This window comes from Rhinolophus sinicus, linkage group LG12 (assembly GCF_036562045.2).
Source record: "Rhinolophus sinicus isolate RSC01 linkage group LG12, ASM3656204v1, whole genome shotgun sequence".
NCBI classification, from domain to species: Eukaryota; Metazoa; Chordata; class Mammalia; order Chiroptera; family Rhinolophidae; genus Rhinolophus; species Rhinolophus sinicus.
The window spans coordinates 37,799,836-37,871,924 of record NC_133761.1 but is presented as its reverse complement, the minus strand read 5'-3'; the positions used below and the strand labels follow the sequence as shown (position 1 = coordinate 37,871,924).

General features: G+C 36.0%; 1 protein-coding gene across 1 annotated transcript; it reads left to right on the top strand.

Annotated features, from left to right (window-relative positions):
- Positions 1-13,023: 13,023 nt before the first annotated feature.
- TMEM67 (transmembrane protein 67) lies at positions 13,024-69,611 on the top strand. Its single transcript, XM_019718814.2, has 28 exons — positions 13,024-13,266; positions 15,598-15,686; positions 18,943-19,036; positions 23,464-23,563; positions 24,929-24,998; positions 25,100-25,174; positions 32,243-32,305; positions 33,795-33,949; positions 34,065-34,173; positions 34,901-34,987; positions 35,301-35,366; positions 37,064-37,220; positions 37,809-37,932; positions 46,259-46,364; positions 48,856-48,912; positions 49,935-50,033; positions 53,180-53,278; positions 53,524-53,610; positions 54,732-54,831; positions 54,926-55,065; positions 56,862-57,002; positions 59,860-59,940; positions 60,452-60,568; positions 63,961-64,077; positions 64,182-64,286; positions 64,836-64,938; positions 67,686-67,828; positions 68,290-69,611. The coding sequence occupies exons 1-28, from the start codon at positions 13,041-13,043 to the stop codon at positions 68,368-68,370; spliced, it is 2,991 nt and encodes a 996-aa protein (XP_019574373.2). The 5' UTR covers positions 13,024-13,040; the 3' UTR covers positions 68,371-69,611.
- Positions 69,612-72,089: the final 2,478 nt, after the last annotated feature.

Below are 72,089 nucleotides of genomic sequence, written 5' to 3'. Positions count from 1 at the left end.
AGTTGCACTCTCTGTGCCTCAATTTCTTCACCTATTGAGTGAAGATGACAATAGCAGCGTTGCTGTGTGGATAACATAATCAAACACACATACACACACACAATATACACACACACATTAAAGGCACATAATAAAGCACCAATAAAGGCATAACATAAAATCTTACTTGTTGCTTGGGTAGCCTGGATGATCTTGCCTGTTTTTCCCTTGCGTTAGTCCTCAGAGGCATATCTGTAAAACCCCTAGGGATTGTGGGAGCACTGTTTGGACACTACTGATTAAATAAAGCTTCCTCAGTTGTGTGTGACAGAAGTCATATCCAAGAGACTAAACAGAATCAACAAATGAATGATGTTGGTAAGTAAGAATTGAACAGAACCTCCAGGATTCCAATTTGGATAACTCCTTGCCTGAGGTAAATGGGAGTCTTGTCTTCATGGTAGAAAGATGGAGGATATTGAAATCCTGAATATTCTTTTGATGCTCTACATTAACAAAGAAGGCATGCAGAAAGGGTTCTATATAAAAATCTTTGTGTTTTACTGATGAGATAAAACTTTGGCCCCCAAATGTCAATGTAGAACCCATTTCTAATGAACAGTCAGGACCTCACATGAAACAGGATGTCTCCTTTTGCTTAAATTTCCTTTCCCAGTGTTCCATCCAGCCCCAGGAACATAAAACAAAAGAGCAAGAGGAAGACCTAAGAATCTACAGAGAAAAATCTAAAAAGAGAATATAAGAAGAAAACAAAAACAAAAAGAGAATCCAGAAGACATTGTGTAAGAAAAGGCAGTCTCATGCAGTACTCCCCTTGGCCACGTAAGAATGGGCCTTGGGTCCGAAATACTTCTTACCAAGAGTTCAAGAGCCCACACAGATGGTGTCTGTCTTGTCACCTTGTGTAGGAATAACTTTCCTTATTTCAGCCTCAATGAGTACTCTTTTGTCTCTGCTTAAAGTGTGTGTATCATATGGCCCTTGGTCAACCCCACTGTTATATGTGTCCTCCAAGGAGAGGACACAGGGTTCTTCCACTGCATCATGAGTGAGGTACAGTTCCTGGGCCAATTACCTTGTGTCAACAGCCAGGAGAGACCCATGGCTATGAGAGACTGACAGCCACTATTGAAGCTGATCTTGTTCTGTCTCTGTGTAAGTAAAGTTTTCCCATTTAGTGCTTGACTGCACTGTTTTGTTGTTGTTGTTGTTTTGGGGTGTTTTTTTTTTGGCAACTCTGATACCAAGCAGAAGTGTTTGGAGTCTTCATCTGAAATTGGTAGCTGGTGCATGGTACTCTGCTTGATACCATGCTGCATGAACACAAAAGAATTCTGTTCCTTAGGAATATGGCCAGACACCTTGTGGTTCAGGTTTAACCCACATTGTTCCTCAGACCCTTCCCATGAATGAAATGAGGGGAGACAGCAATGAGCTCCCCTTAGGAGTTTAGAAGATGGCAATAAACTAGAGAAAGAGGAATTGAAGCAAGTTTGATTTATTCTTTTCCATTGAAACAAATGTGTATTAAATGCTTACAATGTATTATGCACAACTCCAGGTGCCAAGGAGACAATGGTGAACAAAAATGGATATCGTCCTTGCTCTCATGAAGCCTGCTGTCCAGGAGAGGTGAGAAAAACTAATGAAAGAATTATTAAATTAAATATACATTTATAACAAGGATAAGAGCTATAAAAGGAAAATACATGGTACTATGAGAGTATTTCATAGGTGGGTCTGGCCTGGTCACGAAAGGCAGGAGGAGTTCCCTAAAGAAGTGATGGATGAGCTGGAAGGAAAACAGGAGTTTACAAGGTAAAGGGAAATTGCTGGGAAAGGGGAGGAAGTGGATGGTGGCAGGCAGAGAAGTGCGCAGTTTTGGCAGCATTCAGAGACCTGAAAGACCAGTGTGAGCAGAGTGCACAGGACAGCGAGAGGCTGCAGGAAGAAATCAAATCCTGCTGGGGGTAACAGTTCATGTTAATGGCTTTGAACTCTCCACTGGAAAAACCGATGAACTGCTTTAAGCAGAGGGGTGACATATACTTGGATTTCAAAAGATTACTCCAGCTAAGATATGGAGAATGGATTAGAAGGTAGCAAGAGTATGTGTATAAAGATAGGTTAATAGATTATGTTGATTTTTAGTTTAAGGTGACAGGTTGAACATATGTATTTACTTCCACACACCTTCCACAAATCCTAATAAAATAACAGAAAGAAACTTTCAAAATAAGCAAAAACTGATAAGAATAAAAATATTAGTGTGGAAAGCAATAACAATAAAACTTTACAAGCAGGAAGCGATGGATAGGTGATAATGTCTTTCATGAAGGGCTGAATCCTAAATTGACAATGGGAAAGCTAAGAAGCAACTTGATACACACCAAAAAAGTCCTCAAAGTCTTAGGAGACCTCAATATCTCCTTTTGGGGGAGGAGGTGAAAACAGAGTTGATTGAATATCAAATTATGAAGCACTAAAGACACACTTACATCTCTTTCCTTCTAGTGTCAAGAAACCTATCTCTCCGCCATTAGAGCAGAAGATTGAAGGTTTATACTCTGGAGAAATTATGCCTAGAGTACAAAGGATACACATGAGATCAGGGGTTCTATGTACTTAAAAAGGACATTATGTGAATGATGAGACTGAATGTTGAAACTCATACCCTGTTTCCCCACTACACCTGGAAGCCAGGCTTAAATCCTCTAGAGAGAAAATTCTTTCTGGGGAATTTAATCAGTACAACAGAGGGGTGGGAGGAAAGAACGAATACTGACATTGGGGAATGCCCTATGAAACAGCCAAGGCAAATCACCCTACACATTTTAGCCCAGTCAGGAAACCCCATTTATCTTTGTAGAGCATCCGATTAGCTTTGCAGTGTGCTCCACTCTAATACGCATATAGTACATAGGTATAATATGCATATACCTAGATACAATATACATATACATAGATAGCAAAAAGGGTTACTAGATTTATGAGGAAATCCTTTAATACAAAACATGACTTTGAAGAGACAGATTATATAGACAACAGAAAACTTTAAAATACAATGTCCTCAAAGAGAGAAAATATTGCATCTATGAAAGAATACTAGGGATTTTATAAATAAGATATAGTCAGAAAATCAAAAAGGGCTTTTGGAACTTGAATTAATAATGGTGGAAATGAAAAGTTCAAGAGAATGTTTAACAGGAAAAGCTTAGAAATCTTCCAGAAAGTGGAATAAAACAAAATAAAATGCACAGTGCAAAGATAATATAAGAAAGATAAGTCCAGGACATCCAATATCAGAAAAATAGGGTATCTAGAAAGAAAAAATAGGAAAATAGGGGAGGAAATCTTCAAAGGAATAATTAAAGTCCAACAAGTGCTCAGCACTAAAGAAGGCAATGAAACACCCCAAATCACATCTCTGTAAAATTAAGAAAAATAAGGGTGGGGGGACATTCTAAAGATTTCCAGAGAATAAAAAAACAAATCACACCAAAAGATTAAGGATCAAAACGGCAGATTTTTTAACAGCAATGTTAGAAACCAAAAGAAATAGGAGCTGTGCCTTCATAATTGTGAGGGTATTCCATATTCAAGTAAACTATTAAGTAAGTATGAAGGAAGAAGAAATGCATTTTCAGATAGGCAAGGTCTCAAAAATTTACATCATATGCACCCTTTCTCAGGAAATTGCTTAAGTATGTGCACTTCCCAAACAAGTAAATAAACTGAGAAAAGGATAAGCGATCCACTAAACTTGAGATCTCTCTTTAACATCACTCCATTTTCCCCTTCCAGTTTAATAGATTGCATATTCTCTTCATTCTTAGTTTACTCCCTTGAGGAGAAACCACATAACATAGTGGTTAAGAACATAAATGCCTGAGGAAACAAAAATAAAATTAAATAAGTGGGACCATATCAAACTAAAAATCTGCATAGCAAAGGAAGCCATCAACAAATAAAAAGGCAACCCATAGAAAGAGAGAAAATATTTGCAAATCATATATCTGATAAGCAGTTAATGTCCAAAATATGTAAACAACTCATACAACTCAATAGCAAGTAAACAAACAATCTTATTAAAAAATAGGCAGAAAATCTGAATAATTATTTCTCCAAAGAAGACATACAGATGGCCAACAGGTACCTGAAAAGGTGCTCAACATCGCTAATCATTAGGGAAATGCAAAACCACATGAGATATCACCTCCCACCGAATAAGATGGTTATTATCAAAAAAATGAGAAATAACAAGTATTAGTAAGGATATAGAGAAAAAGGAACCTTTGTACACTGTAGGTGGCAATGTAAATTGGTGCAGCCACTATGGAAAACATTACAGAGAATACTCAAAAAATTAAAACTATATGATCCAGCAATTCAACTTCTGAGTATTTATCCAAAGAAAATAAAAATGCCAACTTAAAAAGATATATGCAGGGTGGCTGGTTAGCTCAGTTGTTTAGAGCATGGTGTTAATAACACCAAGTTTGCGGGTTCAATCCCCACATGGGCCACTGTGAGCTGTGCCCTCCTTAAAAAAAAAAAAAAAAAAAAAAAAATTTATATGCAGCCCCATGTGCATTGTGGCATTATTTACAATAGCCAAGATATGGAAACAACAGAAGCATCCAATGATGGATGAATGGATAAAGAAGATGTAATATGTGTGTGTGTGTGTGTGTGTGTGTGTGTGCATATATGCACACACACACACCAGTGGTGCCAAAAAAATGTGTACACATGACTTGAATTCATCTTCTGTTATCGGTGTATATTGAGTATTACAATTTTAATAATTTTTTTCCTTTCTTAAAATGTATATACATTTTTTGGCAACCTCTGTGTGTGTGTGTGTGTGTGTGTGTGTGTGTGTGTAATTTTTCCATAAAAAAAGAATGAAATCTTGCCATTTGCAACAACATGGATAGACCTTGAGGGCATTATAATAAGTGAAATAAGTAAGCCAAAGAAAGACAAAATACTATATGATTTCACTTATACATGGAATCTAAAAAACAAAAACAAAACCAAACCAACCAACAAACAAAAAACCCAAGCTCATAGATAAAGAGAATAGATTGGTAGTTGCCAGAAGTGGGGGTAGGAGGTGAGCAAAATGGTTAAGGGGGTCAAAAGGTACAGAATTCCAGTTATAAAGTAAATAAGTCATGGGGATATAATGTACAGCACGGTGATGGTAGTTAATAATACTGCATTGAATATTTGAAAGTTGCTAAGATAGTAGATCTTAAAAAGTCTCATCACAAGAAAAACAATTTTTTGTAACTATATGTGGTGATGGATGTTAAATTAATTACACTTATAGTGATCATTTCACATTATATACAAATACTGAATCATTACATTGTACACTTAAAACTAATATTAATATAACGTTATGTCCATTGTAACTCAATAAAAAATAATTAAACAAAATTGTTACCTTAAAAAAAAGGACATGGATGCCTGGATCCTAATACTAGTTTTTATCGGCTCTTTCTTTGTCTAAATTCCTCATCTATAAATTGGGGATAACAAGTACCTGCTACAGAGGGCTCTTATGAGAACTAAAAACACTTAGAGGAAAACCTGGCACATACTAAATGTGTTAAATATATTGAAAGGAGATTAATAGTTCTGAGGAAGAATTTAGGAATTAATTCACTTGACAAGTAAAGAAAGAAGACGCCTATTCACATTAAAGAAAGATCAAAAGTGTGGTATGATACATGACTCAATTGTGAATATCACTTAGTCATAATAATGTAAATGTGATTACTACTCTAACTCTAAATTTTAAAATAAACATATGAGAAATATGAAGGGGTTCAGAAAATATGGTAGAAAGCAAATCTTCATCTTCCATAGTGGGCAGTCAATTGATAATGCCTGAAACTGAAAAACAAAGTTTTAAAACAGGTTCATTGCAGTAATTCTTATGCGAGATGATAGCATTTTGGGGTGGTAGTGATGGTAGAGGTTAAGCAAAGTAAATTTAAGGGATATTTGTGCAATAAATCCAAGAGCTATTTAGAAGATAAAAAATCAAAAGGTCTTGTTAATGGACTGAAATGGGAAGATGAAGGAAAGTGTCAAAAGTGACTCCTAGATTTTATAGGCCTATATTACAGGTAGGATGATGTTGCCCTTAACTGAGAGAGTGGACACTGGAAAAGGACAAAGTTGGAGCTGGGAAAGGAATGGAGATCATGAGTTGTTTCTGGACATCTTGAAATAAAAATGCTTAATTCCACCCAAATGGAGTTTTCAAGCAAGCAGTGGAAACACTGGCTCAGGGCTCAGAAAAGATACTTGACCTGGATATATATAAATATGTGAGTCATATGCAAAAAGTGGTCATTGAAGTCACGCACATGGTTGACATCACCTAGGAGGGAAACCAAAGAATGGGAAGAGAAAAAAGTCTAGGACTGAGCCCTCAGGGACTCCACATTTAATAGCCAAGTAAAGGAGGCTGAGCCTACAAAGGGCAGAAAGAAGGAATAACCACAAAATTTATTCTAGGAATAACCTGGAAGAAAGTCAGGAGAGTGTTCCATCATGGAAGCCAAACTGAGTTTGCAATATACTGAATATGATGTTTTTATCTAATAAGCATTAGCACCAAGAGTCTGGAGATTGGGGAAAAGTGCAGGGCTCACAACACAAAGTCCCCCAACCATAAGATCTTGACTTCACTAATTCCCCTTTGTGACCACTGCCTCCACTTCTGCACTTTGAATTTGTTCTTTATGTTCTTTGTAATATTTTAATTCATTAATGGCCTCTTTGGCTCAGTTGCCTTTTCTTTTTTTAAATTAGTGCCTAGAAATGTACACCCAAGGATTGAAGAACAGCAGTAAAGAATCAGTTGTTAAAATGTAGGTTCTGGTATCAAACTCCCAGGATTAGAATCATGATCTGAGTGTGACCTTAGGAAGTTATATATGCTTCCTTTTTTTTTTTTTAAGATTTTTTTGGGGGAAGAGGAACAGGACTTTATTGGGGAACAGTGTGTACTTCTAGGACTTTTTCCAAGTCAAATTGTTGTCCTTTCAGTCTTAGTTGTGGAGGACGCAGCTCAGCTCCAGGTCCAGTTGCCGTTGTTAGTTGCAGGGGACACAGGCCACCATCCCTTGTGGGAGTTGAGGAATCGAACTGGCAACCTTGTGGTTGAGAGCCCACTGGCCCATGTGGGAATCAAACTGGCAGCCTTTGGTGTTAGGAGCACGGAGCTCCAACCGCCTGAGTCACCGGGCCGGCCCCATATATGCTTCCTAAGCTTTGGTTTTCTCATCTGTTAAAGATAACGATAATGGCCCTGGTTTTATCAAATGAGATATTGCAGTGCCTGACACATTGAAAGCCAGCAATCAATATCAATCATTTTAATTATGATCCATGGCCCTAACTTCCACCAACATATTAGATAATTCCTATAACTTTAATTTCTACCTTTCATATTTTTCTTTATTCAATATGAAACCTTTATCAGCCCCAGGTCCTTTAATGTCACAATCCACCCAACCTCACAAATCAGAAAGTGGAAGTGATTCATGTTTTCATTTCTTTGCTTCCTCTGTCCAAGTCAGAACATTCTCACAATTCTTCCTCCTAAACAGCTCGTTCATTCATCCTCTCCTGCCACTCCCTTCTTCCATTACCCTTAGACCCTAGATTTCTGATTTAAGCTCCCAAGTGATCTCTACATCTAGAGGTTTCAATATACCTCTTTTCCAGGATATTTTCTAAAATGCAAATCTGATCATGTTATTCTCTAGGTTAAAGTTTTAACAAGCTTGAAAGCATGGTAGGCAAAGATAGGCATTCAAGAGCCTTCATTTTTATTCCTTCCTACATTTTCAATCTCATCGCCTGCCACTGACCATACACAGCCTACATCTCAGGGATACTGAGAGATATATCATTCTCCAGTGTGCCTGCTCACTCAAGCATCTGGGTCTGTTCCTGCTGATCCCTCTGCTTGTCTTGTCCTACAACATCTCCAACCTCTATGACTTCTTCACCGGTCTCCTTCCTACCCTCCAAGGCAGATTTAATGCCATCTTCTAGTTTCACAGTCTCAATTAGAAAAGTTATCTCAACATATTTTAATGATGTTTCTATGTTTCTCTACTAGATTATGAGGCTCCTGAAGGAAAACACTATGGATAGCTATTGACCCTATGAAGTGTGTACTCAATAACTCAGCTTGGGGATTCGAAAGACAATAGTCTTTGGAACACCCAAGATGATTCCCATTTCTGGTTCCAACCTCTTCATCAAGCACTAGCCCTCCACATCTATTTCTGCCATACCTGTCTGAGTAGGCAACTCATGTTCAACATAACCACATAACACTAATCTCCACAGACTGTTCACCTTAACTTTAGGACTTTACTACACCGTCCTCTATCTGCTCCAACTCCAACATGATCTAGCCTTGCAGGCAAGATCTAGACTTGCTGCCAATTTCCATGTCTAAATGATTTCCCTCCCAATTATCCACTCTGCCTTTTCTAAATATTTCCTACTTTTACCTATGTTCTTTACTCAGGAAACTGATCTTGTTCAATTCCCCAGCCCAGGATTTCTTTATGGCTTCACTCTTCTTCCTCTTTTCTCCTAATCTGAGAAAGAATGCCTCTTCCCCTGAGATGGTCCACCTCATACTGTTTTTTTAAAATTAATTTTTATTAAATTTATTAGGATGACACTGGTTAGTAAAATTATATAGGTTTCAAGTGTACAATTCTATAATACATCATCTATATATTGCATCCTCCTACTCTTATATCCAAGTGGTTGATCCTTCCTAGGAGCTCAAAAGAAAGTCAATTATTTCTTTCTTTATTGTGAGTCTCTTTCCTACTATCCCTTTCCACTTATAGACATATCTTCCTTAACCTAAATATATATATACACACACATATATATATACATATATATATATATATATATATATATATATATATATATATATATATATCACGGTCTGACAATTAAGTTCACAAACTTGTTGCAACAATGTTGCTAACCTTTTTTGATATCAGAGGGATTATTCTTTATGAATTTGTACCAACTGGACACTTAACCAAGTTTACTATTTAGAAGTGTTGAAAAGGCTGCGTGAAAAAGTTAGAGGACCTGAACTTTTCACCAACAATTCATGGCTCTTGCATCACAACAATGCACCAGTTCACATGGCACTATCTGTGAGGGAGTTTTTAGACAGTAAGCAAATAACTGTCGTGGAACACTTTCCCTACTCTCCTGATCTGGCCCCCAATGACTTCTTTCCTTACCCAAAGATAAAGGAAATATTGAAAGGAAGACATTTTGATGACATTCAGAAAATCAAGGGTAATACAATGACAGCTCTGATGGCCATTCCAGAAAAAGAGGTCCAAAATTGCTTCGAAAGGTGGACTAGGCGCTGGCATCAGTATATAGCTTCCAAAGGGGGGTACATCGAAGGTAACCATAGTGATATTCATCAATGAGGTATGTAGCTCTTTTTCTAGGATGAGTTCGCGAACTTAATTGTCTGACTGCATATATTATGTACATATACATATTGTGGGAAAGATGTTAGGAAAGTTTGCCTTCATTGGCTGATGTGAGCTTTTGTCTGTTAGCTTTTTGTTCCTTTGTTCCCCCATATGCGAGACTGCATGTGAGGTACTGGTTAGCTGACTAGCTTTTTGTTCTTTTGTTCCCTCACATGAGAGTCTGCATGTGGCATGTTCGTTAACTTAGGGTTAAGAGAATTTCTCCCATGTCTCATTCCTAGCAGGAGAGATATAGGATGATGTTGCTTTCTGTCTGTTTTGCCTGCATCAGCAGATGAGATAAACAAGTAATTTGTTATATCAGAATGATATGACAAGCACATTGCCAGGCTTTGGAAGGCCTTGGGCCGATGGTCCCAGACGAGAACAGTAAGTATTATTGTTTGTCCAAATGAACTGGACCTTCAGCGAGATGACCAATATTTTTATTACAGTAACTGCCAAACCCTCCTGGAACTGGTCATTCCCTGAGGGGGAGACAGGAACAAGGAGCTTCGCTCTAGGGTAAATCTGAAAAAATATATAAGACAGACCTCAGTTGGCAGTGTAATTTCGTCTTTTGTCATTGGTTATTCTTCATCATTCTAACATTTTGGAACCTTGTATACAACATGCAGCTTACAATATGAGGAGACGCCCTGACTTCCAGGCACGGAAGTGGTGAGGTCTGGCTAGTTCCCAGCCTCTCCAAAGTTGTTCCTCATGGTTAGCCTTCTTGAAAACTTGTTAGCATTTTGGAATCTTGTATGCAGCTTGCAGCTTGCAACATCAGGAGATGCCTGTTTTCCAGCCACGGACCTGGCAAGGTTTTGATTCCTGACCTTTCCACTGTTGTTTCCCCACAGTTTGGTGAGCTTTTGGCATCTACTGTAATAGTTGCTATCCTATAAATTTTTTCCCCTGTTTTTGGATACTCCTTATGGATGGTATTTGTGTATTTATCCAAGTGATTTTTGATCGATAGTAAACATATGTTGGGATCTCTTAAACTTGTATGTATGTATACTCCTTTGACATGACATTGTTATCAATGTATATAGTTTAGTCTTAACCACCTTTGCTTTCTGTCATTAACACATTGTTTTAATTGCCTTTGCCTTTTGCTATTGCATATTGCTAAATAAATTGATTAGAAATTGCTCAATAAATTAATTACTCCCTCTCTAGTGTGTCCTCCCCTTTCTTTTCCCACTCGTCATTACACATGTACATATACATATACTTTTTTTTTTCTTTTTTTAGCTCAGTCCCTTCTTTTACATTCTTTTTAATGTAAAGTTCTTCAAAATAGTCTACAAGAGTATCTGGTGCTTGCTCTTTCTCACTACTGCTGTATGGCTTACTTCTACCCCTACCACTGTAGTAAAATTGTGCCCTAAAAGGTAACTAATGATTGCCAAACCCAAAGACTTTTTCTCCATCCTCAGTCTCCTTGACCTTTTTGTAGTATTTATACTGTTAGAAGACATAGCATTGTGATTAAGCAGGCCCAAGAGTTAAACTGCCATAATTCAAAGATTTTGTCTGTAAAATGCAATTTCTGCATTTAGGTAAGTTAAAAAAAAATCTTTGTGCCTCCATTTAATCATCTATAAAAGAAGATGATAATAATATTACAGGTTTCATAAGGTTGTTGAGCAGATTAATTTGATAATGTAGGTAAGGTATGGTGCAGTGCCTATCTCATTCTAGGTGCTCAATAAACATTTGTTATCCTCTTTGATCCCATTATCTCACTTTTGGGGCTACACCTTTTCCTAAGCTGACATTAAACCATGTTCTCCTAGTCTCATCCACTTCTATGTGCAACTTTTTCACATTTTTGCTGGGTGATACTGGGTATATATGTAAGCGTAATAAAAGGGGATACTTGCACTGCCTGTTTATAGGGTTGTTAAGAGATTGAGATGATGCATGCAAGAAACTTAGCACAATACAAGAGGGAAAAGCTAAGAGAACTGCAGAAATTACTTTGACATCATTGAATGAACTCCAGTGGGCACCTACCTCCAGGCTTCTCCTGTTTATTTATGTTTAAGCCACTATGAACTGGCTGAAACTACCTTATCTTCTATTAGCTGTAGCAAATTTCTGCTGTCCTTGTAGGCTGCTTAAACGGCGAACCTATAGTATTTACAGTTACCTCAAATTTAACTGTGTCTATTTTGAATCCTTCTGCTACAAATAAGCTATTTAGCTCTTTGGGGGCAATTTTGTTAGGTGTAGTGCCCAAAGGTCTCAGACAATCATACTTCCACTGTCTGTGGTATATAATGGTAGTATCATCTTGTTAAGTAAAGACAATAGGTATGTCCTACATGTAGAATATACCAAAATTAGTCTGTATCTATTCCACAAAGAAACCACATAATAGATTGAAAAGATGACAGGTTTTGGAGTGAATCTGATGGAGATAAATTTTAGTTTCACCACTTCTTAAAATGTAGCTTTTCTGATCCTCAGTTTCCGTTCTATATGCATTGAAAATATTATGTGTTATTTTCCTTAATAGTGACATCATTTTTCCTACAAAATTTATTTTTTGAGAAAACCGAAAGTCGTTTCAAGTTGCTACTGATTAATAAGGTGGCTTACAAATATTCCAGTTGATTTTATTTGGGGGGAGGGTAGCACAAAAATATAGCAATCAAAAAATATATATACAATAACAGAAGTGAGATTTAAATATTAAGAAATAAAATTTTCTTTTATGACCTATAAGCTGGCTGTGAAGATAATTCTACCGTGTTTTGGGGCTAACAACTGCCAAGGTTGACTGCTTTGAAAGACAACATTCCTGTGTGTATAAATTTGATTTTTAAAAAATTCGGTTTTTTCTTTACTCACAAGTAGGTTAAAGGTGATCTCATTTTATGTACACGATTTTCTATGCTCAAAACAAGGAAAGCAGAAACACAAAAACACAAAGAAAGGTCTGGCAAGAAATATATTTTTTTAGTTCTTTAGGCAGTCTTCCAGCACTGCGTATCAGTGTTTTGCCTACTTTTCTAACAAATGTTTTTGACAAATACAATGTTGGAATGTCTCCTTTAACACGAAAATGACCCCGTCTTGATAAATTCTGATGTAAATGTCATTTAACAGTTTAATGAAACAATGACTACTCTTAATTTATATCATACAATCTGGTATTTTCTTTCCTGTGGTATTTTATTTCCCGACCACCTAACTGATTTCACTTCCTTGCTAATGGATCGCCGCATCCCAGAGTTTGAAACAAATGTTTTAAATAGCGGGTTGCGCTTTCCAGACTCCAGGGTTAGCTTGGTCCTCTTTCTCACCAGCCAGCTTCCCGCGGCTTTGGAAACACAGCCCTCAAACAGCGCAGGAAGGCACTTCCGGAACCCCTGACCCGAATTGTCCAATCGGCTCTGCGGAGTAGCTGCAGAGGCTGATGGGGCGCCGGGAGAGTGCGCGGCCGCCGGCGTCTGCACTATGGTGACGGGTGGCGGTGGTGCCAGGGAGGCAATGGCGTCTTGGTCCACCTTTTCGGTCGCGGTTGTGACTGTATTTTTCCTGTTGATCCTCCCTTGTTTCTCACGGGCCCAGACTCTCTCCTTCCCTTTCCGGCAGCCGGAGACGTGCGGCCACAACCAGTATTTCGATATTTCTGCCCTCTCCTGTGTCCGCTGTGGAGCCAACCAAAGGCAGGACGCCCGAGGTGAGATGGTTTGGGATGGGCCTTGGCCAAAGTAAAGCTTCCGCATTGGTGCTGCGCCCAGTCCCCGGCGTCGCTGAAACACCTTGTCCTCTGTGGAAAGAATATTTCAGGAAAGTTAACCTCCAACGCTTGAGAGGATTTCCTCAGAAGATTGAAGCTTGCACATGAATGTTGGGGAATCCCGCATCAGCTACCCCATGAGCGTTTGCCAATAATTAATTCTCTGAGCCAGACCCCTACCCCTCAGCGGAGGGGTCTTTAGGGAGCACCTAGAAAGACGCCTGTCCAAGGCAGGAAAAAATAGAGAAGTGATCTGAGATGCAGAGGAGCAAGTGACAGAACAAGTTGGGGAGGGAATGCAAATGAGCACTGTGTAAGCTTTGATAGCCCTTTATCTTGCTTTTTAAATCCCAGAAACGTAAAACTGGAAGGGACCTTAACCTTGAGCAGGTTCGGTTTTCACATTTTACAGATAAGGAAATTGAATTCCAGGTGAAGTTGTAATACTCTCTTTGTCACCTAAATTGGGAACTGAAAGAACTTGGGTCTCTGCCCTCAGTCTCGGCCTATGTATTTACACTATACGGGTGTGTCCATAATATTACAGATTGCCTTAGGATTTATCCCTTTTATTATTTAATATTACTGATTACCCTTAAAGTCTCAGCTTAATTTTTTTTTTTTTTCTTGAAACATCGAACATTTGGTCCTACCGTGTTTCCCCAAAAATAAGACCTAGTCAGACAATCAACTCTAGTGAGTCTTTTGGAGCAAAAATTAATATAAGACCGGCATTATATATTATACTATACTATATTATATAAGACCCGGTCTTAGTTTACTATATGTAAAAATTTTACTTAAATTAATTTTTGCTCCAAAAGACGCCTTAGAGCTGATTGTCCGGCTAGGTCTTATTTTTGGGGAAACAGGGTAGTTTTCCTCACTGAAACAGCTTGGAAGACTTTTCCCATATTCTAATGTCTAAGCTCTTTTCAATCTCAATTTGGTCACCCATGGTATTAACTTTCTGCCATCTTCAAATTTGACATATCCTTATTATGTTATCATATAGGACAGGTCAGGCTCCTCAGGAGAGGAAATATGAATGAGAAAGAATTTCACAGGCTCTGAAGTGTATGTTGTTAGTTTCATAATTATGAACCCAGATATCATATCATTCTGCTACATAGATTTCTGTGGGTGCTTTTTCCATTTCATGCTTCTTTAGAGAATACTGTCCTACCTATCCAGCAAATTGAATAGTGATTATCTTAAAATGTTTATTATCTGTGCAAACAGAGGAATATGGTGATTTATTTGAATCAGTGTAATTTTCCTAATAAGATTTTGTTTTGACAAAGTAAATTTAAATTCATTGAATATATATGTGTGGTTGGGTGAAGTAGAAATGTAAAATTTCCCATAAGAGTTAATCAATAGTTTGATTATTAGTTTCATAGTTACATAATTTAGTACTTTAGTTATGCTTGCACTTAAAATGGTAGCAAACACAATTCTTACTGTGTGCCACACACATTGTAAGACCTTTACATATAAAACTAATTTAATATACTAGTCCTATGAGGTAGGTCCACCCCCCCACACCCCTGTCTTATCAGAGTGGAAGCCAGAGCACAGAAAAGTTCAGTAACTTGCTCAAGGTCACACAGCTAAGTAGCAGAATCAAAATATCAAGATTAGAACACAAGGAGTATGTTTCCAAGTTTGAACCCAGGCAGTACTGGGTTCTGAGTACTGGGTTAAGAGTCTTGCTCTTAGCTACTATATTGCTTTTCCAGATCTTAAGAATTATTAAGTTTCCCTGCCTTGGAGTGTAGCGGGCCAGCCACCACGAGTCGAACGGTTCCTGACAAGGGGAGTGGGAATGAAAGAAGGCACTCACACTTTGATTATGGCGATCGCGGACCCCAGTGTTCCTGGAGACCCTGAGTTTATTCTGTCCCCAGAATTTATACCTTCTGTGGACGTGCAGTTTAACAAGTACAAAAATGCATTACCTAGTTAACAGTGAATCTTTAACTTTAACACAGGAGACACAAAATTTACTGAAACTCCCAAATGTAATTATCTTATCAATAGCCCTGATAGGCATCAGCCTTCTGTTCTGGGAACTGTCCACTCCCACCACATTCCTGAGCAGCATGCAAGCACTCTCCAGATGCAGGCAGAGACAATTGCTTCAAGGGGAGGAAATAGGTTAAGTATAAACTGAGCCATTAAGGCTTTAAAGTTAACTGCAACCATGGCTCCCCACATTGGAGTTTTATTTTTATTTTCTAAGGTCAAAATTGGCTGTTTTCTTTTTAGGAACTTCATGTGTGTGTATACCAGGATTTCAGATGATTGCCAATAATGGAGGACCTAATATTATCTGTAAGAAGTGCCCGGAAAACATGGTATGGAGTATTTATCTTTAAATAATTTTACTGTAAAAAGTAGTAAATAAAATGTCTTTTTTAAAACTATTTAATGCTGTACTATAATATTTTGCCACAAACTTCAAAATTATTAAGCTGACTTTGTTTTTACTAGAATAATTTTTGGGAGATCAGTGAAATTTTATGCAAACTTGGAAAAAAAAGGAATGTATTGCTTTACATTTTAAAATCTGAAATCCAAGAAACCACAAAAAAATCCTGTAACTGAAAGTAACTCAGTTATGAAGAAAAATAATAAATGATACATTATAGCGCAATTTGGGATGTGTGTATCTTTTGACTGGTACACATTTGAGTTCAGTGTCTTAGACCTATGTGTCAACAGTTTTATATAATTATTGATATTCATAATGATAAACAAGGATGCCTTGCTGTTTTGTTAGTCATTTCATTTTATCATAATTTTTGGAAAATTAGTAAATTATTACTATATATGAAGATTCTTAATTAATAGAAATACATTTCAATCATTTTGGATAATTAGGAGTCTCTGTTTGCCAGTTCTCTTAGAGTAATGTTTGTTCTCATTACTATATTAAAAAAAATTGACTCTGGGAATTTAATATAAAATTACCAGTTGTCCTACTTTCTGGCTATTACTTATAGGTTTGATGATCATTTTGATGCTTATTTTATATTTTTGGAAATATTAACCCTAGCTGAATTATCTGTGATAGCCGCTAATATGAAATGGTGCCAAAGCAGATTTTTTTATCAGTGACATTACTAAGATAACATGATTTTTAAATAGTCCTATATAAATGTACAAGTATAGGAGTATTTTTGATACATCCAGTTTTTCAACCGAAATTTAAAATAATTTGTGGCATTGTTTGTTATTGCCATTGTTCTCTATTAATTTTGGTTACATCCATGTTTGTAATATAATTACTGTATTTTCGTCCCAGATTTTTCCTAAATCATGTAATATAATAAGTCCAATGATGTCATATTTCATCAAAAACCTTTACTATTACAATTAATGGTTAGAAGGAAGTATTCTCTTAACTTAATTTTAACATCTTTGTTTGCATATCATTTATATGCCATAATATTCATCCATTTTGAATTATAACTTAATTTTAAAAAGCTATGTATTTGAATTTTTAAAAATTAGAATAATTATTTTAGAACAGGTAAGACTAAACTATTAATTGGCTATGTGTTTATTAAATCCTGTTGAATTTTGTGTTTAATCTTTGTAAATGGCAAAACTGAATGACATTATTAATTATGAAAGTAAGGACTCATTTGAACTGAAAATCATGAAGAAGAAAGAATTAATTGCCCCAAGTTAATAGTAGTCATACTATTATGACTACTACTAATTATACATTGTTATATTGCATATCTTAATTTTCGAATATAAGCACAAATTGACTATCCACTAAATTTTTATATAGCTCATATGTATATTACTTATTTGAGTATCTGCTGCAAATTACACTATTCTGGCTTTTTTGGACTTAACACGATCAATTAAGAAGGAGGAAAAAAATATATATACATATATATATATATATACAGAAGGTGCCCAAAAAATGTATACACATTTTAAGAAAGGAAAAAACTATATTAATATATACCAATAACAAAAGATGAATACAAGTCCCATTTGACTTCTGCAATTACAAGAGGTGCTCAAAGTAGTTACCATCAGCATCCAGACACTTCTGATTATGGCAAACTACTGCTTGAACAATGTTGACCAAAGTGTTAATGTCTCTTAAAAAGTGTATAGAGGCAACCCCTGTATAACACGGCACTTCAATAACACGGTTCAAGAATTGGGGAAAACCCTCATACAACACGGCATCCTAGAACATGGTTTCACTCTAACACGATTTGAGAATTAGAGATATTCCTGAACAAGACAGAGTGTAATAAGAGCTATTAAGAACAAAAAATATCTCATTCGAAATTAGGGAAATCCCCGAACAACACAGAACGTAATAAAAGCTTAGTAGTGATGATGAAGAAAACATTATTTAATACATATTAATATGTTATACTTTTGGTGAAAATTGCTTTAGTAAAGATATTTCTCTTAATTATAAAAATATAATAGTATGTTTTTTTTAGTTTTTGGAACCTAACCCCCTTTTTTATATTCTTTGTTTCGTATAACATGGATTCGCGTAACACGACATTTTTTAGGAACCTAACAATCGTGTTATATTGGAGTTAGCTGTACATTTTTTTGGCACCCCTGGTGTATACTTGTATATATGAGGTGTGATCAAACAATACAGTGAATGTTTAAATAAAAAAAAAAATTATTAGAGTAAAAGACACATTGCCATTAATCCCCCTCAAAATACTCCCCCTCGTTTCGAACACACTTATCTGGTTCTTGCCACTTTCTGAAGCAGTTCTAGAAGTCTTCTTTTACGAGTGTCTTTAGTTGCTCTGTCATGGCTGCCTCAATATCCTGAATTATTTTGACTTTGGGGCAGAGCCAGAAGTCGCACGGTGCCAGATCCGTTAAATAAGGTATAATGAGGATACACCGTTTTGTTTTTATTTGACAGAAATTACCGTACCAGAAGTGATGTGTGACATGGAGCGTTGTCATGATGGAGGGTGGTTTATAGCACACTTTAAAACACATCTTCTCTCAACCATAGCTCATACCCGACTGACTGCACTGAACAAGTTGAAACTTGTCACACACTGTTACTAAGGTTTGACGCGCTGCTTCCTGTATTAAAGATCCCTGCCTTTCCGTTGGATGGCACTTGGCAGCAGCATTTACTGTATTTTGTGATCACAATGGAAAGTGTCACACATCACTTCTGGCTTGGCAATTTCTGTCAAATAAATACATGGTGTGTCCTCATCCATCTTATTCACTGGATCTGGCACCATTCATCTTCTGGCTCTTTACCAAAGTCAAAATGGTTCAAGACATCAGGGCAGCCACAACAGCTCAACTAAAGGCACTCATGAAGGAGGACTTCCAGAACTGCTTCAGAAAGTGGCAAGAACAATGGGATGAGTGTGATTGAAGCAAGGGAAGTATTTTGAGGGGCATTAATGGCAATGTGTCTTTTACTGTAATAAGTTTTCTTTATTTAAACTTTCACTGTAATTGTTGGTCATACCAGGTATGCATGTGTATATATACATATACATACACATATATACATATATGTCACTATATATATATAGATATATATACATGTATATATACTTTTTTTTTTTTTTAACTTAGAAAGGTGTTACCAAAGATGGCTGGAATTGCATTTCTTGCCCTGGTGGTTTAACTGAAGAAGGAAAATGCCACTGTCCCACTGGCCATATTTTAGGTAAGAAATAGATTTCTTATGAAATAGTAACAAATCTTCATTTGTGTTTGTTTTTGATGAGGGTGTTAATTGAAATAGCATGGTGATTTTTTTGCAGTATTTTTTAATTCAAAATTTAATGATGTTTGAGACTATAGCAGGCATTGAGAAGAGGGTAAAAAGCCCTACCTGATTAAAAAATTTTGTTTCTTCTTAATAATGTAGGATTAGATGAATAGTTCCTTAATATAACGTGATAAAATATATGTGTTTCAACTTAAAAGCCAACATGATGCTTAACAGGGAAAAATTATAAGCATTCCTTTTAATGTCAGGACCCAGATAAAGATGTAAATAATGCACTTAGGTAAATGAAAGAAATAGGTAATAGAATAATTAAAAAGGAGAAAGTAAAAATCATTAATTTCCAATGATTTTATTGTATGTTTAGAAAACCCAAAGGAATCAGTAAAAATTATAAAGGGTAAAGGTTTCTAGATACAAAGTTAATATCCTAAAATTAGTAGCCTTCTATCGAAACAATAATGCTTTAGAAACTGTTAAGGAAAATCTCATCTACAGTAGCAACAAAAAAAGAAAAAAACACCGAGGTGAAAAAAAAAACAAAACACCGAGGTAAACTTTTGAAAAAATGTACAAGATAAGTTAATTGAAGAAATGTTAGCATGCTACTGAGGGACACATAGGGAGGGTTTAATAAATGAAATACATATTTCATTCTTGAATACAAAGATTAAATATTATAAAGATGTCAGCTCTCTTAATAGCAGTTTATTCATTTAAAGGAACCCTAATACTAGTAGGATTTTGTTTTTTTTTAGGGACTGCACAAACTAAATTCTAAAGTTTATCTAGTAAATTATGTGAAAAGCCAAGAAAACTATGAAAAAGGAAAGAGAAAACAACTCCATCAGATATTATGCACAATTTTTAGGTACTGTAATAACATGTATGACTGACATTGGTAATACAGACTGGTGGGTGGATCTTAAAGTAGAGAATCAAAATAGATCCAGTGCATATGGGAATGTAATATGGGATAAAAGTGGCATTTTATATCAGTGGAGAAAAGACTGATTAATAACCGGTATTTGGGAAAACACTAATTTGGGTTTCTACCCTTATTCCTTAAAAATAAATTTCAGGTCAGTCAAATACTTAAATATTAAATATGAATCTATAAAAGTTCATTAAAAAATAGGAAAAATTTTACAGTCTTGATGTGGAATAGAGTTAAGACAAAATTATACACAAAGGAGTAGATGCTAGAAGTGTTCAACGGATAATAGACCTAGTTGAGTGAAGGAATATGGTATGAGAAAAAGGGAAAAATCAAAACTATCTCTGGGATTTCTAAGTGGGGGTGAATGAGATGATGGCCTATCGGTTCAAATGCTGTGGAGTGGTCAATGTGACTGAGTTACTGCAATTACTTTTGACAGTCAGAAATCACTGAGGCTAAATTTGCAGTTTTAGTGAGTTGCTGAGAATGAAGGCTAGATTCCAGGGGATCTAAACAGTGGCCTCGAATACCTAGTGACCTCTTAAGCCTGGGTGATAGCTGTGAAAACAGTATTTCACTATTTTAGAGGCTACTGTTGCATACTTAAAATTCTCCATAATGTGAGCTCCTTAGAGCCAACTTGAACTTTTGCTGCTAATTTCTTCATGGATTTGCAAGAGGGGTTGTGGAAGAGTGGGAGAATGGACAGAAAGAGGGGTACGTCTTACTTCTTGCATATCTTCTCCCAGTTCTTCCCATTTCTGATATAAGAAAAAAATGCCCAGGCAATCAGATAAATAATTTAAAAAAAATTATTAAAACAGTAAATACATACCATTAAAAATACTAAGTAATTCATGAAGCTATAAAATGAGAGTGAACATTGATACCCCTCACCTATTTCATTTCCCAGAACTTACCTTAAGGTAATTAATTATTTCTTTCAAAGTTTTTAAATATATATATGCAAATATTTTGGAGTGTTTACATGCAGTGCATTTTGGAGATAATTCCATAAGAGCACATATAGATTCTACCATTTAAGAATACATATATCTGTATTTTTCAACTTCCACGTAAAATTTTACGTTATAAAATGAAAGTAATGCATGCATAGGGTTAGAAATTTAAATAGTATAGAAAAATACAAAATAAAAACTAAGGGGGGGTGGGTGGCCAGATAGTCATTTGTTTAGAGTGCGGTGCTCCTAACAACAAGGTTGCCGGGTCCATCCACACATGGGCCACTGTGAGCTGCACCCTCCACAACTAAATTGAAACAACTACTTGACTTGGAGCTGATGGGTCCTGGAAAAACACACTTAAATAAATAAAAGTTTAAAAACAAAAAAAAACACAACTAAGGGTTCTTTCCATCCTACCCTTACTCCCAGTCCTCAAATGTAACCAACTATTAAGTTTCTTTTATATTCTTCCGGGAATGCTTTATGTATTTGTATGTCTGTAAATCCTTGAAAATATTCATAGAAGTGTCATTATACTTAATTCATTTATTCATAAATATTTGTTGATAAAAAGCTAAAATGAATTTTAAAACTTCATTCAACCAAAGAGCATTTAAGCTAAAAGGCAATAATAGCTAGCCCCAGTTCAGATCCAGCAGACTGTCATCATGTAAGAACATGGATCCCATGAAACCAGATTTTCCTATTTTTTTAAAAGATGCCAGAAATACAAAATTTTATATGAAACCTCCCAATTTTAAATCTTTCTAATTGAAAAGGAAGTTTATTGAGCACCACATGCTAGGTGCTGAGATAAAATAATGAATCAAACTTACATTCTAGTAGCAAGAGAAAGAGAGTAAACAAATGAATAGGTATATGCCAGGTGGTAATAAGCACTATGAGGACAAATAAGGCAGGGCAAGGGAGAGAGCACAGGTGTTATTTTACATGCATGATCATGGAAGGCCCGTCTGTAAATGTGACATCTGAGCAAAGACTTGAAGGAAGTGAGGGACAAAGCCATGAATGAGTTCCATGGGGAACTCATTCAGAGGAAATGAGGGAATAGCAAGTGCAAAGGTCCTAAGATCGGAACATACTTGGCATGTTCAAGGATCAGCAATACACTAATGTACCTGACCAAGGAGGAAAGCGGAAGCAAATGGGTCTGGAAAGTTGGGATAATGGTGTGCAGATCATGTAAGGCCTTATAGGCTACAATAGTGACCTTGGAAATTAACCTGTGTGAGATGGAAGACTTTCAGAAGAATGAAATGATCACATTTAGTTTTTAAAAGACTCATTCTAGAATAGAACCAGGGTTCCAGGCAGGAACCTGTCACACATGTCCAGGTGATAGATGATAGCAGTGGGCCAGGGGAATAGTTGTGGAAGTAGAGAATAATTCAGCTTCTGGATATATTTTTTGAAGAGAGAGCTGACAGGATTTGTAGATTTATTTTCTAATTTTAATTTTATTTTTTTAATGTGAAACATGAAAAGAAGAGACTCTCTAAGTACTAGGGCCTGAGTACATGGTCAAATGGAGTTCCTGAGACAGGATAGGATAACTGTAGGAGGAACAAGTTGTTCAACTTTACTTCTGTTAAAATTGTTTTTACTACCTTGTGAAAGCATAAAATATTATGGGTAACATTATGATTGGGACTAATGGTCTTTAACTATTTTTCCCAATGCTGATTCTCTATTACTCCCTCCACCCCAAAGTAATTGTTATCGTTTTGTTATGTGTGTGTCCTTCTAGAATCTTTTTTTCTTTCTGTTTTTAAAATACAGATAGATGCTTAGCCTTGGAAAATATAAGTGGTATTTTTATATAAATATTTCATACCAAAAATACTGTTTTATAGCGTACTTTTTTCACTTAACAGTAAGATCTGTTAGATCTACCTCATTCTTTTTAATCCACCCCATAGTATTTCATAGCATGGATGCACCACCATTTTGCTATTTTAAATATTTAGGTTGCTCTGACAAATAATGCTTTGATGAATAATATCCTTATACACATGTACAAGTGTACATGTACAAGTGTTTCTGTAGGTTAGGTATCTAAAAATGAAATTGTAGTGTTCTAGGGTATGCGAATTTAAAATTTTAATAGGTACTACCGAAAGGCCTCTAAGTTGCAAAACTTATAAATAGTCTATGAAAATGCTTGTTTCCCCATACCCAGTGAAACAGGGAAACACAGGTAAGAGGTAATAACATTTTTGGAAAAAAATATTATTGTTATGATGCTTTGGAAAATTAGTTTCTCTTTTTTTTTTTATGTGAATTAGGAAGATTTTCCTTTTCTTTTTTATGGAGGTGCTTAACATGCCTTTTATTTAAATAAGGTGTTTTGAGAACTGTTAGAATAATTACAAGTGGGTTTTACTAAATACATATGTTGACTATGAGTTACATCTTAATTTTGTTTCTAAATTGTTTAGTGGAACGAGATGTTAATGGAACGGTGTTGTCTCAAGCAATTTGTAAGCTCTGTGATGAAAATGAAAACTCTTTTACAGTAGCTAATGCTTTAGGAAACAGGTAAGCAGTGTGTTGGGTGCTGACTTCATTAATATCATATTTATGTAGAATCTGTACTTTTATAAAGCAGTTTCCATTTGCTCCTCACAAGGAAGGACAGAAGTAGACATTAACAGCTAAAGAACTGGTGCCCAGAGACAGACTAGCGTTCAAATGTTGTTTCAGTGTCTTACCAGTTGTTAACTTTGGATAACTCAATAAGTTAGTCTCCTTGTCTTTAGAATGGGGGTATACTATCTACTTCATAGGCTATTACAGCTTAGAAGTAAATATGTTAAATTTTTAGCATAGTACATAACAGTGACTTCTATTTACAGCGCACTTACTATATACCAGGTACTATGCTTTATATATATTACATAATAAAATATATTAATAAATATAGTGATAAACATAATAATTCAGTTATCCTGATTTATAGCCCTATTCTCTGTCACTTCCTATTCTACCTTTATGCATGCATATGTGTATGCCACGCACACACCCCTTCCTCTCTATAACTCAAACACATTATTCCTATTCCAACTTCTTTAGTTGTAGAGACTACATGATGACTTCCCTCAAAGCACAGTTTTCTTTTCAATTTTCACATTTAAGGTAGAAAATACTTGAGCAGGTTCTCCTGGGGATACTTAGTGTTGGGTCATCTTTTCTCCCAGGCTGACCTGGGTTGTAACACCCAAATAAGGACTACTGGGCTGATCTCCAAGCCTTCCCCTCCATTACCTCCCTAAGCCCAGTTTGAGTTCTGTGCCATGCCCCGGCCTCTCCTCCTACCGGTCTAACCCATCAGTGTCCCTAACTAGTCCAGTGCTCTCCTTCCCTCTATGTCATTCATTAGTGAAAAATATAAAGTATTTCCCTAAAATAAACTAAGACGATAAATAGACTTTAAAAGTGTTGGTTGTAGGTTTGATAAGAAGTAGATATGTTTTTCATTTCAGCATATGTTAACCTCTTTGCTTTGTTGCAGATAAAATAAGGACAGTATATTTACTATAACTACTTATAAAAATGGATTGGGTTTCATTTATGTGAGTTTGTTGGGCTCTTTTGTTAATTGAGTGACTTAACCATCTTTGCTATTCATTGTTTTTTCTGTACATTCCATGTGGGAAGGTATTCAAAAGAATACTCTCCTATTATCTGTTAATTTTATTTATTTATACCTTGCCTTGTAATACTAGGAGTAGTATAAAATATTCAGATCAGTGTTAATATTTTTAACTTGTTTTCTTTATTACAAGTAATTGCTAAACTGAATGAATCTATTTTAAACTAGTGTTTAGGAAAACAAGTTCCTGATTAAATTAGATTTAGTATAATTTATTAACATTTAAAAAATTATTTTCATTATATTGACAGGTGTATCCGTTGTGAGCCAACATTCATTAATACCAGCAGGTCCTGTGCGTGTTCAGAACCTAACATTTTAGTAAGGCTAATCAAATTGATAAAGAATATATTTATAAATTAAATTGTTTATACTGTTCCATAACCTGTTTTATTTATTTGTTTGTTTGTTTATTTATTAAGACAGGGGGATTGTGTTTCAGCAGCACAGGGGATTTTCCTCCACGTGTGATTTCAACTGCACGTTATGGAGAACTTGTGAGTATGTTTAAAATTTTTGTTTCATTGTTAAGGATCTTTCTGCATTTCTTTGGTACTAATGAATCTGGGACTAAAATGAGAAACATTTATGTATAAATCACTTTAAAACAGAAATTATCAGTCTTAGAAAGATTAGATTAACAACTCAGCATTATACTTTATAAGTTCAGTTACTGTTTTCTCCACCTTAGCTCAGAATGCTTAAGCTGGAAAGGTCCTTTATAGATCCTATCAATAATGCAGTCTAATATAGTTAAGAGGACCAGAGAATCTAGATTTCAACCCTGGGTTTACCAGTCATTAGTTTTGTATCTTTGGACTTAGTTAACATTTCTAAACTTCAGTTTTATTGTCTGTAAATTGGGCAAAATAATAATACCTGCCTCACAGTGCCTGTACGTGGTAGTCACTGGAGAAATGAGGATTATTCATTTCCAGCCAGGTTCCTTATTTGTAGATGAGAGTATAGTGTCATAGAGTTAGACCCTTTGCAACAGCTGCTGGTGATGACAACATCTGGGATGTAAAATGAGAAATAAGTGGATGAATTAGAACTGAAGAGGTCACAAATCCAAGAGAATAGGAGTTAGATGACTGACTAGGAGGCAGTTGATAAGCATTGAGGATACTCAGTATTCCAGCAGAGCTTGAGGTGGACAGGCTAGGATCTGATTGCTAAAAATGTGGAAGTTATTAGGAGGGCTGTGAGGATAGCCATGATGAGGGTGGAATTTGGGGTCTTGATGAACAAAGCAGAAATTCCTCTCCAGTGTAGTCTTGTGGGTAGCAGGCAAATACCAAGTATTTGCAAAACAACAGAATAAATGCTAAAATAAGGGTATACATAGGGAGCTTGCGATCATAAAAATTGGTTCATTTGTATGTAACAAGATGCATATCTTCTGAGGCGTTCTTCTTTATTCTTGGATTATAGTGAACTTCTGTATACCATTATCAAATTTGTAGGCCTTTAATTTTCATTGTTTCCTTTTCAAAATAAGTGATAAATTGATTATAGACCTTATAATATATAAGATGATCCTCTAATCTGTAGGGTGATCCATCTAATCTTCCTTCATAATTAGGACATGCTTGGAAAGAAACCACAAAAAACAAAAAACAAAACAAAACCAAAAACAATGCTATTCTCTGCATTGCATCACATCAGGGGACCCATGATATCCATGATGTCTACCTGTCCCACCACTGGTGATATTTACCTTCATCGCCTGCCATAAAGTCACCATGTCTGCTATAAAGTTACCATTTTCCCTTTGCAATTGGTTAGTATTTTTGAGGAGAATTTCCAAGATTATGCTTCCTCTTATTCACTAGCTGTAATTTAGTAGCTTTAGTTTCCACTGATGACACTTGCCTTTATCAACCAGATGGTTGCCAAATCTTTTCATAATTGCTTCCACATTTATTAAAACATTCCATTGTAAGAACATTTTCCCTCGTTCCCATTTATACATTTATTTGTTTATTAATGACAGTATAGATTCCTGGGTTCCTGTTTTGTTCAGTTGGTTTTAATCCAATACATGTATTTGTTTTGATGTTCAAATTGACCTAGATTTGGCCAGTAGAAGCCCCTTAAGTTTGGTTCCTTTGTCTTTTTTGACATGTCCCCATCATTCTTTGATGATTTCTTTACTTTCTGGCACAGCAAGATTTCCAGGCACATCTTGTGCTTTTTCTGCCTCAGCCCTGGAATCAGCCATTTCTCTAAGGCACTCTTAATGATAATATTTAGAAACCAAGATTACCATGCTTAGTATGACTTTTAGCAGACATATCTAGAAAATATATACACACATACTTATATACATGCACACATCTGTAACTGTTTCTGTTTATCTTATCTATATATTAAAATAAATGAGGTCATACTGATACTTTCAATTCCAAAGTGGTACCTCAGAGTTCTTTTTAGCCTTTCCTTTTGACTGTAGTGAGACTTTTGACAGTATCTTCTCTAGTCATGAGAAATCTGGGTCTTATCCTTAATTTACTCATTTGGTCAATGTAACAAAGCTGTCTTCTACACCACCTCCCCATCCTCCCTCCTCCCAACATCACTATGAGTAGATCTGTTGCAGACTTCTCTTTAGGAAGGGAAGGTAGGCAGGGAAAGGCTATTCCAATCTTAAAATTAATCTGATTCAGTTAATGTGTTTCATTTAAACATACCAGTCTTGAACACTGATGCTTTTCTAAGGACAAGTTTGGAATCCCTAACTCTAAGTCATTTTGTAACTGGTGTTTGTCGCGTCCACGCGACGAGGGTTGTGGGGAGCGAGGAGGGCAGCGCGGTGCAGGGTTAAGAAAAGATAGTAGCCAGGAATAGAGTTAATCGGGCCAAGGGACCTGCAGCCTCAAGGACTGGACTAGGTGCCTAATCCGGGCCTACGCATTATCTTTTATTAGTTAAGTGAGGAAGTAAAGGAGATAAAGCTTTTCAATCTCAAGATCTGTGAATCCTCTACATCATAATAGGAAACTGATTCAAGCCAATCACCCTTGCCTGCAGGCAGCAGAACCGTAAGTCTCAGGATGTATGTACTTTCCCAAGGGACAAAACCTAGATGCATATGAATAGATGGAGAGCACATCACTGAATCTCTTCCCTTGCAGGTTTTAGGAAGGAATGTAGCCACAGAGGCAGAGGCTCTCCTTAGCCAGGGGAAGGTTGGGGGGCTGTGCCCACCTCTATGAACCCTGTGGGTTCTCCTATTGGTCCCCACTCGACTGCTCCTGGCTTGAGTTGTCCCCCCCATGGGGAATCTTACTCGTCATTGGCTGACCAGCCATCTTTCTGGGGCCAAACAGGGAGACATAAGGTGCAAGCACAAAGGTGAAGCAATGTCCCTGAAAGAATCTGTCTCACAGACTCCTTTCTTTAGGGGCAAGTACAAGGAGACAGATGGGTAGGCTGCTGCGTGGCAACAGTGTTCAGATGGTTCTGTATAGCCAATGGATGAAACATGTCAAGAAAATGTAGTCAAGATGGGGTGACTATCTTGACCCAGTCCTCAGCTTGGGAGGTGTAAAAATTCAGTTTTATTAGTGTGCTTGTAGGTCAGTCAGGTTCTAAGGGAGTAATAACTTCGAAGTAATTAAACTCACAAAGTATTAGACTGATGAACCAAAATGAATGTTTACTAGTTTATGTTGGGACGGTAATTGCCAGCTACACTCAAATACTTCCACTGACTTGTTAACATATACTCCTCCTAACTGGAAAGTGTACTTAGAACATTACAGGTCAGATGCTTCCTTGGGTAATACAGAATTGAAATATAATTAGTTTTATATAATTTTATAAGCAAGGCATCCAGTCCCCCTCTAAGAATATTCCTGCCAGTCAGTAAAGAATTTCCATATATGTGGGTCAGTGTCTTCCCATTCTCTTTCCCCAAACATAGTAATAGTGATGTTGTTGCAGAAAAGCGGCGAGGATCGAGAGACTCAAGTGGCACACAGAAATCAGGGAGAACACAGCTTTATTACGCCGGCGGGCTCAGCGGGATTGTTCCCAAAGACTGAGTACTTACTGGGGTCGGGCCCTTTGTTTTATAGGGTTAGGCCTCCGGGTTTGGGGAGATTCGCGCCATTGCTATTGCAGCACTAGGGATTGGTTAAATCTGGCCGGGGTGCCGGGGAGGTCCATCCCTAACAGCTGTGATTGCTCGATACTGTTTTGACGGGAAAGCCTCTAACTGCTGCGTTTGCAGGAAAACTGCTCCGATAAGATATCGGAGGAGGTCCGTCCCTAAGAGCTGTGATCGCTCAACACTGTTTTGACGGGAAAGCTCCTAGCAGCTGTGCCCGCAGGAAAAAACCGTCCCGACAATGTCGTATCTTGGTTTTCTGTTTTTCCCAACTTTCAGTCTGAAAATTTTCAAAATAGCAGAAAAGTTGAAAAAAAGAAAAGACGACTATACATTTATCTTTTATCTAGGTTAACCAATTATTAATGTCTTGTCACATTTGCTTTATTTCTCTTTGTGTATGTAAATGCATGCACACACGCACACACATACATTTTTCTGAGCCACTTAAAAATAAGTTGTAGACATATAACATTTCATTCCTAAATAATTCATTATGTAGCTTCTAAGTAAAAGGGCATTTTTCTGGCATCACACCTAAGAAATTTAAAATTAATATAGAATTACCTTATATACTGTTCATATCCAAATTCTCCCACTTGTTTCAATAATGTCCTCTCTCCCCTCACCCCACTTTTGGGGGGGCGGGTCCAGTATACAGTCAAGGATCTCATATTACCATTAGTCTTTTTAGTCTTCCTTAACTTATAATAGAGACCCTTGCTCTGTTTTACTTTTGTGTTTTTTGTGCTTACTTTTTTTTGCTTTAATGATATTGACTCTTGCATGGTCAAGGCAGCTTTCTTATAGAATGTCCCACATCTGAATTTTTCTCATTGTCTTCTTCTGATTAGATTCAGTGAAATATCTTTAAGCAAGAATATAATATAGGGGCCGGCCAGTGGCTCAGGCGGTTGGAGGGCCGTGCTCCTAACACTGAAGGCCACGGGTTCAATTCCCACATGCGCCAGTGAGCTGCGCCCTCTACAGCTAAGATTGTGGACAGCAGCTCTCCCTGGAGCTGGGTTGCTGTGAGCAGCCGGAGGTTGGCATGAGCTGCTGCGGGCTGCTGTGTGCCCCTGTGAGCCGCCGGCAGCCATCATGAGCGGCCAGCAGCCGGAGAGAGCTGCCATGAGCTGCTGTGAGCGGCCAACCCACTACTGGCAAAGTTCATAATACCAGCATGGGCTAGAGAACTGTGTCCTACATACCTAGACTGAGAAACAACGGCTTGAACTGGAGTGGGGGCGGGGGGAGGCGGAAGAAAGGGGGGTAACAAAGAATATATATAAATGTTGTGTATAGCCCATTGCATCAAAACAAGGAGCACATAATGTCAGGTAGTCCAATTATTGGTGATGCTAAGTATGATTGCCTGGTTATGGTGGTGTCTGTCACTTCTCTCCATTGTAAAGGTACTGTGGTTAATAAGTTAGCCTGAGATTTTACTTTGAGTCTATGTAAATGTCCATTTTAGCAACCATTGATGAACTTTGCCTGAATCAATTATTAAATTTATTATTTCAAAATGATTTCACAGTTCTCTTCATATTTGTTAGTTAGCAATTTTCTATGAAGATCACTTTCCTTTCTCTCTGTGCTTTGTTTTTTAGATCTACTGTGAATTCATGGAATCTTTATTAAGTGTGTTATAATTGTTACCATTACTCTTCTTTTCAAAGCTCAAATTGTTCCAAATTTGTACTTCCCATTGAGGTAGTTCCTGTGTTATTTTGACACATCTCCATCGGTCTTTAGGCACTACCTTGGTTTTTCTATACCGTGTTACAGGCTCAACCAATATAATCGTAATTTTAAAGTCACATCATGCTCTAGTTTATACACTGAAATTGTACCTCCATTGAATATCTAGGTTTTCTGTTTTTAATAATATTGCTGTCAACCATTTTATGCACACAGATATGTTTTTCCTTTCAGTGAAATTATTGCCTTAGGATAAACTTCCTAAGTGTTTCTAAATTCTTGGGTTAAAGTGTATGGATATACACTGTTTTATAAAAGGATCATGCAACTTTAATACTATCACTGGCATTGTCTATGGCGTTGTTTTACAAGCATTTGCCAATACTGTTGTCATTACTCCATTTGTACTAGTTTTTTGGTGTATTGTTCAGTCTTCCATGCATATGTTTTTTTCTTACCAAAATGAGAATTTTTGCTTATTTGAAGAAATGAAAGTAGTGATTTATAATTTTATTTTAGATTTCTTTGATAACTGTGGTGCCAGGTTCCATATAACATGGTTTTATTTCCCCTGTCCATGTCCAGGGAATTCACTCTGGATGGTGCGTTATCTTTTAGTAAAATGTACAAATAAGCTTTAAAGCAGTTCTTAGCCAGAGGCTTATATCTGCAGCTTTCAGAACACCTGTATTCTGATTCATTTGGTTTGGAATGAAGCCGGGTATTTTCTGTATTTAGGAAATTCCACAGGTTATTCTGTTCTCCATCATTGTTTGAGAATCACCATTTTTGGAGATTTTAAATGGTAGTCATTCAGTATATTCCCAATCTCCTGTGACTTAGAAATTATTCGCAAATATTTCTTTTTATTTTATTTTATTTTATTGGGGGGAACAGGACTTTATTGGGGAACAGTGTGTACTTCCAGGCTTTTTTCCCAAGTCAAGTTGTTGCCCTTTCAATCTTAGTTGTGGAGGGTGCTGTTCAGCTTCAAGTTGTTGTCCTTTCAGTCTTAGTTGTGGAGGGCGCAGCTCAGCTCCAGGTTCAGTTGCTGTTTTCTAGTTGCAGGGGGCACTGCCCACCATCCCTTGCGGGAGTCGAACTGGCAACCTTGTGGTTGAGAGCCCACGCTCCAACCAACTGAGCCATCCGGGAGGCAGTTCAGCTCAAGGTGCCGTGTTCAATCTTAGTTTCAGGGGGCGGAGCCCACCATCCCCTGCGGGATTCCAGGAATTGAACTGGCAACCTTGTGGTTGAGAGCCCACTGGCCCATGTGGGAATGGAACCGGCAGCCTTCGGAGTTAGGAGCATGGAGCTCTAACTGCCTGAGCTACTGGGCCGGCCCACAAATATTTCTTTTTTATCACTTTCAAATTTAATACAGTATAGTAATCCTAAATCAGCAAATGTTAATCATTCAATACTAAGTCAGGATCTAGTTTTTCTTTAATTTTTGACTTTTTTGAGGTAGTAAAATGGCCATAATAGTTTTTTTGGATTATAGACACATATTGTTTCCCTATATCTTTTGCCTAAGTGACATGATTTTATAACCCTATTTGTAATAACTGACATTGGCTTGAATTAATTCTTATATTCCCATTAGAATCTATTTGTATAATAACATTGAGAAAGTAATGTTAGTCTTTTCACATTCAACAATATGTGTATGAATATCTTTTTAACAGTGTAGGATTAAGGAATCTTCATTTGGACCTAAAACTGAAATTCATCTTTTTGTTTTCAGGGCATGTCTTTCATTTCAGAATGGTTTACAAAATATTTGCAATCAGCAGCAGCTGCTTGTTGGGTAAGGTTGAATTTTCAAAAAAATAATATATCATTTTGAAGAATTATACCATTTTCCCCCATATTATCTTATTATAATAAAAATTTTCTCTCTCTAGCTCACTCAAGTAGATACATCTCTTTGGTCATGCTCTATGAGAAGAGTAAACCCTTTCTAGTGGATTGAAAGAGAATATATAAAATGTTATTCATTTCACATTTCATTGTATACAAATTGAATTTAAATTGGAATTTAGTGTTGGGGAAACTGATTCATACCATCATTTAGTAAATGTTTATTGCTTATCTACTGTGTGCCAGTAAATGTTTATTGCTTATCTACTGTTCTCAAATCATGTTATGCATTTCAGAAAAAGACAGGAAAAAAATCAGTTGTGGAATTATAGTCTAAGTAAATGCCAGGTGATGCTAAGTGCTGTGAAGACAAATGAGGATAAAGAACATAGAGAATGGAAGTGGGTGCTATTTTATATAGGGTGGTCAGGACAGGCACCTCTGAACGGGTGACATTTGAGTAGAGACCTGAAGGAAATGAGAATGCACCATGTAAAGGTAAGAATGTTCTAAGCAGAGACCACAGCAAGTACAGAGGTCCCAAAGCAAGAGTTATCTGGCTTGTTCTTACTTTAGAACCAGGAAAGAGGCTAGAGTGGCTGGAATAGAGTGAACAGGTAAAGTGGAGAGATGAGTTCAGGGATGAGGGGAGTGGCTGCGGCTAGGACATGGATTTTACTCTAAGGGGAGATAGAAGGATTTTGTGCAAATGAAGACATAATCAAACTTCAGGTTTTGAAAGGATCACTCTCCCATGGAGAGGAGATTTTGTTGGGGCGAGGACAGAAGCAGACAGACAGAAGTGTATTTAGAGTAATCTGAGTAAGGGATAAGGGACCCAAGGATGAGGGTGGTACTACAAAAATGAGATACACTTTTGGATATACTTCTGGATATATTTTTGAAGACTGAGCCAACATGATTTACTGATGAGTTTGATATGGAAAGAGAGAAAGAGGATCACTCCAGTGTTTTGACTTCAATAACTATAAAAATGAAGGTGCCTTTTTCTGATAGGGGAAACTGAGAAAGAAGTTTTTGGAGCAACCTCAACAAATTATCTCATTTTGTTCGTAAAACAAATGACTTAAATAAAATAAAATGGATTGGATTTATATGTGTAAGATCTAATATACAAACAAATTATTCTTTCAAATATAATTATTCTACTTAATAGTTTTTAGTTCTTCTTTCAGTTACTTATCTTTATTGTTCAGCCTAAAATTTACAATTAAAATGTACACATTATTCTGCCACATGGAAAGTTCTTTTGTACTTAAGCTAGAGGAAAGGTATCAAAAAGTAAAAACATACACAAAAGAAGAATTTGTAAAATAGGTAAAATTAAAACCAAGCATAGTTTTTATATCAACTTTTTATGTTTGCTTAGGGTATTAATGTCCATGTTACATTTCTTTGCCATTGTTCTCTTGTAGGTGTATGCCAATCTAACATCTTGCCAAGCTCTCGGAAATATGTGTGTGATGAACATGAATTCTTATGACTCTGCTACTTTTGATGCATGTCGGCTGTTTCAGTTTGTCTTTGAAAATACTGCTGGACTGCGCACTGTTCATTCTGTTTCATTTTGGTAAGGATACTGATTGATGAACTAGCATTTTAACCAAATTCAGTGCAGTTACTCTAACAGATATTAATAATAAATATTGCTTCCCCATTGTTAAAACAATTGTAATTGTTTATAGGAGGCAGAATCTTCCATGGCTGTTCTATGGAGATCAACTAGGATTAGCACCACAAGTACTCAGTGCTACACCTCTTCCTACAAATTTCAGTTTTAAAGGGCAAACACAGGTACAAGTTACTATATTATTAAAGGATAACTACATTTTCACTTATGATTTGAAAAGGTATTAAGAATGTTACTAGTTATAATTCTTGTTTCTTTAGATTGTTTTTAAAAATTTAATTACTAAACTAAATCTAAACATTAGCTGCTTATAGGATCTAACCAGTATAGAGTTTAGCTGTCTTACTTGAATACATATATGGATGTGTCGGATTATGTGTGTGATTATGGATTATGACAGCAAGTTATACTTATTGGGTAGGGAAGGGTAGTTTTGCATCCCTAGATGCAGAACAATCTCTGTCCTTCTATATCTCTACATATTTAAGAAGTGCTTCCAGACACTGATTGGAGCTCTATGCATTTTCCACAGCACTTTACAGGTCCAAATTCTCACCTCCAACTCTGACCTTGTGGAATAAAGTAATAGATTATTCCCTTTCATAACCCCAAACTCCCGATTTAACTAGTTTGAAAGGTGATTATCTGTCACTAGCACTGTCCCTCAATTCTGAAATAATAGTTTACATGCAAAAAAAAATGGTCCATTTATTTTAGGTGTGCTCAGTCATAGAGATACTTAGATTAATTTTACTTCAAAGTAAAGATAGTTGAATTTGATATATGATCTCTGGAAAAAGAGAGGATCAGTCATCAATGAAAATTTCTTTATAGATATATTATGTTCCTTTTAGAGTATGTGACATTTTATTCTTATTTTTCTGTAATCAGAATACAAAAATGAAGTTTGTTGCTGCTTCCTATGATGTAAGAGGAAATTTTATCAAGTGGCAAACTGTAGAAGGTGGTGTTTTACAGGTGAGCATGATTCAAGCTAAAGAATTACTAATGTGCCTTACTTTTGCCTGAGGAAAAGACTGGATTATTGCTTGAATGGAGGATCAGTTGTATGCTACAGGTGACTTTTTTCTTGTGCTTTAAATTGGAATTTCTTAAAAGCAGTTTAAGTTATGACTTTATAAAAAAGATACTCCCTTGACTTTTCATACCTTTAATACGTGAAATGAGTATTATATAAAGCATATATCCACGTTGGGGCTTGAGAACTTTGGATCATAAGCAAAGAAAACATTTGTGAGAGATATTTATCGGTGGTTTTCTTTTGCTGTAGCTTTGTCCAGACACAGAGACAAGACTAAATGCTGCTTATTCTTTTGGAACAACCTATCAACAAAATGTAAGTTTGAACTGTATTAGACAGTTTGTATTTTAACTTCATTTTCACATCAGCATAATTGGAATAACCTTTGAATTTTTGAAGTTGGAAATGTTTTTAATAGTAATGAATAATTTCACTGATTGATATAATTTTTTATTTGGGTACAGAAAATCTTAATTAGCATGAACAGAGTTCCTTGTCCTCTGTAAAATCTTATACATATAATGTTAGATTTTCATAATCAATTGTTCATTCACTTTTAGGCATATAGGTCTTAAAAATATTGTCTACTTTTGAGTATTTTGAAATAAAATAAAAATATTACTTTATTTTTAGTGACTAATAAAAATGTTACTCCCTCCTCCCTCTACCCCCCCAATAACAAATAAAAATGCTTCCTTTTTTCTCTCTCCATACTTTTCCTTCCTCCTTCCCTCCCTGACCTTTCTTCCTTTGGTAACCCATTTTGAAATTACAGTATTGTACAAAGGAATATTATGAGCCATTAAACATTTGAAAGACATTCACTAGTCTACAAAAATACTTTTTGATTAAATGCATGTACACACACCAGAACAAAACTATGATTCTGTCTTTGTTAAAACCACAATGAAAAAGACCATCATGGAAAACACAGGAAGAAAATAAACATTTTTAACAGTGGTTATGTCTGGATGGTGAAATTACAGATGATTTTTTTTTTCTTTTTCATATTTCGCAAATTTTGTATCATGAATATAATTTTTTTATTATTATTAGAAGTGACTTACATATTATTTCCAAAAAAAAAAAAGAGAGAGAGAGAAAGAAATATTGTGTGCCTATCATGGTCAGAAGATGCAACACTTGTTAAATGAGTGCTGCTCTGTACTTAGCATTTTATCATTGTTATCTGATCCATGAAGTGATCTATGCGAGATACATATTATCTGCCCTTCACAGATTAGGAAATAGTGCTCAGTGAGATTAGGTAATTTACTCAGGTTTTGCATCAAGTAAATTGTGTAGCCAATGTTCTGTTTGGTTTGAAAACCATGGTTTTTCCATTCAACTTGGCTGCCTCTCAGTCCAGTAGAGAAAACAGCTATATAGACAAAGAATTGCAAAGAATGTGGTAAGTGTTGTTCTACAGGTATGTACAAGGTACCACATTGGAACAAAGGAGGGGTCATCAGCAGTTTCTGGGGAAGAAACTGGGACTTCACAGTAAGAGTGATACTTGGGATTGTAGAATGAATATGAGTTTGCCAGGAGAACACAGTGGGGACGGGAACAATAGTTTCAATGTCTGAGAGACAGAATAGCATAGCATACTTAGAAACTGAAAGTAGATGAGTATGAATGGACCATAGACTAGTAGGGAGCAGTGGGAGATAAGCCTAAATCATAGACAGCATTGTACATCAGGAGAAAGAATTAGGACCTCATCCCATAGGACAGGAGTTTTTGAACTTTTTCACTGCTGTCCCCTTAATGTTGAGAATGAAGGCATGCCTCCTTCAGCTGGGTTGTAGGAAAAGATCCAGGCAGTTCTTTATTGTTAGTTTTTTTTTCTAAAAACATTATATTTATAGTATTAATGTTTTGGTTGGCACACAGTAATGCATATAAACAAGGTAGTTTAAAGATGTTTTACAAAATTAAAAATAAAACTCTTAAAGCTAATAAATATGCTTTCTAATTTTCAATTAGGATGCTTTTATTTTATTTTCCAGTGTGAGATTCCTATCTCTAAGATCTTAACCGACTTTCCCACTCCTGTATTTTATGATGTATACCTTGAATATACAGATGAAAATCAACACCAATATATTTGGGCTGTTCCTGTATTAAACCTAAACCTTCAACACAATAAAATATTTGTGAACAAAGGTAAGCTATCCATACATACCACTCTTTTTCTGAGCCGAACCCAATAAATAAGTTACCCAACCTGATAATTTAGTAAACTACAGATTATTAAAAAAGTCATAGATTTTTTCTCATTGTATAGCATGTTAAAAGGTAAAACAATGTGATTGCTGGTATGTTTCGAAATTTTTACAAAATGCGTCAGGCTTATTGTTAAGAAATTACATTATTGCTAAAAGTGTATCCTGAGAAATATTGATACAACTGCAAATTGGGGCTTCTTGAAGTTGTCCTCAAGCTGCTTTTTGGACAAATTATTTTCTTTTGTTTCCCATATTGTAAAATCCTGCTTATTCAGGTAATTGGCATGGAAAAATTTTCCAAACTGATGAAAAGTCCAAACAATCAGAAAACATTCAGGCAAGGTGGGGAAGACTATTAGCAGGAATTTCTTATAGCAATAGCTTTTTTTTTTTTTTTTGCACCCATGTTATCTAAAACAAGATGTACTGATTTTGTGTTTTAAATTTATTCAGTAAACTCTCCTTGAGCCATCTTGAAGGTATTTTTTTAATGCCATGTTTTTTTTTCTTATTTTTATAATAAAAGACAGTAACTCTGGCAAGTGGCTTCTGACTCGGCGCATTTTCTTAGTGGATGCACTAAGTGGACGAGAAAATGACTTAGGAAGTCAGCCGAGATTAGTTCGAATTGCTACACAAATATCACTGAGGTAAACAAATGTCTAATGTACTGATTTTAGGCTTGGAGTATATGGCAAAATGTCATAAAGAAAGTGTTTACCAATAGTTATCAAACGAAAATAATGACAACTGAATTGAAACAAAACAAGGTTATTTTAGATATCTGTGTAATTGGTTTATTCCAATAGAGGTGAGAAGCCAGGAGGAGAATTACAACAGAGGAGCTTGAGGAGTTTTGTCAAAATTCACATTCTAGGCCCCACTCTAGACTTCTGCATTAGAATGGGTTGAGAGGTGGAGGGAAGGTGGGCTGAAATGGGTATGTTAGAAAGAGCCTGCCAGATGATTGCAGTAGGCAGGCCTCCTCTGTCTTCATCTCCTTTAACAGCTAGTGTTTTAGGTTGGCCCTGATTAACTATCAACACCTCCCTCTTCCTAGTATACTTTTACCGATGACCCTACTTAGGATAGTGCCATGCAGCTTTCTCTTTTCCAGTGTGAGATTCCTATCTCTAAGACCTTAAGGAACTTTCCCATTCCAGTATTTTGTGATGTGTACCTTGAATACGCTGACAAAAATCAACACTGTCATCCTACATTAGTCTGGCATTTCAATATACATTATTTTATTTTTTCACTCTTACTTCATTTTGAATTTCATAACAGTGTTATGAGGTAGGTAGTACAGAAGCTTTGTCATGTATTTTGCTGAAATCCAAACATACTATGTTTTTAGCATTCCCTCAATCTGCTAATGTAGTATACATAGTAAAAACAAAATCAAACCTAGTCAGGCGTGACTTCATCTTTGTGAAACCATGCTGGCCCCTGCTACTCGACACTTTCCTTTTTGAGTTTACAAACCACATATTACTAATACATTGAATTAAGCAAAATGTACCCAACTATGTTCCATAAATAGTACCAGAGCTAAAATATTATTTTGTTAAGAATTAATCTTTCTCTTTTGAAAATCAGAATTTATATGCATTTCTGTAGGCTCCATATAGCACTTCTCTTTTGAGTATTCCTCAAAGATGGTTCACAGTACTTCAGTGATTTCATTTGTAAACTTCACAAGACCTAGATTGAGAAGAGTTTCTGATTTGTCTCAGAGAGATTAACATTAAATTTTTTTTGAAGACTTGGTTTTTTTTATTAGTTTCAGGTGCACAAGACAAAGTAATACTTAGATGTTTATCATTTATATCCTTCACACTGTGTGAATCCCCCTCCCCCCATCCACTACCCCTCTGACATCGCACAGAGCCATTACATTTCCATTGTCTCTATTCCTAATGCTGTACTCCGCTTCTTGTAAATAAAAAATTATACTTGGCATTCATTATTGTTCAGCTTCAGCTTCAGATGTACAGTGCAGTGATCAGGCATCTACATCATCCCTGAGGTGGTCTCCCAAATGGGACAAGTGTCCATCGGATACCCTACAAAATCTTTACAACATTATTGATTACATTCCCCAAATTAATTTTCAAAACCCTGTGGCCATCTTGTGGTTACTGACTGTTTCCTAATCCCCTCACCTTCCCCCTTATCCCCACCCCCCCCATCTAGCAACCCTCAGTTTTTCCTCTGTGTCTCCAAAACTGTTTCTGATTAGTTCATTCACTTATTCTTTTCTTTAGATTCCACATATAAGTGAGATCATATGGTATGTGTCTTTCTTGTCTGACTTATTTCACTTAACATAATGTTCTCTAGGTCCACCCATGTTGTTGCAAATGGTAAGATTTCTTTCTTCTTTATGGCTGTGTAATACTCCATTGTATAAATGTACCACAGCTTCTTAATCCAGGCATCTACCGATGGGCATTTCAGTTGTTTCCATGTCTTGGCTATTGTGTATAATGCTGCAATAAACATAGGAGTGCATAAAGATTTTTGAATTAGAGTTTTGGATTTCTCTGGATAGATACCTAGGAGTGGAATTGCTGGATCATAAGGTAGTTCCATTTTCAGATTTTTGAGATACCTGCATACTGTTTTCCACAGTGGCTGCACCAATCTGCAATCCCACCAACAGTGCACAAGCGTTCCCTTTTCTCCACATCCATGCCAGCACTTGTTGTTTGTTGATTTATTGATGATAGCCATTTTGACTGGGGTGAGGTGGTATCTCATTGTGGTTTTTATTTGCATTTCTCTGATGGTTAGTGAGGTTGAGCATTTCTTCATATGTCTGTTTGCCATCTGTATGTCCTTTTTAGAAAAATGTCTCTTCATGTCCTCTGCCCATTTTTTAATTGGGTTGTTTGTTTTTTTGGAGTTGAGTTGAGTGAGTTTTTTATAAATTTGTGATATTAACCCCTTATCAGATATATCATTGGCAAATATCTTTTCCCATTCAGTAGGATCCCTTTTTGTTTTATTGATGGTTTCCTTTGCTGTGAAAAAACTTTTTAATTTGATGTAATCCCACATGTTTATTTTTTCTCTTACTTTTCTCGCACAAGAGGATAGATCAGTAAAAATCTTACTCCGGGTAATGTCTGTGAAGTTTCTTCCTATATTTTCTTCTAGGAAATTTATGGTTTCAGATCTTACATTTAAGTCTTTAAGCCATTTTGAATTTATTTTTGTATATGGTGTAAGGAGGTGGTCCAGCTTCATTTTTTTGCATGTGTCTGTCCAGGTTTCCCAGCACCATTTATTGAATAGACTGTCTTTACCCCAACGTACATTCTTGCTTCCATTGTTGTAGATTAAATGGCCATATAGGCATGGATTTATTTCTGGACTCTCTATTCTGTTCCATTGATCTATGTGTCTGTTTTTATGCCAGTACCATGCTGTTTTGATTACTGTAGCCTTGTAGTATAATTTGATGTCAGGTATCATTATGCCTCCCACTTTGTTCTTATTTCTCAAGATTGCTGAGGATATCCGGGGTCTTTTATGGTCCCATATAAATTTTAGGATTATATGTTCTAGTTCTGTGAAAAACGTCGTTGGTAGTTAGGAATTGTGTTGAATATGTATATTGCCTTAGGCAGTATGGACATTTTAACTATATTAATTCTTCCTATCCATGAACATGGTATGTGTTTCCATCTATTTGTATCTTCTTTCATTTCTTTCTTCAGTGTCTTATAATTTTCTGAGTACAGATCTTTTACTTCTTTGTTTAAATTTATTCCCAGCTATTTTATAGTCTTTGTAACAATTGTAAATGGGATTGTTTTTTTAATTTCTCCTCCTGATGTTTTATTATTGGTATATACAAATGCAATTGATTTCTGAATATTAATTTTGTATCCTGCTACTTTACTAAATTCATCTATCAGCTCTAATAGTTTCTTGGTGGAGTCTTTAGGGTTCTCTATATATAGTATCATATCACCTGCATATAATGACAATTTTACTTCCTCCTTACCGATTTGGATGCCTTTTATTTCTTTTTCTTGTCTGATTGCTGTGGCTAGAACTTCCAGCACTATGTTGAATAGAAGTGGAGAAAGTGGGCAACCTTGCCTTGTTCCTGATCTTAAGGGGAATGGTTTTAGCTTTTCCCCATTGAGTATGATGTTAGCTGTGGGTTTATCATATATGGCCTTTATTATGTTGAGATATGATCCCTCTATTCCCACTTTCTTAAGGGTTTTTATCATGAATGGCTGCTGGATTTTATCAAATGCTTTTTCTGCGTCTATTGATATGATCAGGTGATTTTTATTTTTCATTTTGTTAATGTGGTGTATCACATTAATTGATTTATGGATGTTGAACCACCCTTGCATACCAGGGATGAATCCCACTTGATCATGGTGTATGATCTTTTTAATGTATTGCTGAATTCTGGTCGCTAATATTTTGTTGAGGATTTTTGCATCTATGTTCATTAGAGATATTGGCCTGTAGTTTTCTTTCTTTGTGGTGTCTTTGTCTGATTTTGGGATCAGAGTGATAGTGGCTTCGTAAAAAGTGTTTGGCAGTCTTACCTCCTGGATTTTTTGGAAGAGCTTGAGGAGAACAGGTGATAATTCTTTTTTGAACGTTTTGTAAAATTCACCTGTAAAGCCATCTGGTCCAGGGCTTTTGTTTGTTGGGGGCTTGTTGATTACTGATTCAATTTCCCTGGTGGTAATCAGTCTATTCAGGTTTTCTGTTTCTTCTTGAGTTAGCCTTGGAAGGTTGTACGCCTCTAGAAAATTGTCCATTTCTTCCAGATTGTCACATTTGTTGGCATATAGTTGCTCATAGTAGTTTCTTAAAATTTTTTGTATTTCTGCAGTGTCTGTTGTCACTTCTCCTCTTTTATTTCTGATTTTATTAATTTTGGTCCTCTCTTTTTTTTAATGAGTCTGGCTAAAGGTTTGTCGATTTTGCTTATCTTTTCTAAGAATCAACTCTTGAATTCATTGATCTTTCGTATTGTTTTTCTGGTTTCTATTTCATTTATTTCCACTCTGATCTTTATTGTATCCTTCCTTGCACTCCCTTTGGGCTTATTTTGCTGTTCTTTGTCCAGATTCCTTAAGTGTGAAGATAAACTGGTGATTAGTGATGTTTCTTGTTTCTTTACGTAGGCCTGCAATGCTATGAATTTGCCTCTGAGGACGGCTTTCACGGCATCCCATAGATTTTGGGTCGACATTTTTGTTTGTCTCGAGATATCTTTGGATTTCTTCCTTGATCTCCTGGTTGACCCATTCATTATTTAATAACATGTTATTCAGCCTCCATGAATTGGTGTGTCTTCCAGTTATTTTCCTGTAGTTCATTTCTAATTTCATAGCACTGTGGTCAGAGAAGACAATTGGTATGATTTCAATTTTCTTAAATTTATCAAGACTTTTTTTGTGGCCTAACATATGGTCTATTTTGGAAAATGTTCCATGTGCGCTTGAGAAGAACGTGTATCCTGCAGCATTGGGGTGAAATGCTCTGAAAATATCGATTAAATCTAACTTGTCCAATGTGTCACTTAAGACCGCTCTTTCCATATTTATTTTCCATCTAGAGGTCTTGACCCTTGTTGTCAGAGGTGTGTTGAAGTCCCCTACTGTGATAGTGTTACTGTTGATCTCTGTCTTTATGTCTGTCAATGTCTGTTCTATATATTTAGGTGCTCCTATGTTGGGTGCATAGATGTTGGGTGTATGTCCTCTTGTCGGGTCAATCCCTTTATTATTATATAGTGCCCATCTTTGTCTTTTAATATGTTCTTCATTTTAAAGTCTATTTTGTCAAATATAAGTTTTGCAACTCCAGCTTTTTTCTCATTTCCATTTGCATGAAATATCTTACTCCAACCCTTCACTTTAAGCCTGTGTGTGTCTTTTGATCTGAGGTGAGTCTCTTGTATACAGCATATACAAGGGTCTTGCTTTCTTATCCACTCAGCCACCCTATGTCTCTTGATCGGAGCATTTAATCCGTTTACATTTAAAGTGATTATTGATAGGTACATAGTTATTGCCATTTTTAAATTTGTAGTTAGATTGTTTTCATCTTTCTTCTATTTACAGAAGTCCTTTTAGTATTTCTTGCAATGCTGGCTTGGTGGTAATAAATTCCTTTAGCTTATTCTTTTCTGGGAAGCTCTTTATCTCTCCATCAACTTTAAATGATAGCCTTGCTGGATAAAGCAATCTAGGTTGTAGGCCTTTGTTTTCCATCACTTTGAGTATCTCCTGCCACTAACCTCCTGGCCTTCAATGTTTTTGTAGAAAAGTCATTTGATAGTCTTATGGGAGTTCCCTTGTATGTAACCCTCTGTCTTTCTCTTGATGTTTTTAGGATTCTCTCTTTATCTTTAACCTTTGCCATTTTAACTATAATGTGTCTTGGTGTGGACCTGTTTAGATTTATCCTGGATGGAACTCTGCACTTCCTGGGCTTGTATGTTGGTTTCCTTCGTCAGGTTAGGGAAGTTTTCGGACATTATTATTTCAAATATGTTCTCAGTCCCTTGCTTCCTCTCTTCACCTTCTGGTATTCCTATGATGTGCATGTTGTTGCGCTTGATGTTATCCCAGAGATCTCTTAAACCATCTTCATTGTTTTTTATTCTTTTTTCTTTCTGTTTTTCTGTTTGGGTCATCTCTGCTAACTTGTCTTCTAAGTTGCTGATTCGATCCTCTGCTTCATCTAACCTGCAGTTAATTCCTTCAAGTGAGTTCTTTATTTCGGTAATTGTGTTCTTTAGTTCTAACTGGTTGTTTGTTATGATTTCGACATCCTTCTTTATGTCCTCTCTAAGTTCCTTAAACATTCTTACCATCAGTGTTCTGAACTCTGTCTCTGATAGGTTGGTTACCTCTGTTTCATTTGGTTCCATTTCTAGAAGTTTCTTCTGTTCTTTTTTTGGGACATGTTTCTTTGTTTCCCCATTCTGGCTGACTCTCTGTGTTTGCTTCGCTGTATTAGGTTGATCCCCTAGAGTTCTTAGTTCTTGCTGGGTTATCTTACGTAGTATGTGTCCTTTATATTTGACTGGCACTACTGCGTTGTTCTCTGCATGTGGTCCAAAGGTGACTCTTGTGTTGTGTATATTGTCCTGTTAAAGAAGATCTTTAATTGTTTTTCGTTTGTAAGTAGTTGGGGTTAACTCCTAGGCTGCCTAGTTGTGAGACTTGGCTCTGCCCACCGCAGGGTGTTCTGCAGCGTGAGGGTTGACCACTTAAATGTGGTTTGGCCTCTATGGGCTCTTGTGCCTGTAGAGAATTCCCTCTGGGTGTGTCACTTGTAGGTCAAACCCAGTGGTACTCTGGTTTGGTCTGGAGTTGGTCTCTGGGTATGTTGAATCTTGTACCTCTTAAGCTGGGCCCTGGTAGGGCAATTCCAGAACAAAGCAAATCACCAAGCACAACAACAATAACAACAACAACAAAGAAAAAATCAGATACATTCACATGTAAAAACGACCGACAACCCCCACTCAACGCAGGCAAGATATCAAAAATATAAAGACAAAACAAAACAAAACCAAAAACAGCGCCAGGCTTGGTTAAGCCTACCAAGTAATCTTCAAGTTGTCCTCTGCTGTACCAAAGAGTCCTTTGTGCATTGTGCAGGCAGAGCCGGTCACCTGGTACCCAGAGTGATGTTGGGACTACATATTTAGATGCATTGAGCTGAGGGGTCTGGATGGTAGTTTCTACAAAGTTAGTGCAGTTTCTGCCCTTGCTTGCACATATGCATACTGAGAGTAGCACCACCAGCCCTGTGACAAGTTCTCCTGAGTATTAGGGCACTTCTTCCGTGTGTGTGTGTGTGTGTGTGTGTGTGTGTGTGTGTGTGTGGAGGGCGGGAGATTTCTGAGCTGCTGAAAGCCCAGAGCTGCGTCTGCTGTTTACTGCTGATCCCTGGGAGTGCCTCCGCAGTTGTAATTGCCCTGCCCTAGGCAGGCCAGAAAGGGTGGGGATTGAGGTTGGAGGAGTCTCTTCTCTCCTAGCCCGGCAAAAATCACACTCTTCCCAGCCTCTTGCCTGGGTCAGAGCTTCATGCCAGTCTTCCCAGAGCCTGAGCACTAAGGCTCCCCTGTAATCTGGCACTACTCCTCAGTTCAGGGGCCAGTTCAAGTCTCTGAAAGGGCGGAAGGGCCCAGGTATGGAGTTCGTGTCCTTTGTCTGGCCTAGGGCCCAACTGGAGGTCTCAGCTGAGGTTATTGCCTCAAATGCTGGATATGCTGCCCCCTCGGCAGGAGAGATCAGCTGTGGGACGCAGGGAAAGAGCCCACTTCTTGGCTTTTGTGTTCTCTGTTCCGTCCTGGGATCCCCTGCGTCTCTGCAGCTGCGGATGCCGGCTGAATTTTCACAGCCACAGATGCAGGCATGTTTCCACAGCTGCAGATTCCAGCCGCGTTTCCACAGTCGCAGATGCGGGTCGCGTCTCCACATTTGATGGTGCGGGCCGCGTCCCCAGAGCCACAGGTGTGGACCGCGTTTCCACAGCCACAGATGCGAGCGCGTCCCCACAGCTGCAGATGTGGGCCGCGTCTCCACTCCGCTCCCTTCCCTCTTCCACTGCTTGCCCAATTTGCCTACCTTCAAATAATCCTTGCACGACTCTCTTAGCTGTTCTGTGTGATGAACAGAGAGTCCTTTGATGGGTTATAGGTGTCCCGTTTGTGATAAGATCTGGAGGAGAACTCAAAAAGTGTGCCCCGCTGCCTCCATTCCTATGACGTCACTCTAATGTTAAAATTTTGACCATGTATGATAGCTGTGTTTTTGCCATTAGTTTATGTTTAACCTTTTCTAGTCCTTATTAAGTGGTTGGTTTGAGATTACCAAGACTGTCCATGTTAAATTAAAAAGAAACGATAAGTTAAATGTCATGTTTAAGGGCTTAGATGTACTTATAACAAGAAGTGTATTTTCTTTTAAACAGCATCCACCTTGTACCCAACACAAAAAATGGAAACATCTACCCTCCCTTAATTACCATTGCCTATAGTGACATTGATATCAAAGATCCCGACAGCCAGTCTGTGAAGGTGAGTTCCTTACTAATCAGTGTCTATATACGTGATAATAAGGGATGCAGTTTACATTGTGGTCAAAAGACAATTAGTCCTTATTCAAGTTTTACATAATGGTAAGAAGTGAGTTCTTATGGATCCTGAGTATCAAAAAAGCAAGCAATAAATATTTCAATAGATAACATCACCAATAGTTTGGCATCCCTGTTTGGAATCTTGGGGTACGCTGAGGTGTAGTGTCTGCCCCTGTTCTCTTTGGTCACCTTGCTTCTGTTAGAATTTTGTCACCTTGCCTTATTAAACCAGGAACTCAAACTTTGCAGTGGGCATGTGTGTTCTCTTCTCACTAGTCTTACACTTGAAGACATACTTTACCAAACAGAAAGAGATTAAAATGATCAACTTTATAATTGATAGTGCTAAAATGAAGAGACAATGCAGTTTGGACTTGAAGCCAAGTAGGTTTCTTACTAATTCCCCAACTCAATTAAACTTAACCACAGAACTATAGGCCTCCCATGCCTGGCAGGGCCTGTATATGGCAGAGAGACTGTATACACCACTAAGACAAGCTACACCAAAGAGAATGAGCCTGGGAAAGGCTGAACCATACATGCTCCTCTCAACCTCACCCAGTAAATAAAGCATGCCTGCTTTGAAGAGGGGTAAATGAGAGCGGTCAAATGAGAGAGATCAAAACCAGATGTAATCCTTCTATACTATTTCCTCAGAGAAATGGTTATTCCTTTCCCTCTCTGGAAACATGAGAAATGAAGGGATAAGTGTTTCTTACCTCTGAGACTCACTAATAACTTTTAATTTCCACTATTTTACTTTTCTGAATTTTGATGTTCTAGTTCCTTCAGCCAGTGCTTTTGGCCTCCCTTTTGTAACTTGTATAAGTACAAGTTATGCTTGTACTTATATTCAGGTGCTATTGGATTTAGGCTTCCATTAAGCAAAATGTAGGCACATAACGTAACTTTTCTCTGAAAGATTTACATCTTCATTTGTATTACCTAATTTAGTGTAAAATTAGTTTCCATTGCCTGAGCTTGTGCACACTAATAAGAAGGAAATCCAGAAGCACACTTAGTAACAAAAGACTGCCTGGTTTAAAATTTCCTGGAGTGCTCATTTTGGGGTAACCAAGAGTATATTTATTGTAATATAAAACATTCCTGGACCTTTCTGTTAAATAGTTTTCTTGTCTAAAATATTACAAAGTCTTGACAAATTGAAAAATAAGAGAAGGAAAGCATTGAGAGAATCATGAAACTATAGTGACATAGTGACAAAGTCCACCTCAAATTCATTCTAATTGTAGAGTGTACAGTTCTTTCATAATCCTAGAGTAGTTGGAAGAATTTTACATTAGTTATAAGCATTCAACCACATCTCGGCTCTCTCACCAACAGCAAATATCCTTCCCCATATTTTGTGAGCAGATCAAAACCATCCAATATGAATTCCCTCAGATTTCCTTTTTAATACTTCAGAATTTCTGTTTCATTATCCCCCTGTCTTTTATTTCTATTTCTAAGAAGAAAAAATAGGGGCCCTTCCTCCTTTCTTAAGCTAATCTTCTACATGTACTTGTTTATAGTACTTTCTCCAGTATCCTCTTTCACCCCTAACCCCGTAGTCAGACAGCTTCTCTGTTGGTCCCTTTGCTTTGCTCATAACACACTTCAGGTTGCCCCATCTGAAAAACAAACTGAAACAACCAAACAATAAAAAGTTGCCTCAATTCTGCCAGCTTTTCACCTTGTTATCATATGCGTTTCTTTGATTTCCCAGCCATTTACTTTTTTATGATTTGCAGTCTGGCTCTTGCCGTTTTACTGCTTTGAAAAACTCTTTCATGAAAATTGGCAATGAATTCCACCTATACTGGCTTTATTTCTTTAACTTGATATTTATACAACATTTGGCACTGTTGACGTCTTTGACCACTCTTGACCTTCTTCTTCTTAAAACACACTATTCTCGGACCATGGTAAGACTTAGGTATATTGCCTCTCCTACCTCTCATTACTGGTAGGTAGTTTGTCTTACCCTTTACTGGTTCTTCTTTCTCTTACAGTCTCTTACTATAGTGGCATCCCTAAGATTCTTTTTCAGCCCTTTGATTAATCTTCCTTCTTGGGATGTGATTGTTTAGCCAGTTGCTAAATTCTTAGTACGTCAGATCAGTCACATTCCTCAGTTACAGAAACCTATCAGAAAATGAAATATGATTAGTTTGGCTTGACTGCTGTTAATGAACCTAACTCAGCTCCTAATGAACCCATCTTTCTTTAATGTATGTTCGAAAGGGATATTCAAGAAGCATGAATAATTCCAAAAAGCAAAGCCATTTATGTATAAGTCAACTCTAATAATATTGATCGTTCAAAAATATGGCATTTGTGGTACAATCCAGCTACAAATATGTTTTTTATAGAAAAAGTAATTTGTGTTATGTAATTTTGGTATGGCTAATTTGCTTCTTTTTAAACACTAGATTTCTTTCTCAGTCACATATGAAATGAATCAAGGAGATGCGCATGTGCAGACAGATGTGAGTTTATTTTAACCTGTTGAAATATTTACAGCATATTTTTAATTTAAAAAATTTTTTAGATGTACAGGAAAGTTGTCAAAATAGATTTGCCATATATCCTTCACCCAGCCTCCCTTAATGTTAACATCTTAACCATAGTATAATGATCATTATAAGGAAATTAATATTGATGTAGTCTTGTTAACTAAATAGTCTTTGAATATCACAAGTTTTTTCACTATTTTTCTGTTTTAGGACGTAGTCCAGGGTCGCATATTGCTTTCTGCTGACATGTCTCCTTCTATCTGTGACATTTCCTCAGTCATTCTTTGTCATTCATGACTGACCCTAACACTTTTGCAGAGTCAGTTATTGTGGCCTTCATTGGGCTTATCTGATATTTTCCCATCATTAAATGTAGTTTTAGGACAGCACAGAAATGATGTTATGCCCTTCTCAGCAAATCATATCAACAGATACTTGATGTCAGTATGTCTTATTAATGATGTTAACTTTGATCATGTAGCTAAGATGGTGTCTGCAGAGTTCTCCACTGTATTTTACCATTTATAATTAATAAATATCTTATGAGGAGATACTTGGAGATTGTGCAAATATCCTACTTCTCGTTATTCTTTTGCCCTCTAATTTTAGTCTCCATTGACAATTCTTGCCTGTAAAAAGTATTAATGTGATATTTGTGGAATGGTGATTTTTCTATTTCCATCATTTCTTCTATATTTGTCAATTGCAATTCTATGGAGAGGAGCTGTCCCTTTGCACACATTTATTTATTCAGTTTATTTAAATCAACATGGACTCATGTATATTTATTTATTCTAGTTATTATAAGCCATTTCTATCTATTTTCTTTATAAAATTGTCCCAGATTTGGCCGTTAGGAGTTCCTTCAGTCTGGTTCCTATGTCCTTTGAGCATACCCTCCACCACCATTTTTTGAGGACTTATTTTCTATTTACAGTATTTTTGAATATTGAGGAAAATTACATCAATTCCTAAATTTTCTTTTTATCCTTTAGATTGCTTTGGGTGTGTTGGGTGGGCTGGCTGTTTTATCGTCTCTTTTGAAGACGGCAGGGTGGAAGAGGCGCATTGGAAGTCCCATGATTGATTTACAGGTATGCTCTCAGGAGTTTTTAAGTATATTTTTATCTTTGACTACTTTATGTTCTTCTAATAAGACACAGCCACAGGATGAGTAAAAAGTTTGCCTTGAGTTTCTCTGGGGTATATAACTAGGAGAAGTACATGCACACCTCAATTTCCTCCCACATTGCTGTATGCCAGTCTACACTCCCACCGGCAGTGCTATTCTTGTTTCCTCATATCCTTGCCAACATGTGATATTTTTCTAGCCTTTCACTTTTTAGCCAATCTGGTGGCATAAGTAGTATGTCATTGTTGATTTAACTTTCATTTTTCTGATTACTCTTCATATGCTTTACTAATCATTTGGGTTTTCCTGTCCGTGAATTGTCTGTTTATATCTCTTGCCCATTTTTCTATTAGATTTCCAGTTTTTCTTGTCTATTTAAAGGTTATTTTCTGTTTTCTAAATATGAATTCCCTTTTGGTTTTTGATGTTGAAGTTTCTTCTCCAAGTGTGACCCGTATGTTCTTTGATCTATGTATTCCTTTGTTTAGCAGAAACTCTTTTGATATTGTATTGTCACATCTAGTTTTTCATGTTATGTTATATGCTTTTAGGATCTTGCTTAAGAAAACTTTTCCTATCTCAAGATAAAAACGAATTTTTCCCATGTTTCATTTTGTTATTAACTTTATAGTTTTATTTCTCATTTAATCTTTTTTTATATTTGTTTTTATTTTCATCTATCATTTATTGACTATTTACAATGTGCCAGGCAGTTTTTCTAATCTTTACATGTATAAATCATGTAATCCTCACAATAGTTCTATGAAGTTAGTTAGGTGTTATTATCATTCCCATTTTACACATGATGAAATTGTGGCAGAAGTTAAATAAATTTTGTGCTCTTTTAATTTTTACAGCAATTCAGTAATAGATGGTACGATGTGTGATCAAACAATACAGTGAATGTTTAAATTAAAAAAAAAATTATTACAGTAAAAGACACATTGCCATTAGTCCCCCTCAAAATAATCCCCCTCACTTCGAACACTCTTATCCCATCATTCTTGCCACTTTCTGAAGTGTTCTAGAAGTCCTTTTTCATGAGTGTTTTTAGTTGCATTGTTGTGTCTTGCCTTTATATCTTGAATCTATTCAAAACGTTTCCGTTTCAGTCATTTTGACTTTGGGGAAGAGCCAGAAGTTGCACAGTACCAGATCTCGTGAATAAGGTGGATGAGGACACACTGTAATGTTTTTGTTGTTGTTGTTGTTTGGGGTTTGTGTGTGTGTGTGTGTTTAATTGGGGAATATTGGGGAGCAGTGTGTTTCTCCAGGACCCATCAGCTCCAAGTCGTTCTCCTTCAATCTAGTTGTGGAGGGCACAGGTCAGCTCCAAGTCTAGTCACCATTTTCAATCTTTAGTTGCAGGGGGCACAGCCCACCATCCCATGTGGGAAGGGAATTGAACTGGCAACCTTGTTGTTGAGAGTTCACGCTCTAACCATCTGAGCCATCCAGCTGCCCCTCCGGAAGCTCAGTAGCAGCTCGTTGTCTTCAATCTAGTTGTGGAGGGCACAGCTCACTGGCCCATGTGGGAATCGAACCATCAACCCTGTTGTTCAGAGCTCACGCTCTAACCAACTGAGTCATCCGGCCGACCCACACCGTAATGTTTTTATTTGACAGAAATTGCTGTACCAGAAGTGATGTGTGACACAGAGCCTTTCCATTGTGATCACAAAATGTGGTGAATGCTGTTGCTGAGTGCCATCCAACAGAAAGGCAGGGATCCTCAATACGAGAAGCAGTGTTTCGAACCTTAGTATCAATGTGACAAGTTTCAACTTGTTCAGCGCAGTCAGTTGGGTGTAAGCTACTATTGAGAGAAAGCGTGTTTTAAAGTGTGACGCAAATCATCCTCCATCATGACAACACTCCATGTTACACATTGCTTCTGGTATGGCAATTCTGTCAAAAACATTACAGTGTGTCCTCATCCACCTTATTCACCAGATCTGGCACCGTGCAACTTCTGGCTCTTCCCCAAAATCAAAATGACCGTGAAAGGTAAACATTTTGAATAGATTCAGGACATCGAGGCAGCCACAACAGCGCAACTAAAGACACTCATGAAAGAGGACTTCCAGAACTGCTTTACAAAGTGGCAAGAATGATGGGATAGGTGTGTTTGAAGCAAGGGGGAATATATTGAGGGGGATTAATGGCAATCTGTCTTTTACTGTAATATATTTTTTTCATCTGAACATTTACCGTATTGTTTGATCACACCTTGTATTTTCATTTAGCTGATTAAGAACATGACAAAGGTAACATAGTAACTTGTTTGTGCTGGGATATCTTCCTGACTGCAAAGGTAATGTGCTGACGAATCAGAGAAGGGGTTGATTTGCTGTTTGTATAGTTAAGAAAGGTTTCCCAGAGATGTGAACTTTAAGCGGGGTTATCTGTGCATTCTCACTAAGAGCATATTGTCTGAGTGCCAGATACTCTACCAGGTGCTAGGGGATGTGATAGTGAGCAAAGACAGACATGGTCTCTGCCCTCAGAGCTCACAAGTGTGCCAAACAGAAGAAGGGAAGAATATTTGATGAAACAATGCCCATTTCATTCCACAAAATATTTGAGATGAGAGTGAGGAGTGGTTAATCATCGAAAGTGGTTAATCACTGAAAGTGAGGGGTAGTTAATCAAGTGGTTGGAACTGGCAGATGAAGCTAAAAAAGTTAATTTTGGTCTATGTTGTGAAGGACCTTATGGGTCAGGAATTTATATTTTAGTGAGTCACTGTACATTTTTAGGAAGGAGAGTGACACAATGCAATTTACATTTTAGAAAGCTAACTCTGGTGATAGTATGGAGGATAGACTGGGGAGAAGAGTTCCAACCTAAGAAAATTAGGAAGCAGTTCTAATATTCTTAGATGGTGAAAGATGAGAAGGGTTGAATAAGATAGAGGCTATTGTGAATGAACCAAAAGGTAAGGACCAAAAGAATCCAGGAGGTGGCCACAGTTGGTCTTTCTAACTGATCCATGGATACATGAAACAAGGCTTCAAGCTTGAGAAACTGGTAGATAATATGTTATTTAAACTAATAGTATAAATATACTGAGACTATCACAGCTGTAATTCTCTTTTTAAATTACAGACAGTTACGAAATTCTTGGTATACTATGCTGGCGATCTGGCCAATGTTTTCTTTATCACCACTGTGGGAACAGGTCTTTATTGGCTTATTTTCTTCAAAGTAAGTGAGTTTCTGATTTTAACCTGAATGCCAATACCTGAATAACAGGTAAGCACTCTTTCTAAAGGAACTGTTTTTATTTGGGGTATTTCTGATTGAAGCAAATTTTAAATTCACCATTCCCTGATTGTGCTATGTTTACTGAGAAAATTACCACCTTCCTCTTTTATGCTTCCTTTGGGTTATAAATTGTGCTCAGTAAAAATCTTGTATGGTCATATTTAACCATGTAATTTTTGTCATAGGCACAGAAGTCTGTCTCTGTGTTGCTACCAATGCCAGCTCAGGAAAATCGTTTTGTTACTTATGTGGCATGTGCTTTTTCTCTGAAGGTAAGTTTCAAAGGACAGGTTAACGTATTTAAAGGCCTGCTAATAAACTTGTCTTTAAAGTGCTTTCAAAATCTTTGGTGTAAAATTTAGTTTGATTTTGAAATAAAGCATGAATTATTCTATTTTACATAGGAAGTCTATTTTTATTTATAATAGCTCATTCTGAAAATCTGGCTTAAGTAATTTTTCCTAAGAAGCTGTGAATATGTTTGAATTAATATGAGTTATAACTAATTTGATAAAATGATATTTCTTATTTAAAGTCTGATAATGCATTTACAACAGGACAAAATATCTTCAGTCATGAATTCTGTTTCCGTTAATTGAGAGTAGAAGGTACTACCCTGGATAAACTGCTGAAATCTTAGAATTTATTTTTTCTGTTTCCATATTCCTTTCCTCCTCTTCCCATAGCAATCCCTCTCCCTACGTCATTGTTCTTTCAATGTTTGTGAAGCTGTTTAAATGCCTTTGTGGTGGTAGATCTCAGTCAATTGTATTTTGATTATTAACTGCTTTTACCACTGATCTGTGAGTTTCTGGAAGAGAGGAATCATCCCACACTTAGATTTTTATCCTTTATTTGATTAATAATGAATCTACTAGGAAGACTGCCTCAGTTTAAACGTATTACTTCTGTAAATGAAAAAGATGTGTTTCAATAACACATTTTTAAATCAGAAATCTCAATACCAGAAATAGGAAAAAAAGATTGTGAAAGCATTTTAAAACTTCAATTACAACAAACAAATTTCATTTGAAAAATATCTTTACTTATAAAGAAGACAGATGATCTAGAAAACAAAGTGTATTTTGGAAACCTTGGGAAAGAGTTATGTAAGGCCTCTATACGAGGTAGAGGTAGTATGTCTCCTTTTTTTGTATCCCTATCACAAAGATGGAAGAAGGGAAGGTGCAATAATATGTGTATAAAAATTCTCTAAATTTGGTGATTCCATGTTATTTGATAAGCTTTTAATGATTCCCTAATGGTATTATAACTTTATCACTTTTGAAAATTATATTTTTTATGATTGCAGTATATTTGCTTAAAGAATTAGTATTGCTTTCATAAGTAAGCTTAATGCAGATGTTTTAGGTGTTTTGTTTGTCATTCTCAGGCTCTGCAATTTTTGCATAAGCTCATATCCCAGATTACCATAGATATATTTTTTATCGATTGGGAGCGACCTAAAGGAAAGGTTCTTAAAGCTGTTGAAGGTAACTGAAATAACCATTTGTACCAAAATTCTTTTGCTACCCTTGCAGAATAATGAAGATGAAACCCTTTAACTCATTTTATCTCCTTGACTAGGTGAGGGTGGTGTACGGAGTGCTATAGTTCCTGTAAGCATATGGAGAACATATTTTGTAGCAAATGAATGGAATGAAATTCAGACTGTGAGAAAAATTAATCCACTCTTTCAAGTACTTACTGTCCTCTTCCTTTTGGAGGTATAAGCTATTTGACGTAATTGTATGCAATTTATGGGAACTTCATAAATGTTAATTTAATTCCAGCTAAATTTTCATGTCAGCAAAAGAGTTAAAATATTGTTCAAGGCATTAAAAAGGAGTGGCTTTTGTCAAATCATGGTAAAATATACATAGCATGAAATTTACCATATTAACCATTTTTAAGTATATGGTTCAGTAGTGTTAAGTACATTCATATTGTCATACAAACCATCTCTAGAACTCTTTTCATCTTGCAAAACTGAAACTCTACCCATTAAACAATTCCCCTTCATCCCCTCTCCCCGGCCCCTGGCAACCACCACTCTTATTTTTCTTTCTCATTGAATTCGACTATACTAGGTAAGGGCTTTTAAACTAGTGGTTTGTACCAGATTCCCCTGGGAAGCTTTTGCAAAATACCTATGCCTCTCCTCACCCCTAGAGATTATGTTTGATTCAATAGCTCTGAGGTGACCCCCAGGTAATCTGCATTTTTGAAAAGCCTCCTCCCTCCATGATTATTATTCTCATTCCTGTATTAGAACCACTATTATAAAGTTGAAATTTTCCACAGATTATCATGGAACACCTATAAACAGTGTTCTATGTAAAGAGCTGGGGCTACAGCTGAACAAGACACAATGAATGCGTAAATGCCCTTTATAGTTATCATAGGTCTGGTTGAAATTTTAAAGGAAGTAATTCAATACTGAATATGGGATTGAAATATGGAAACTGTTTATATGGGTTACTGGTTTTCTCAGGAATTGTTAACTCATGTCCATATGTCTGCTTTTCTTCCTTTTTCCTTCTTTCTCTCCTTTTTCCTTTCCTTTTTTAAAGCTAGGAGAGTATGTGTTTCCGTAAGACATGAATGATATCTCAAATTTTCATTTATAGTAGAGTTTTTTTTAAAGCTTTGAAAGGCATTATATGAAAAAGAAGTTTTATAGTCAAGTACATTTGGAAAACACTGGATTCAGTCGTCATAGATTCCTTTACCATAAAAAGTATTCTGCATAGTGCCTGGCATATGTTAAAAACTCATGAAATGCTGGGTTGTTTTTTTTTTTTTTTTTTAAGATTTTATTGGGGAAGGGGAACAGGACTTTATTGGGGAACAGTGTGTACTTCCAGGCCTTTTTTCCAAGTTAAGATGTCCTTCCAATCTTAGTTGTGGAGGGTGCCGGTCAGCTTCAAGTTGTTGTCTTTTCAGTCTTAGTTGTGGAGGGCGCCGGCAACCTTGTGGTTGAGAAGACGTGCTCCAACCAACTGAGCCATCTGGGAGCTCAGCGGCAGCTCAGCTCAAGGTGCCATGTTCAATCTTAGTTGCAGGGGGCGCTGCCCACCATCCCTTGCGGGAGTCGAGGAATTGAACTGGCAACCTTGTGGTTGAGAGCCCACTGGCCCATGTGGGAATTGAACCGGCAGCCTTCGGAGTTAGGAGCACAGAGCTCTAACCGCCTGAGCCACCCGGCCGGCCCGAAATGCTGGTTTTTAATTGATAGTTTAATTGAAGAAACTTTCATTCTTTTGACAAATTTTTGAGCTTTGTCAGTATATATGATAATGAGGTTATATTTGGTCTTTAGTCATATTGAAGAGAATATTTTGTATTAAGTACTTTGTAATGAAAAATACTGGATATTTTCATCTAGATTTTCTACTGTTTGTATGAACTTGAATGTTTTCATTTGTTAAGGTAAGGAATAAGGAGGAATATCTCATTTTCTACCTAGAAAGCTTTTCCTCATTTATGTCGTTTAAATTATTATTTTCCCTTTGTACTCCAGGTTGTGGGATTCAAGAACTTAGCATTAATGGACTCATCCTCTAGTCTTTCCAGAAGCCCACCTAGCTACATAGCTCCTTATAGCCGCATTTTGAGATATGCAGTGTCCACTATTCTTTGGCTAGTCATTGGAATTATACAGGTAACAAGAGATTATACTTTTAAGCAACATTGCCTCTCTATAACTGTTTACATACTGATTATCCTCAAACGTTGATTACATTCTGATTTCTGTAGCAGAAAGAAGGTGACAATAAGAGTAATAATAATAATAGCTAATAGTTAATTCTACATAGTGTTATAATCCAGGCACTATGTTAATTAATTGATTGTATATGTTAACTTTCTTAATTTTCAGAGATAGGTTCTATTAGTAGCCTCATTTTACAGATGAGGACCCTGAAGCACAGAAAGGTTAATTAGTTGCCTAAAGTGATACAATTTAGAGATTGGCAGATTTGCAGTTGGAACCCAGGTAATCTGATTTCAGAGGTCACATTCTCATCAATAGTGGGTCTCTGAAGTCTTTCAAAGTCTGCAGTTTTCTAGTCATAGGATGGACTCCCTATTTAGTTTATGTATAACCACAAGATGGCCAAGCTACCTTTATATTTTCTTTTCTTTGGAAGTATAAGTTAACATTCATTTAAACATCACTAAATCTCACTCAAATTGCCAGTACCCCTTCTGAAATTTTCTTTGAAATGTTTATTGAAATAGCTGAAACTAAAAATCTTCTCAGCTTTAGGTCCCATGGCTCTAGCAGAGGATCTTTTCTAGGCTTACTTCCCTTATCTTTTTAAAGCTTAAAAAGAAAAAAATGTATGAAAGGAAGAAAGAAGTAGCAGCTAAAGTACTTAACTCTGATATCTGCTTGTCTTTCTCTTGCTTCCCGACACTCCCATGAATGGAAAGATCCTTTCTGTTTGATTAAAAATTCCTTTAACTTTTAAATAAGCAAATGAAGATGGTACCTCTGGAAAGACCAGGTTAAACTTCTTAGAACATGGTTAAACTTCTTAGAAACAAAGACCAGGTTAAACTTCTGAGAAACAAATATCTGCCTTTAAAAATAGCTTATTTTTAAAGATCTTTTGGAATTGAAATCCCCAAATTCCTACAGAATTGGATCCAGGTGGCATTCTGTGACCTAAGAATATACTCTTATATTTGCATTTATTTTGAATTGATGACACTTATTTAAACTTGAAGTTACGAGAATAGAGCTAATGAGGGATTATTTGACAATCAGAAAAGGAAAAGAAACAAATTTGAATTTGATTTAAGACATGGTCAAGAGTATGGGGTTTGATGTTTATCATCAGTATAATAGAAAATATTTTATTTTGTACATATACCAATGTAAATTTTTGTGAATAGATCAGATTCATTGGATGTAGGGTAATTTAAAGGGATACCCTCTGAAACTTTTCATGTTTGAGTATAATAAGAAAAACCCAAAATAACAATGACTGTAATAAAAGTGAATTTTATCTCACCCATGAGAAAGAGGAGCAGAGGTAGGCAGTGTAGGGCCAGAATGGTGGTTGCTTTCAGACCCAGAAGCCTGTTATTCTCCTCTGCCACTCAGGACTTCCATCTCTAAAGTCACCTCATGGTCCATAATGGCTGATGGAGTTGTGGTGAGGAGCCAGAGGAGAGGAGGTCACCCTCTCTTTAAGATCCATTTCAGAAGTGCCATTCAAGACCTCCTTTGCCAAAACTTGGTCACATGGCCACACCTCACTTGCATTGTCCTCTTTCGGCTGGGCATCAGTGTGCCCAATCAAATAAAGGGTCTGTCACTGAGGAGAAAGAGGAAAAGATTGTTGGGGCAGCAACCAGTGGTCGCAGGCACCACCATCTAACCTCCTCCTTTGTTCCTCACTCTGTTATCATTCTAATAGGAAGGTATTTCTCTCTATGGTCACTTTCTCAGGTTATCAGTATTTATTCCTCAAGAGTTCCCTTAACCTGTTATGGTTCCATAAATTTGTCTGTACAAACTCTTCTTGAGTCTCATGATGTTAGGCTTCATTGTTCACGCCTTTTATTTCCCTAAACCCAGCTTCATCAATTTTTAATTGGTATCCTTTAATTTTTAAACTTTGAATGTTGCTGTTTTTCATGACCTTTAAAGGGATTTAAGAAATACATAGAATATTTAGGAAAATGTTTTAAATAAGCTGCTGTTTTATTTATTCATTCACATATCTGAGTACATTTTATGTGCTGAGCTCAAGAATATGCTGTAACACAAACCAGTTACAAGTTATGACAAGTGCTATGAAAGGCATCAACAGGGAGATGAGAGTAAGTAAATGGAGGTGAGGGGAGTGGAAATTAGAAATGGGGGATGGCAGAGACAGTGGGGATGGCTTTAAATTGTATAGTTAGGAAATGTTGTCTTTCTCTGAAGCACATCTAAGGACTTCAGTGTAAACTTTTCTCTTCTTATTTATAAAATTTCCCTTTGTATATTGTTATTAAATCTAAGAAAACACTTGAAACCATTCCATATGAATATTTAATTCATCTGTAGTTGAAATAGAATACTTGATATACAAGTATGCTTTTTATGTGCTGCTCTGTCAGAGAAGATTAATTTGAAAACAGCAACTTGTCAAATAGCGTTTGGAATTTAGGAGATGGGCAGAATTGCGGAACCAGACATAAATCTGGCCATTAATACAATGGTTTATCCTAAATGTTAAAAGCCCCTTTCTTTCTTCACCCATGTTTGGCCTATCTTGTTTTAATGACACAGAAAAAGTTTTAAAATTCAATATAAGCTCCCTCATTGAATCTTAACACAGTTCCAAAACCTTCTTCTTTTCACAGAAGAATCAAATGGTACGTAGCATTTTATCCCATAGGGACAATTAGAGGCCATTGTGTCCTTGGTTGGAACTTCTTTTGTCTTAAGATACTACACTGCAGCTATAAAAGAAAATTAAATCCTATAAGCTAATAAGCATGAATTTGGCTTAATGTTTCAGATTGTGTTCTTTGCTGTCTTTTATGAGAGATTTATAGAAGATAAAATTCGACAGTTTGTTGATTTATGCTGTATGAGCAATGTAAGTACTTTCTGACTTTATCTTGCAACTGTTATTGTTCCCTTTTTAAAGGTCATGAGTACATTAAGAAAGGCTTTAAAATTGGATTTTTAGTATTGGTATTTTTAAAATTGGTATAATTGTATATTTAGTCTAATTTTCACTGGTTGTCAATTCCAGAGATAGTTATAATGAGCTCCAAATTAATATTCACTATCTTAGTTTTTTCTTTTTTATTTGTAGTTTTTTAATTATAAATTTCTTATGCCACCAAATAGTTTACTCAGCGGAGAGTCCTTGAAAAGTTTTCATATATCAGCCCTATTTCTTCCTTTCTTAGAAAATATCTTCAATCTGGTTTCCATCTACTTTTTAAAAATAACCTCATTATCCTTTACCATCTTATTATCCTCTATATATTTTCCAAGAATTCAACACTCATTATTTTGAAAGAAAGAAACCAATTTTAAGAAAAAAAATTATTGTTTTGCAGATGAGTTGCTAATTGCTCCTTATCCTTATCTTTTTATAGATATCAGTGTTTCTGTTATCCCACAAATGTTTTGGTTATTACATTCATGGTAGATCAGTACACGGGCATGCAGATACTAACATGGAAGAAATGAATCTGAATCTTAAAAGAGAAGCGGTATGAATGAATGTGTTTTACATCTTTTTATTTTTGAGAGACAGGTTCTCTTTTCTTAATCTAGGATTTGCAATAATATTTTTTAAAATCCTCATTGATTACTTTTGAAAATTGCTAGGGTACCAACTCATTGCCGTGAACATTGATAAAGGCAAAGGATCAAATTTCACCCTTCAATTCCTATATGAACTGTATTTCAGAGTATCCAAATAATTCATGAGGGAAAGTTCTTCCTTATAGAAGAAAGTAAAAGGAATTTTAAGTTAGAAAATCACCATTTTGTAATGATTAATGGATTGATGTATATAGGCTACAATCATCAATGGATGCTAAAAGTGAAAGTGGGCAGGGAACTTATAATGAAGGACAGGTTGACATAATCTGAACACACTGGCTCAATCTTACTACAATTAAAATTAAGAAAACTGACATTCTTTACCCCCTGTTATGACAGTAGGAAGTACATAATATCACCCATGAAATATTCTTGTCTAAAAAAATTGAACCTGAATATAATCAAGCCTCTAGATCTTACCACTAATTTACAGGAAATAGAGGGAATACAAATTAATACTAGCAGAAGTGATTAGCCAGATCCAAAATGTAAGATGTCACAGGACAAATGACCCAGTGTCTCCAACAAATCAAAGGCATGAAAATAAAAAAAGGGGTGGTGGAAGAACTCTTAGATAGTAAGAGAGACTTAAGAAACAAAACAAATACAGTATGTGGACTTTGGATCCTGATTCAAACAAACCAAGTATAAAAAAAAAACTTTGGGAAAATCTGGGAAATTTAATGGACTAAATATTAAATTATATTAAAGAAGATTAATCTTGTTAGGTGTGAAAATGGCATTTTTTTTTTTAAGACCTTGTTAGAGATACATGCAGCAGTATTTACAAATGAAATGACATGGTATCTGGAGTTTGTTTTAAAAGAAAAAAGAAAAGTTGAGAGGATAGATGAAATAAAATTGGTGAAATGTTAGTAATTATTGAACTTGGGTGAGGGATTACTTTTTCTCTTGCTATGTACATTAGAAAATTTCCACGAAAAAAATTTAAAAAGAAAAATACCTAAGAGAAAAAACCAAGAGGACTTACTGATAAAAGGACTATAACTATGACTTGAAAGAATTTAATACATGATAACGGCATCTCAGATGATTTACTTAACACATTTAACTGGATCAGTTGATTAAGTGCTAGAAATTACACCTGGATTGAAAAGTGAATGTAAAATAAGAAACTATAAAAACCTAGAAAAGCATATTTCAGATTGGGAGATGATACTCTAATCATAAAGAATAAAAAGCATCAAAAAGGAAATTTTCATTGATTTTACTTTATTAATATAGAATTATTACTTTGTTAATATATATTTATTTATATACCCAATAGTCATAAATAAGAGACATGGCAAATTAGGGTAAAATTCAGTAAATATGACAGATATTGATGATATTATTGACAGTCATACAAATCGATAAGTAAACACTAAGTTAAAACCTCAATGGAAAAAGGACAAAAAATTTTTAAAAATACACAAATAAGAAATGAGAGCGATAAACATCAAAAAACTGTTTAGCTCATAAACAATCAAAGAAATGAATGTAAAAATAACATTTTTGTCCCTTCAAATTAGCAAACTTTTTTTTTAAAGCTAATACTTTATAGCATCACGGACATGGTGAAATGGGCACCCATAAAACTACTTGTCTCAGGATACATTTTTATTAACCTTCTTGAAAGCATTTGGCAATATATACCAAGTTAAAAGTTTATTATCTTTGACTCAACCAATTCTATGAATCTAACTCAAGAAAATAATTAGCAGTGTGAATAGCTAATTAGGTTCACGATCTTCATCACAGGGGTTATTTATAAGGGCAAAAGCACATGTAAAAAAGAGAATATTAAATAAATTGGTTTACCAGTACAGTAAAAGGTAGACATTAAAAATTATGTTATATAGAATATTTAATGACATGGAGAGTTACTCAGGATATAATATAATGTTAAGTGAAAAAGAAATCGGTATGATCCCAATTTTATGCCGTCTATATGTATATGCCTAGACAAAGGACTAGAGATAAAATACTTTCAAATACCTGTATCTCTGGGTGTTGAGATTATAGATGATTTTTTTTTCTTTTCTTTTTTTGTGCCTTTTCATACTTTATAAATTCTTTGCAGTAGCATGTGTTTAATTGGGGGGTGGGGAAGGAGACACATTTTTTTAAAAAACAGACATTTATTACGTGTAGATTTCCTTTAAGACTGTAGAAAACCAAGTGTTATGTTATGCTTGCAGATTAAGTTTAGACGAAGGAGAATATTAAGCTCTAGAGTAGGCAAATAAAGGCAAGATAATGGAGGCAGGTGGACTTGAGCTGACCTTGAAGCATCAGTGGTAATTGGCAAGGTGGTGGGATAGGACAAAAGTTTATGTTTGTGGTTGTCAGGAGTCAGGCAAGTCATGTCAAGGAGACCTGAAATGGATATCTGATTCATGACATTAACTGTTGGGTCATGTATTGGAATTAAAGAAGTGTCTTACCATTTGCAACAACATGGATGGACCTAGAGAACATTATGTTAAGTGACATAAGTCAGACAGAGAAAGACAAATACCATATGATCTCACTTATATGCAGAATCTAAAGAAAAGAATAAGTGAATGAACTAATCAGAGACAGTTTTGGAAACATGGAGGAAAAACTGAGGGTTGCTAGAGGGGCGGGGGGGTGGGGATAAGGGGAAGGTGAGAGGTTTAGAAAATAGTCGGTAACCACAAGATGGCCACGGGGTTTTGAAAATTAATTTGGGGAACGTACAGAGGGATAGTGGATGGGGGGAGAGGGGTTCACACAGTGTGAGGGATATAAATGATAAACGTCTAAGTTTTGCTTTGTCTTGTGCACCTGAAACTAATAAAAATAATAATAATAATGTAATATTAAAAAAAAAAGAAAAGAAGTGTTTTAAAAGTGTTTAGAAAACAAAAAGGACCATTTGTATTTATAAAAGTAGTTCATTCTAAGACTACTTGGCATGCATTAAAAAGCAATAAAGTTAATCAAAGAAACTTAAGAATATCAATATACAATGAATTTAGTATGGATTATTTAACAAGTTGGACAGTAAAGGAGATGATATAGAGACCTGTAAGGGAGTATAACAAAATAGAACTCAGTAAAATCTAGAGAGTGGGGACCTTGGATAATGTTAAAATCTCTTTGTCTCAAATATAGTTTCAGTAAAATTTCAGTTGGCTTCTGAATTTTGTAATATGTGATACCAACTAAAATAAAAAGTGTTTCATTTTCTTGTTGAAACAGGCGAAATTTTCATAATCTTGATCTTAATTTAAATCCTTTAAATTTTCAGGAAAATTTATGTAGCCAGAGAGGTTTGGTACCCAACACAGAGGGTCAGACTTTTCAGATTGCAATTTCTGACCAGATGAGACAGCACTATGACAGAATTCATGAGACACTAACAAGGGTTGGTATAAAGTAGTTAAGATATATTTTGCCAATATTTCATGTTATTTAAATACCAAGACTGTAAGGCATGTTGCATTTATTTTTGTCTCTTTTTCACATTAGAAAAATGGCCCTGCTAGACTATTGAGTTCATCAGCAAGTACTTTTGAGCAGAGTATAAAAGCATATCATACTATGAATAAATTTCTTGGCTCTTTCATCGATCATGTATGTATGTCAGCGTTTATATTTAAGCTAATCAAATGCAGTTTTTAAAAAATTAACCAGGAATGTGAGTTATTTCTTCAGTCAACCAAGTCAGTGGACTTAGGAAACCCTCCTCCCCTGCTTTTTTTGCTGTCAGAATTAATACTGTGAATTAGGTTGTGAAAGAATAAAATGAGATTTTACATGTCTATTATTAGCTGGTTAGTGATACCTTAAAATATGTCTGTACTGGAATCTTGTTAGCCAGTTACCAAAATATTACTGTATTATTCATTATAGAAATATGCTATAGTTGTATACCTGAAAAACCTGTTCTAAGTTGATTTTCAGTATATCTAGCCCCAAACATTACTAAGGGCATTTAAAACAAAATATTCCTAAAGAGCCCAGTGTAGTACTATAAAGCCCAGTGTAGTAAATTGTCTTTTTGAAGAACAGATTTTCTTTGTGTGCTATTCATTTTTTGTTTTCTCTTCTTGTGATTTTACAAAAATTGGGAAACATTTATTTCACTATTATTTTTGAAATGAATCTGGCTTTTTATATTAGGTTCATAAGGAAATGGACTACTTTATAAAAGATAAATTGCTTCTTGAAAGAATTCTTGGAGTGGAATTCATGGAACCAATGGAAAAAAGCATCTTTTACAATGGTATCCTTCAAATGCCTGTGCTGAACTTGATTACTGTTTTCAAACTTTGAAAAAAAGTGCTTGTAGTTATTAATTTTTCTTTTTCTTTTGTAATTTTATATGAAAACAGAAGAAACATAATGAACTTAGTTAACTTCGTGGAACTATAGTTTTCTGTGTTCCATTTTATTCTCATGTAGCAAGAAACATTTAAACATTGAACAAGAACAACATTTATAATTAATTTTTAAGATTTAATTTTTTATTTTATCCAAATTCTTAAAAATCACAGCTATCTTTGATGGGAATAGTGACTAAACATGGTTTCTTATCACTAAAATGGTACTGTATGTGTCACTTTTAATGTGACTGATAAGCTATTGTATGGCTCGGTAAGAGTGGAAATGATGTAACCAGTGTCCTGGCCTGTATATCACTTACCCATGCGTTATTGAGTGCTACATGTTGTGCCAGTCCTGGAATACACAGAGTAATGGTCTCTCTTGAGCATCTTGTTTAGTAGACTGTGGAAGGTAGGCATGTGAATGGGAGAGTGGAGAGATGCTGGGGGAAATATCTGCACCGGCACAGCTTATAGTGGGTACAGAGAGAAAAGGAGAAAATCTAACCAGACACAGGGTAAAGCCAGAGAGGCAACATGGAGATGTTTGAACTTAAAAACAAGTTGCAGTTATCAAACAGAAGGGTGAAGGGAAGAAGCAGAGACATTGGTGCAGAAGAGAAAAAGGGCATTATGCACTTAGAAACTTCATGATTGAAACCTTGATGAAGTGGGACACAGTGAAATAGAGTGCTTGAAAGAGAAAGAGGGCAGAGACCCAATCCCAAAATCTTTGTCTGATACCCTAAGGAGTTTTACATTATACCATAAAGCAGTTGTTGAAAAAAAGGTTTTTTTTTTTAAATTTTTGTCCCACAAGAGGTGTGCAGCTTGATCCATGGAGGTATGAGAAGAAAATATTAAATGTCTATTTGTATATTGCAATTCCATCATTTTTAATTTATATTTTTAAAGATTTATATATACAGTAATGATAAAATATGCCTATTGTGGGATGTATGCTCAATATTTTATACTAATAGAGATACATGATTAAAACAATTTGGAAACTACTGTTAATGAATATGGATGTCATCAAAAAGTCCTAAGCAGATCTGGTTTGTAAATTGGAAGAATTGCTCTGGCAGTAGTGAATAGGTTAAGGTAAAAACATAGCAATATAGCTTTGAGAGCCTTCTGGTCTTGGATTCAAAATCCAACTTCTAGTGTTGTAAACTTGAGAAAGTTGTTTACACTTTCTGAACTTGAATGTCCTCTCTGTAAAATTAAGCACAACACTCTAAAGGTCGTTGTGTTTATACATGTGTTATCATGTATAAAGAACCTGGTATGTACCAGTACCTGGCATGGGTAGGCGCCCAGTAAAGTGATGTTATTACTGTTTCTAATAATACTATAGTCATAATCTTCATCTTTATATAGAGATGATGAGAATATGAGCTAAGGCAGCAGTAATGGGGATAAAGAGAAGAAAGATTACATTTAATGCCACAGTTGTTAAGGAAAAAAAGACCAGAAGAGGAAAAAATAGTCAAAAACTATCCAGATTTTCAGCTTGTGTGACTATGTGGTTGGTGGTGGTACCTTTAACAACGGGAGTGCAGGTGGAAGACCAGGTTGTGAGGAAAAGCAGATGAATTTAGATGAATTGAATATGTTGTGTCTGAGGTACCTTTGGGACATTTAGGAAGAGATGTCCAATAAGGCATTAAACATAGGAGACTGGATCGTAGGAGAAAGCAAAGGCGTAAGATAAGCTGGAGAGTCTCATCAAATGATGGAGCAATGGCAATGAAAGATCACCCAGGAAGAGCATGTAGAGAGGGCTTGTTTATTTTTTAAAATACGTATACAAGTGTGTGTGTGTGTGTGTGTGTGTGTGTATATATATATATATATATATATATCTCCATATTTTGTATGGATATAGCATAAAGGTCAGAGAATTTTCATAAACTGAAGCTATCCCTATAAACTAGCACCCTGATCAATAAAGAACATTACCAGCATGCCAGAGGTCCCCTTGTATAAAGGAGGAGTTCCTAACTGGGTGTCCATGGGCAGCTTCAGTGGTTCTCTGAACCTCCCTGAAATCGTGTGCAAGATTCATATATGTATACTGTACTTGTTTTTCCCCACTCTGGCGAAAGTGTCTGTAGCTTCTATGAGATCTTAAAAGGGTGTTCACATTCCAAAAACGACAACCCTTTCCATGCGAAGTGAGGAGAGGTCTCAGAGCATAACCTTAGGGTACTATTGGAGAGACAAATTATAGCATACTATGTACTGTTCTAGTCCTTGCTGGTTTTGTTTTGCTTTTTTAACTTACTAGATCTTAGAGAATCTTTCTAAGCGTCTTTAGCCTTTAGTTATATAAACAGAGAAAGGATATTCATTACTTGATCTTTGAAAGGTATTGATGATATACTTACATTACTAGCAATTACAAACCCTTGGTACGAATGTTAAAACTGAATTTTATGAGCAGAGTTCTTTGACTAACCTTTTAGATTAGCAAATTTTAATATCCTTTATTTTTTATAAGCCTTGAAGTATTATAAATAGTAACTAGTTTCTATTATGCTGTTTTTAAATATCCAAGTTTTATCACCAGAAATTTATCACAGGTATATTCTATTTTTAAATGTCTAATTTATATCTTATAAATTGCTTTTTTAAAAAATAGATGAAGGTTATTCTTTCAGCAGTGTTCTGTATTACGGAAACGAAGCCACTCTTCTTATTTATGATCTGCTGTTCTTCTGTGTTGTGGATTTGGCTTGCCAAAATTTTATTTTAGCAGCCTTCCTTACATACCTACAACAAGAGGTAAAGTTTTAATTTTTCCTGGGTTTCTTTCAAAAAAGTATGTTGAAACTAGGCAGATATTTATTTTTGTAGCAGAGAGTAACTGTCAGCTTTTACCAGGAAGTTATAATGGTTTACAATATGATTAACCCTACCACAAAAAAGAAATAACATTTCAACCAACACCACTCTCCTTCAGGGCCAATAAAATATTGGGGTCTTGTGGAGGGTGTTAGTTGCTTGAGCAAACATGAAAGGAATCCAGTAGGAAGGCACTTAAATTGTGTATCTCCTGCATGCCAGATATGAGCAGTAATTAGAGTCGTATTCACCCTCTGCACCAAATGTTAACATAACAAAAAGGCAAGCACTGAAGATCTAGCTCACAGCTAGTTTAATTTAGATATTTTAATTGATGTGCATATTTAATTTTCTTTGTATATATAGATTTTCATCCTGAATTGTTTTAATTTTTTCCCCAGATTTTTAGATTTATCCGTAACACAGTAGGACAGAAGAATTTGGCATCCAAAACATTGGTGGATCAAAGATTTTTGATTTAATTTATTGAATAGATAAAGATAATATAATCATGACCAAAAAAGTCATGATTATCAGGTTAGTTTTTCCATATTTTTTAAAATTTGTAGTACAGATTATTTTATTTGTTTTTAATCTACAGAAAGATTTATTTTTATAACCTGTGGATACATAACTTGCTTTGTGAGTATATAATGTGTGATACAATGGAAACTATTGTTTTCTATTATAGTGTTTAATTCGACAACTCAAATTAGACAACACTGACAATGGGGCAAAAAAAACCTAAATGTTGCTTTCAGCATAACATTTTTTCATGATAAAACAGTCCCCATCATTCGTCTCTGTAGATTATTTTCTCAGCTGGGATTTGCCTACATTTTCTCACGTTGAAAAAATTATTTGATTACAAATTCAAGCCTACTTTTCACTTCAGTATTTTCTTGTTTTATATACTTTATTAAATGTTGAAAGATATTTTCCAGTTTACTTAGAAATTTACAATTGTATATTGCTGACTCAATTTGCCTCATCTTAATTGCTCACCCTGTTTGGCAGTGGACTAATTCACCATTGGATTAATAGGCATCTCAAAAAATGGTACATATTCATTTCTTTGTATATCTGTATTATTAGGTCAATATACTCTTTTCATGAAATGTCGTTTACCTTTATTAAGCTATAATGTGTGATATTTTCCCCAATATAGTTTTTATACTTAATAGATTAAACTTTATAGTTTTTAAATTATTTAACATTGTAAGAGCATTATCAAAGTTTTGCACTTCTATTACTTATATTTAAAGGTTGTAAATAATGAATAAACTAAATTTATGTTACATTGACAAGGTGATTTATTGAAAGCAAACTTAAGCTTAATAAGTTAGTAGGCTTGTATTTTTTTTTAATAAGGAAAAATATTAGGATGCAGAATATACTTAATGTAAATTTTGAGCATATAGCTAATAATTTTTCATTATATCATTTTTCTTCATTATACTCTTTAATAATCCTTTTCATTGTATACCATGTAGTTGAAAGACATTATATATTTTAACACGTTGCGTACGGATCACGAGAATCTTCACGAGGGATTTAAACCCCGCTGTACGCAACATGTTAAGTATAATGATCATTAACCCCCAAACTGACATTTCTTACTGCCTCTATGTAATGCTATGTAAATACTCATATGTAATGCTATGTAAATATTGTTTATATTTTTGAATTAAAAATGTAGAATAAAACATTTGATGTTTCTGTTTCCTGTTTCGTTAATGATCTTTCATGAAATAACACTTAGGAATAGATCACAGCATATGGAGGCAGAGATCCCCAGCCAAAGTTGAATCCTTAACACATTTCCTTGAATCTTGAGGATGACTGAGGAGAAAGAGAGAGGGCTAATAAGTCAGGTATTTCAAACTTCAGTTTCTGAAGGTTCATAGAACAGGAATGCCTTTATAAAAGCTGCAGAGATAAATAAGTATACCAGCATGGATTTTTAAAACCACCTGCATAGAAGCATATGAAAGAAATTCAATTCTTGTTCCACATATAAGAAGTTAATATTAGTGTGAATGTTTTTCAATGGAAATTTCAAACAATAGGATCAGTGGACTCACCTGCTGATAAATAAATTGAAACAGAAAAGACATTTTAAAAAATCATTCTACACTAGTTTTATACGATATTACTTTCTATTTTCATTAGATATGTAAAAATGTGTTCAGCTTTTCATACACTATTGACTCCTTTGTTCACATTGCCTTAATTTAAATTTTATGATTACATGCCTCATTTTCCACTAGATTTATAATTTTTTGTCTATATCTGTAGCACCAACTCACTATACTTTGTATCTTGTATCCCTGATATTACTCATTACTTAGAAACATTTGGTAAGCCTCTTCATCATTTAACTCTAGGTACACCTAGAGGTTCTTTACAAGCTGCTGTGTGCTTTGTATCCTCCTTAGAAATGCATAGGCCCCTAAAATAATTCTACACATCAGCTTCTCTGTTAATGAGATGTTTATATTTGCTTGCTTGTCTCGTACTGCTGTGCTAACGAACTGCATTTTGAGAAGGCTCTGCTGGTTACCTGGATTGAGAAGCATTCAAAATGACCATTAACTCAGTGCTTGCAAACATGAAATATGCATCTTTTTTGTTGTCTGTAAATAAAAGCTGAGGGGAAATAAATGTAAGTCAAGCAGTGTGGCTTAATGAAAATGCTCCAGATTTAGTAGAAACCCTGGATTCAAATTAGAATTTTGCCCCTGCCACTTATTAGCTTTGGAACCTTAAACCAAGTCATTTGGCATTTTTGAGCTTCATTCTGCATCTCTACAATGGAAATAATAGCTTTTGCTTACCACTTGTTAGGATTAATTCCTTAAGGTAGACTTACAACAGTGACTAAACTGTGAACACTAGAATTCTTAATTTTTAGTTTAAATTTCTGCCTCCAAATATATTTTCTGTTTTGCTAGTAAATTAATTCTGTGATACTAAAACTCAGATTACTGATACCAATAGCTGACCAATGAAAATTCTGAGCCTTTTACTTCAGCCTCTCCAGGCTCACCCTTTTAAAAGGGGCCCTGGGAGAAGTCACAGCTGTGGGTGAAAGGAGGCAAGAAGGAGCTGCCATCACACCATGTTGTAGATGTGGTTCATGGTACTGATTAGAAAAAAAAAGGAAGAGAATGGAATATTGTCTTTGGTAGGGAGAGTTTCATTCACTCATTGACTTATTCATTCGCTTATTCACTTATTCTTTCAAACAATACTTCTACCTCTTCCCAATCCCCAGTCCCTCAGAAGGGTCTTACAGTTAGTAGAAGAAACAGATACATTAACCAATAATTATAGCAATCTGAAAAGTGCTACAGCCACCAGGGTGTGATATGGGAATAGCTCTTAACTGCATCTGCGGTCATCAAGGCTTTGGCCTGAGAAAACTGGTACTTGATATAAGATTTGAAGATAAACAAGACAAGTGCAATTAAAGCAATAAATAGCATATGCTCTGAGATAAAGCACATGGCAGTGGGGTATCACAGGTACTTGGAATACAGAATACATGTATTGTTTATGGTTTTTAAAATTTTTTGTATATTATAATGTTTTCACATCTTAATTTTTTTTTTTCTGACTGGGGAGGGACTGCCCTATTGAGACTAGCCAGTTCTTAAAATTAGTGAAGAGCCTTTAATATGCAGACTAACCAATCCAGATCCATACCTGTTCTATCTGGCGCATACACTCCAGGAAGCAATATTCCTCTGCCTTAATCATCTCAGGACCAGGTACCAGGCAAGTAGGGACCAGTCCTATAGCTTAGAGCCTGCTGTAATTATTCAAGACAGCCAGTCCTAAACTGTTCACTCTGTCCTGCTTTGCCTTTTCTGCAAAAATGCAGAAACTACCGCCATGGCCTAGACTCTTCCTTCACTCCTGTCCCTCTGCTTCCTGACCAACACTGGTGCTTCTGCAGGTGATTTTGTGGTGTGGGTACCTGAGTGGCATCGTGCCTCCTGTTTCTAGGGTCTGTGGTTATAATAAAGTTTGTTTCTCTGAGCCTCTCCTGTGTCTCTTTTTGTGGCCCCACTTGACTGCCTCTCACAGAACAGAACAGGACATTTGAGGGTTTAGGAGGAAGATGAGGTTGGAAAAGAAACTATCAAGAAAGGTTTTTACATCAAGTCACAGTATATGGAGAGTTTAAGCTAAGTTT

Coding starts and splice junctions, on each gene's coding strand:
- TMEM67 (XM_019718814.2), top strand. CDS start 13,041: ATGGTGACGGGTGGCGGTGGTGCCAGGGAGGCAATGGCGTCTTGGTCC. Junction 48,913..49,934: donor ATGCGCATGTGCAGACAGAT/GTGAGTTTATTT, acceptor TTTATCCTTTAG/ATTGCTTTGGGTGTGTTGGG. Junction 64,078..64,181: donor TTCATGAGACACTAACAAGG/GTTGGTATAAAG, acceptor TTTTCACATTAG/AAAAATGGCCCTGCTAGACT.